Source organism: Hyaena hyaena, unplaced genomic scaffold (assembly GCF_003009895.1).
Source record: "Hyaena hyaena isolate Hyena2069 unplaced genomic scaffold, ASM300989v1 scaffold_546, whole genome shotgun sequence".
NCBI lineage: Eukaryota > Metazoa > Chordata > Mammalia > Carnivora > Hyaenidae > Hyaena > Hyaena hyaena.
The window spans coordinates 1,294,730-1,361,531 of NW_024081179.1; the positions used below are offsets into that span (position 1 = coordinate 1,294,730).

General features: G+C 63.6%; 2 protein-coding genes across 4 annotated transcripts; both read left to right on the forward strand.

Annotated features, from left to right (window-relative positions):
• The first annotated feature begins 17,159 nt into the window (after positions 1-17,159).
• CEP170B (centrosomal protein 170B) lies at positions 17,160-40,803 on the forward strand. Of its 3 annotated transcripts, none has more exons than XM_039255820.1 (19): positions 17,160-17,285; positions 19,651-19,781; positions 26,289-26,378; positions 27,798-27,876; positions 28,637-28,695; positions 29,701-29,839; positions 30,356-30,484; positions 30,594-31,076; positions 31,297-32,012; positions 32,114-32,284; positions 32,838-32,928; positions 33,094-34,776; positions 35,823-36,051; positions 38,152-38,302; positions 38,586-38,729; positions 38,861-38,949; positions 39,317-39,410; positions 39,530-39,581; positions 39,745-40,803. In XM_039255820.1, exons 2-19 carry the CDS (start codon positions 19,677-19,679, stop codon positions 39,978-39,980), a joined length of 4,740 nt encoding a protein of 1,579 aa, XP_039111751.1. In that variant the 5' UTR covers positions 17,160-17,285; positions 19,651-19,676; the 3' UTR covers positions 39,981-40,803. The 3 variants fall into 3 exon arrangements, with proteins under 3 accessions (XP_039111751.1, XP_039111750.1, XP_039111749.1); XM_039255819.1 differs by having other exon boundaries at positions 17,274-17,285; positions 30,380-30,484; XM_039255818.1 differs by lacking the exon at positions 17,160-17,285 and adding an exon at positions 18,791-18,990.
• Positions 40,804-53,680: 12,877 nt separating this feature from the next.
• PLD4 (phospholipase D family member 4) lies at positions 53,681-60,679 on the forward strand. Its single transcript, XM_039255786.1, has 10 exons — positions 53,681-53,821; positions 55,887-56,080; positions 56,689-56,872; positions 57,018-57,138; positions 57,528-57,655; positions 58,194-58,394; positions 58,928-59,067; positions 59,188-59,353; positions 59,443-59,539; positions 59,990-60,679. The coding sequence occupies exons 1-10, from the start codon at positions 53,795-53,797 to the stop codon at positions 60,190-60,192; spliced, it is 1,461 nt and encodes a 486-aa protein (XP_039111717.1). The 5' UTR covers positions 53,681-53,794; the 3' UTR covers positions 60,193-60,679.
• Positions 60,680-66,802: the final 6,123 nt, after the last annotated feature.

Consider the following 66,802-nt stretch of genomic DNA (forward strand, 5'->3'; position numbering starts at 1 on the left):
CAAGGAGAGCGGCATCTGGACTCGGACACGTGAGGGGAGAGGCAGACCCCGGGGTGGTGCCGCCGTGAGCCCGGGGGGCCAGGAATGGCGGCCACACCAGCAGCCGGGACGGTGGCGGGGAGGCTCCTGTCCGCAGCCTCCGAAGGGAGCGCGGCGCTGCGGGCGCCTGGGTTCTGGACGTGGCCTCCAGAGGGGAGAGGAGAAACTTCTGCTGTTCTAGGCCCTCCAGTGTCCGGTGTCTTGTTCCAGCGGCGGGGACACTCGCGCAGCAAGCAAGAACCCCAGCTCGTTCCTCAAACCACAGTGTGGGGGCAGGGAGGGGGCAGAGGGACGTGTGACCAGGTGCCAAGGGGTGCAGTTTGCTGAGTGAGGAGCCTCCTGCGCCCGTAAGACCAAGCGACTGGCCCAGGCTCTTCTGCCTGTGCCGAGGGGTGGGCGGCAAGAAAGGGGGGCCTGGGGGAGTCCTCGGCCTCCTGGAAGCACGGTGTTCACGGCGGGACGCGTGGGTTCCACCGCCCGTGGCCCCTCCGCCCCGTGAGGGTCCGGAACACCTGTGAGCCTGTGGGAACCCTGTGCCCTGGCCTCGTCCTTGGTCCTCAGGGCCTGGATTCACCTTCTCTGAGGTGGGCTGCACACTCTCCCTGGGGGAGTTCCCTGGAGGGGGAGGGGGTGTTTATAGTGTTTACAGAGGGGCCCGAGGGCCGGGGAGGGCTTGGGGCTCGGGTCCGGGGCAGGTGTGCTGACCTTGGCTGAGCGGCAGCTTTAGGGGCCTCACCCGCATCAGCCCTTCCTGGGCCCCCGGGCGGCCGGGTGGGCGGGACCCCGGAAGTGCCTGCACGTGGTCACATGCTTTTGAAAATGTGTAAAAGTTATATAGAAAATAAATATAAACACGTAAAATATGAACATATGAAAGTATAGAAATATACACGAGTGTAATGTGCACGCATACATGCACACACGTATATACGCATACATGTGCACACATACACACACATATATGTACACACCATACACATGCTTGAGCTGCCGAAACACGGCACCTAGACGGGGTGGTTTAAACGACAGAACTTTACTGTCCCTGTGCGTGTCCGTGTCCTAGACTCCTTTTCTTTTAAGGACCCCAGTCACACAGGGTCAGGGCCCACCCTCATCTCAATCACGTTTGTGAAGACGCGTTTCCAGGAAGGTCACAATCTGAGGTGCTGGGGACCAGGGCTTCCGTGGTAAAAAAAGAAATTTAAGTTTATGTATTTATCTTGAGAAAGAGAGAGAATGCAAGCGGGGGAGGGACAGAGAGAGGGAGAGAGAAAGAGAATCCCAAGCAGCTTCCACGCTGTCAGCCCAGAGCCCGACACGGGGCTCGATCCCATGAACCCATGAGATCATGGCCTGAGCCGAAATCAAGAGTCTGACCCTTAACTGACTGAGCCGCTCAGGAGCCCCTTCAACAACAAATTTTTAAATTTCGGGAACATACACTTCAGCTCATACCTGTAGCACGTGCGTACCGAGCGCGTGCATAACTAGCTACACACAGACATCGAGATACAGATCTATCTGTGTGTGAGCTTTGTATTTAGCTTCTTCACCTGCCGTCGCGGGTGTCTGGACCCTGGGGGGCGCTAAGCAGAAGGGTCTGGACCGGCGGGGGCGCTGCAGGGCAGGAGGGCCTGGGTCCTCATGCACAGGCAGGGTGGGTGCTGCCCCTGGGAGGGGGGCCGCCGCTCGCTCAACCAGGCCCCGGGGGGTAAGTGGAGCACTTTAAAGTTCCCAGGTGAGGACTGTGGTTTCCATCCAGGAAACTATGCGGACTGGGACTTCGGGAGTGGGGGGGCGGGGGTCCCACGGAGGCTGGAACCAGGTGTCTGCATGGAGAGACCCTCTTGCTCCTAGAGTTCGGGGGTGCTGTGCCTCCGGACGTTCTTAGCCTCTGGGGCACTCAGCATGGGGGGCTTTCTGCATGCGGAGGAGGGGGGCTCTGGGCATCTAGGGGGCTCAGTATCCCAAGGGACCCTCTCAGCATCCTGAGGGTCCTCAGCATCGGGGGTCTCCACATGGGGGGTGGGTTCCTCCTCATCCTCTCTGCATGGGGGGGTGCTCTCAGCATCCTCCCTGCATGGGGGTGGCTCTCAGAATCTTCTCTGCATGGAGGGTGGGCCCCTCAACATTGGGAGTCTCCTCATGGGGGGCCCCCAGCATCCTCTTTTCATGGGGAGGGGTTCTTAGCATCCTCTCTGCATGGGGGGGCTCTCAGCATCCTCTCTGCATGGGGGGCCCTCAGCATCCTCTCTGCATGGGGAGGCCCTCAGCATCCTCTCTGCATGGGGGGAGGCCCTCAGCATCCTCTCTGCATGGGGGGGGCTCTCAGTATCCTCCCTGCATGGGGGGGGGCTTCTCAGCATCCTCTCTGCATGGGGAAAGGGTTCTCAGCATCCTCTCTCCATGGGGGGGGGCCCTCAGCATCCTCTCTGCATGGAGGGGCTCTCAGCATCCTCTCTCTATGGGGGGGCCCTCAGCATCCTCTCTGCATGGGGGGGCTCTCAGCATCCTCTCTGCATGGGGGGGGCTCTCAGTATCCTCCCTGCATGGGGGAGGGCTTCTCAGCATCCTCTCTGCATGGGGAAAGGGTTCTCAGCATCCTCTCTCCATGGGGGGGGCCTCAGCATCCTCTCTGCATGGGGAGGGCTTCTCAGCATCCTCTCTGCATGGGGGGGCTCTCAGCATCCTCTCTGCATGGGGGGGGCTCTCAGTATCCTCCCTGCGTGGGGGAGGGTTTCTCAGCGTCCTCTCTGCATGGGGGGGCCCTCAGCGTCCTCTCTGCATGGGGGGCCCCCCAGCATCCTCTCTGCATGGGGAAAGGGTTCTCAGCATCCTCTCTCCATGGGGGGGGGCCCTCAGCATCCTCTCTGCATGGAGGGGCTCTCAGCATCCTCTCTCTATGGGGGGGCCCTCAGCATCCTCTCTGCATGGGGGGGCTCTCAGCATCCTCTCTGCATGGGGGGGGCTCTCAGTATCCTCCCTGCATGGGGGAGGGCTTCTCAGCATCCTCTCTGCATGGGGGTGCCCTCAGCGTCCTCTCTGCATGGGGAGAGGGTTCTCAGCATCCTCTCTGCATGGGAGGGTAGAGCTTTCAGCATCCGCTCAGCGTGGGTGGGGGCGCTCAGCACCCTGGGGACCCTCTGGAGGCCTCGTCCCCGCGATCAGCGCGCCACCTGGCGGCTCTGCGCCTCAAAGCACCCCGTGCAGGACCCTCCTCTCAGGCCGTGCTGGGGGCTCCTCCCAGCAACCCCCCTGCGCACCCCGAACGCGGAGCTGCGGGAAGGTGCCGCCCCCGAGTGCAGCGGGAGCGCGTGGAACCCGGGGTCCTGCCCGGCCGGGGGGTGGGGGTGGGGAGAGAAGACCCGGGAGACCCTCCCTCCGCGCGCGGGCCCCAGGGGTGTGTGCGGGGCGGGGGGCGCGGCGGCGGCCCTGGGGTACCGGAGAGGAGCAGCGGAGGGGAGCGAGGGCTGGTCGCGGGGGCTCCCGGGAGAAGGGGAGACGCACGGGGGCTTCGGGCGGACCTTAGGAGGGTCGCTGTGTGTGCGGAGGGACCAGGCCTGGACGCCCCGCAAGCGGCAAAGGCCTGGGTGGGCGGCCGGCTGTGGAGGGAGGGGGGCGCGAGGGGGCCTGCGGGGGCGGGGCGATGGCAGGCCGGGATCAGGTGGGGACCCAGCAGGGGTCTCTGGGCAGTTTGGGGCCAGCATGGGGGGGGGCTGGAGGCGCTCCAGTACCCCCAGGACTGCTGGGGGGGCGGTGCCCACACTCGGCCTGCCCTCTGCCCCTTCCTTGTCTCCATCTGCTCGACTCTCCCCCAAATCGTCACTGCAGCCTCTCCCCAAAAGCCGCTCCATCTGGGGTTTCTGAAGGGGTGATTCTCCGTGGCCACCCAGCCAGGTGCCCAAGGCACTGTCCCCGGTGCCCTCAGGCACGGTCAGACTACCTCCTGGAGAAAACTGCCTCTTCCCTGTCCCCCCCCCCCCCAAAGGTGGCCTGCTGCAGAGGCGCGGGAGGTAACTTGCCTCACTTCCCCAGAGATCTGGGGACCTGGGGCCTCTGTGAGCTGGGGAGGGGCTGGTTTTGGGGGGGCAGGCAAGGGGGGAGAGAAGTGGCCGCCAGGGGAGAGGGCAGCACCAGGGAGCAGAGCGAGCCCCTGACTCCACCTCCTCCCCTTCCCTCACCGGTGCCAGGGGGAGGGAGGGGCTCCTGGCCTCAGCTGCTCTCAGGATAAAGTGTTTTTGTTTGTTTGAAAGAATATTTAAGCTTACGTCACGTGTGTGTTTTAAACTTACACGAATGGCAATGCAGTAAAAATCACGCTGGGTCTTTATTTAACATGTTTTCTGTGAGGTGTGACTTACGGGCAGTGCAGGAGCCGGAATCTTAAGTGTACGGTTGTTGACAGGTGCCGCGGCCCCAGGGGACACAGTGGGTTGGGCCCCAGGCAGCCACGCCTCTGACCTTCCCGTCACACTCAGCTCTGCCTGGTTTTCAGCTCCATCTGAAGGGACCTTCTGCGTCCAGCTTCTCACTTAGTGATGCGTCATGCAATTGACCCACACGTCGTGGGGAGTGACAGTGCCTCCTCACTGCTCACCCACGCGAGACCGCCCACCTTCCTGTCTGTGGACACGGGGCTGTTTCCAGTTTGGGGTGATTAGCAGTAAAACCACTCAGATTGTTTTGTCTAATTTTTGGTGGATATAAGCGTGCTCTGATTGTATTTTTCCTTTACTTTTTATTGAAGTATAACTTACATCTAATGATGGCACAGATCGTTACTGTCAGATATTTGTAAGATATCGTTTATATGCAGAGCCTCTTATCCCGCTTTTTATTCTTTTTACAAACTTAAAAAATTAAGACATAATTCACATACCACAGGGGCGCCTGGGTGGCTCAGTCGGCTAAGCCTCCAACTTCGACTCAGGTCAGGATCTCACAGTTCATGGATTGAAGCCCCATGTCGGGCTCTGTGCTGACAGCTCAGAGCCTGGAGCTGCTTCACATTCTGTGTCTCCCTCTCTCTTTGACCCTCCCCCACTTGTGCTGTCTCTCAAAAAATAAAAAACATTAAAAAATTAATAGTAATAATTAAGAATAATTCACATACCATAAAATTCACCCCTTTACATTCTAGAGTCCAGTGGTTTTTAGTATTCACAAGATTGTGCGGAGACCACCCATCACTATGATCCAATTTCACAACAATTTCACCCCCTAAGAGACACCCGGTCCCCATGGGCGGTGCCTCCCAGCTCCCCACTGCCAACCGCTGCTCAGCTCTCTGTCTCTGTGGACTTGCCTGTTCCGGAAGTTTCACATAAACGGAATGATATGGCCTTTGGTGAGTGGCGGCTTTCACTTGGCGTGATGGTTCCGGGACAGCGGTGTGCCGGCCTGTATCGCCACCACACTCCCTGTTATGACTGCTTCCCGCTGGATGGACAGACCACACTTTGTGTGTCTGGTCGTCTGCCGATGGCCATTTGGGCCGTTTCTCTTTTTGGCCGTTGTAAGTAGTGCTGCCGTGAGTACGCACGCCCGTGCTTTCTGTGGACATATGTTTCTCATTCCCTTGATTATATATCTGGAAGCCGGATTTCTGGCTCATGTGGTAGCTCTGCGTTTCAGTCGCTGAAGAAATGTTAGGCTGTTGCCAGAATGCCTGCGTCCCTGACATTCCCAGCGGTGACGTGCGAGGGACCCAGTCTCTCCGAGTCCTCGCCAACACTTGTTATTGGGCGTCTTTTGGCTGATAGCCATTCAGGTAGGAGTGGAGTGGTATCTTCTTTCTTATTTTTAAAGTTTATTTATTTATTTTGATAGAGAGAGCAAGCGGAAGGGGCAGAGAGGGAGAGAGAGAGAATCCCAAGGAGGCTCCACACTGTCAGTACAGAGCCCGATGCAGGGGCTTGAACCCATGAACTGTGAGATCATGACCTGAGCAGAGATCAAGAGTCAGACTCTTGCTGCCTGAGCCCCCCAGGCACCCCCACATGCGTGCCACTGACAGGCCTTATGTGGGCTCAGTGTGGCTGCTCCCCTCACTCAGCTCTCGCTCAGCCCTGTTCCGTAGGCCTGTCTAGCTCTCTTCGTTTCGGTCCTGGGCCTGCCTTAGTGGACCCCTTCACTATTTTGTGTTTCTGATTCCCTGTAGCAAATGGACCAGAGTGTCCTGTTTAGAAGCTCGTTACTGGGAGGGAAGACAAGAAGACCGATCATTCCTTAGGCTTCTCTTCTTGCCAATTCACCAGATTATTCTATTAATTCCAGTAGTTCTCACTAGAGTGTCTCAGATTGTCCAGGTGGTCAAGCACACCATCTTCAAAAAGAGGTGGCTTTGTAATTCCTCTTTTCCGCTGCCCCTGCTAGCTACCCCACTGCCGTCTATAGTCATAGGTGGATGGCTGTCTTCTCTTCTGTACCGTCTGTTGTCAGCGGGGCAGGGGGCCCTCCGGGAGGCGGCCCACCTTCCCCTGCAGGACGGACAGGGTGGGGCTCCTCCTGCATCGGCCCAGCCTCCTTTGCTACCTGCCTGGTCAGATGTCAGCCGGACTCGGCGGCTGCTCCCTGCCGCCCATGGTGTGGGGGCGGTGGGGGTTCTGAAGACCAGTCCATGCTCACTTGCGGCCAGGAGTCCCTGTCAGCCTGGGGGTGAGTGTAAGCCCCCAACCTGTGGGCCTGGGGGCTGAGAAGAGGCCCAGAGCCCACCGCCCCAGGGCCAGGGGGAGCCAGGCCAGCCCTGCTGCAGGGGCCGGTCAGCCATCAGGGTCAGGGTCACGGAGGCTCCCCCAGCCCAGCTCACCCGCGAGTGCAGGTGGCACGTGGCGCCCTCCCCCAGGAGGGCGTAAGGCATGTGATGCCCTCCCCCGCCCCCCCCCAGGAGGTAAGGCAAGGCCAGGGCTTCGCAGGGGGCGGGCACTCGGGGGTTCTCAGTCTTGGGAGTGCTCTTCGCTCCTGCCTGGGGCAGAGGGCTGCCTTTCACTGCCCGAGCCTGGGCTCTGCCTCCCGCCACCTCTCCCTCCCACCCAGTCTCTCCTCCCCTCCTTCCCCACCCCTCCGCACCCTGCCCCTGTCTAGGACCGGCCTTACCGCAGGCACGAGTGCAGCCAACGTGAGCTGCCCGTCTCACCGTCCTGGCCTCAGCCCCTCCTCTCCGCACACCTCCCGGGACCTCGGCCCGGCTTCTGGAGCCTCCCTGCCAACCTGACCAGCACGCCAGCCCATCCGCGTGTTCCCGGAACCCCCGTCCCCGACGTGCCCCGTGCAGGTCAGGCTCTCTGCACAGGTGCGTCTGGGCAGAGCTGGGGCTCGGGGAGGGGTGAGGCCGGCAGGATCTCCGCAGGAGCAAGCCTGGCCCGCGCACGTGGCACAAAGCCTCCCTCGGTTTCCGGGGCTCCTCAACTGTCTGACGCTGTGGGGGTGGGCCAGCACCCCCCTGCCCTTGGGGGCCCCTCAGGGGGCCTTCAGGCCTTTCCAGGTGGCAGGACGCGTCCCGTCCACACCCCTGCTCTCCCGGCCGCTCTGGGGAGAAGCCCGGGGCTGGAAAGGAAAAGCACACATTGGGCTCTGGGATCAGCCTCTGTGCTGTGGGTGGGGGAGGCCAGGGGACCAGAAGGTGACTGTTCTCCCTGGGATCCTTCTGAGAGGCTGGGGGCACATCTCATAATATGGTTCTGTGACCCCCCCCAAAGGAAAAGAAAGCACAGGAATAAAAATCTCATCTGTCCCCAGTTCCTGGAGTCGGCTGTTCTCACCCCCCCCCCCGAAATCGCATCTCCCCTCGCTGCTCCCTGCCCTGGCCGTTGGCAGCCCTGCCAGGTGGGGGCTGTTTCCGCCCCTTCCGCCGTCTCCTGGCCACTGCCTGGGCCCGTGTCCCACGTGGTAGTGCCATGTCCCACCTGTGCCACCGCATAAAGCCACATCTGGTTTTCCGAAGGCAGGGTGAGGAAACTGAGGCACAGAGAAGTCACATGTCTCGCTTCAAATCACAAACGGATGGGGTGGAGCACGAGAGTGCCCGTTCGCCCCCCCGCCCCTCCCCCCACCAGACCACGCAGGAGGCCCAGCCCCTCTTTCTGCAGGGGGAGGGAGCCGTCCCCCAGGGACACCCCTGGATGCTCAGACTCGCCCCTGCAGGGATACGTATCTGGCAGAGTTTGTCTGACAGAAAGGTCTCTATTAGAAACCGGCCCAGAGCCGAGTGGCCTGGAGGGGACATTCTCTAGTGCCTGGAGTCTGGGTAGGAAGACAGAGACAAGGCCGGGCCACGGGCAGGCCAGCCCCGGGCGCCGCGCAGGTTTCCTTCAGCCGCCCACGGGCTTCGTCGCCTCCACACGCAGCCATGCACGCCGTCTGGGTAGGTAAAGTGGGACAAATGTGTGACAGCAGCCACGTCCAGGGCTACAGGGCAAACAGGAGGGGCAGAGAGACGGTGGGGCCAGCAGGTGCTCCTGGGGGAAGAGACGGTTAAGCTGGACAAAGGGGAGGGGGTGGCAGCCAACAGCGTGTGCAAAGGCCTGAGTTGGGGAGGGGATGGCCCTGAGCCTGAGGCTGCTGATGTGGCCGGAGGGGAGACGGTGGGTCTGGAGGGAGAGGAGAGGCTGGCAGCTCAGGCTGGTGGCTTGGCCCTGAGGGTCCCAGGGAGCCCGCTTGCGGTTTGGAGCAGCCACTCCCTGCTGGGCGGGGCCAGGAGCCAGAGCACAGGTCAGAGGGGGTGAAGCGGAGGCCAGGCCCCAATGCCATCTGCTGACCCTGGGTCCCAAGACCCGAGGGAATGGCTGCTGCCCTCTGGAATGGTCTCCAGGAGGTGGTGGGCTCTGACCCTGGATAAGGGGAGGCCTTGGGCCTTCTCAGAAGCCAGGCTTCTCCTCCTTCTCCCTCCCCCAGTGGCTCCCCCGTCTCAGAAGCGACCTCCCCTCCCACGGAGTGAGGCCTGTGCAGACCCTGGTGTTCCTGCTGTGTCCGCAGCCGTCAGCCTTCCCCACCCAGAGTGGGGACTCCCGGCTGCGGACGCTCCTGGTCGGTAGGGTGTGGGGCGTCCCGGAAGCAGACCCCAAGACGAGAAGGAAGTGAGCGGTGAGAAGGAGGTGGATGGGTGAGAGGCGGTGGGCAGCACCACGGTGAGCACAGGGGGTTTCTGCACCCACAGAGTGTGGGACAGAGCTCGGAGCTAGCCACCCCCCGCCCGGGTGCAGGGGCCACGGGGTGCCACCCCCCCAGACCCCCCAGGTGCAGGGGCCCCGGGGTGCCACCCCCCCAGACCCCCCAGGTGCAGGGGCCCCGGGGTGCCACCCCCCAGGCCCCCCAGGTGCAGGGGCCCCGGGGTGCCACCCCCCAGACCCCCCAGGTGCAGGGGCCACGGGGTGTCTCCCCCCCAGACCCCCAGGCGCAGGGGCCGCGGGGTGCCACCCTACCAGGCACAGGGGCCGTGGGGTGCCCTCCCCCTGACCCCCCAGGCGCAGGGGCTGTGGGTGCCATCCCCCAGGCGCAGGGGCCAAGGGGCACCCGCTTCTTCAGCTGCGGCTGCCAGTCTCTCCTCGTGCCGTCTTCCACAGCTAATCGGCTATGAGACTTGCGTCCACCAAGGTCTTAATTTCACTTATTTTATTTTTAATTCTAGAATTTTCATCTCATTATTTTTTTGAGAGCTTCCAGGCCTCTGGTGGAATTCTCCCTCTTGTCATTTCTTGCATGGTTTAATCACAGTTATTTAAAAATCCATGTCTGATAGCACCAATATCTAGATCATCTGTGGATCTGTTTTTTGCATTCTCTCTCTCTCTTTTGTCTTTTGTTCCTGTCCCCTGGAATGCCTGGTAATTTCTGAGTGAATGTTAGACATTGTGTAGGAAAGCTGTCTAAGATGGAGACAATGTTTGTTTTTTAAATTTTTTGAAAGTATTTGTTTACTTTTGAGAGAGAGAGAGAGAGAGAGAGCACGCACGTACAAGTGGGAGAGGGGCAGAGAGAGAAGAAGACACAGAATCCGAAGCAGGGTCCAGGCTCCGAGCTGTCCGCACAGAGCCCCACGCAGAGCTCAAACTCACAATCTGTGAGACCATGACCTGAGCCGAAGTCGGACGCTGAACTGATGGAGCCCCCCAGGCGCCCCTGGGGACAATGTTGGATCCTAGTTGGCTACAGTGCCACATCCGGAGGCCTCAGCCAAAGGCCTGCTTCAGATCCTGTGTCTCCCTCTCTCTCTGCCCCTCCCCCACTCGAGCTCTGTCTCTCTCTCTCAAAAATAAATAAACATTAAAATAATTACAGAAGAAAATATATCAAGATAGAGTATTTTTCTTTTCTTTTCCTCCTCATAAAATTTGACCGGAGAGCAAAAACCTTAACCAAGACGGTCTGATTTCCCTGGCATGTGGCTTCTGGGTGGGAATCTTACACTCAGCTCAGCACTAGCACAGTTCCAGAACAGTCCTAGGGCTGCAGTTTGTCTCCCCCGAAGGAAGAGCGAGGCCTCGTTCCCGTGCTTGGGAGCTGGCTATTCTGGCCCCACCTCTGGGAGGCTGCCGCCACTTATCTTTACTGGAAGGACTCCTATTTCTGCCTCATTTGATTTGGGTCAAGTTTGAGATCATAAAAACCTTGCTACATTTTCAATACTCCCCTGTTTGAGCCACGGAACCAGGAGAAACAGTCGGCACGTCCGTGTTTGGTGCGACGCCACAAACACTGAAGGGCAGCAGGACACGTGCTGAAGGTGTAAAGCAACGTCCCTGATTTGGGGCAGGGAGGGGCGAGGCTGGCTGCCTGGGCAGGGGCCAGAGTGGGTGCCCGGCTCCAGGCCTTGGCTGTGGGGTGGGACTCACAGGTAGGTTACACATAAAATAATATCTACAACTGCTGTTGTGACACATTGTAAAATATGTTGAATTTTAGTCAGGCTCAGAGCTCTCAGCCAGCTCAGAGCCTGGAGCCTGCTTCGGGTTCTGTGTCTCCCCGTTTCTCTGACCTCCCCTGCTCATGCTGTGTGTGTGTCTCTCTCTCTCAGAAATAGAGAAAAAAAATAAAAAACAGGCTTTTAAAAAATATGTTGAATTTTAGTCAGGCTCAGAGCTCTCAGCCAGCTCAGAGCCTGGAGCCTGCTTCGGGTTCTGTGTCTCCCCGTTTCTCTGACCTCCCCTGCTCATGCTGTGTGTGTGTCTCTCTCTCTCAGAAATAGAGAAAAAAAATAAAAAACAGGCTTTTAAAAAATATGTTGAATTTTAGTAAAATTTTAAAATTGGACAAAGAGCCTGTGTGCATGAGTCAAAATACACAAAGAACATAAACGTAGAGTGTCAAAATAAATATACAAACATAAGATATATAAAGATAAAATATAAATCTGAGACATAAAACAAAAATTCCACTATGTGACTCAGAACAAGAAGTATTTTGGCTAATAAAAAATGATACTTCAGTATCTCAAAAAGTCTTTGATTAGAGCTATAGCAGAAGGCTTTTCTAACACTATTCAGTGAAAGACCAGATTCGGTCTTACTGCCTGTAGATGGGACGCACTTTATGTCACCAGTCCCCCCCACGCCTGCACCTGCACCAGCCCCTGCCCCCCGCCCTGCACCTGCACCTGCATCAGCCCCCACCCCCCGCCCTGCACCTGCATCAGCCCCCGCCCCCCGCCCTGCACCTGCACCACCTCTGCCCTGCCCCCCTGCACCTGCCACCGCCCAGGACCGGCTGAGGCTGTGAGCTGTGGAAGGTGAGCAGAAGCACCCCTGCTGTCTGAGGGCCACCCTGAGAGGAGACCCCACGGGGGGGACATAACTCCCACAGTCCTTCAACACCTGCCCCCCAGGGGGGCCGCAGGGCTGTGGGCAGGTGTAATGAGCCTGGGCTCTCAGCGGAGTTGGGTTCTCTGCTCTGGCCCGAGGGCAGGAGAGCAACAGGGCCTCCTGACTAGACGCTCTTCTGGCTCCTCGCCACGGTCCCTGTCCCATCGCAGTGGGACATGGATGGGGGGAGGGGCAGAGGGAGCTCGAAGGCGGGGGAGGGGCGGCAGAGGCTTGAATGGGGGAGGGTAGTGGGGGTGGGGAAGGGGGCTTGGATATGTGGGGGGGCACAGGAATGTGGGGGGCAGCAGGGGCACAGGGCTGTCTTCCCTGCTCGTGGACTCCGCTGCAGGGGTTACTCCTGCAGAGGCAGACGCTATTCCTCTAAGGAGGGAGGCTCAGAGAGGACCCGAGGAGGCACAGCCTCACAACCGCTCCCACCCCACCCTCAGTCCTCAGGTTCACCCATCCTGGGGCTCATGCCAGTTCCGCCCCAGCCCAGTGCCCTGTGGCTCCCAAGCCAGGCCCTAGAAGGACAGATGGCCGCTGTCTCAGAGCAGGGCGTGGCCCCCTTCCGCAGCTGGGTCTCAGCTGGGTGAATAATTGAGCATGGACTCAATGCCCGCAGATAATGACCAGGTCCATCAGGCTGAGTCCCGGGGACCGGGTCTCCAGGAGGCCAGCGAGCCTGGGAGAGCGGCCAGGGGGCCTCCATGCCTCTGATGGGGAGTGGGGCCAGAGGGGAAGGCTCTGCCTGGCCACCGTCTCCAGTCCTTGAGCGCGGCCCCTGCCCCAGCCCCACGGAGGGCTCCCGAGCGGCGGGCCAGCGGGATCGGGGCCTGCAGACAAGCGGCCATTCCAGACAGGCCCACGCAGACACGGCAGATGTCGCCCGGCCTGGCCTCCAGGAAGGCCTAGCGCCTGGCTGCGGCTGATCGCTGGTTACCGGCAGGGCTGTGCAAGGCCCGCACTGACCGCTGGGAAGGGAAGGACTCGCACGGTGCCTTCGCCGGCTGTGCGTCGGACACCCCGGCACCCTCAGTTGTGTGCCAGCCCCGAGGGCACCTCCTGCTAGCAGCGCCGTGGCCAGCGCTCAGGCTGGAAGCTTTTAATGCCGCGACGCCAGCGGCTGAATGCAAAAGTCCCAAGGCAGGGGACAGTAAGCATTCCCCGCGGGGGACGAGGCGGCTGGGCTCCATCAGGGATTCCGGCCCGAACTCCGGACAGGGGACCCTGAGGCCCAGGAGGAGGCCGGGGCCAGCCCCAACCCCACCTGGAGGCAGCTGAGTCCAATGGCTTCGGAGGCCACAGGACCCTGGGGCTGGGGACAGGCAGCCCCGGTTTTCTCTCTTTGACCGGCCCCCGGTCTCCACTCCACCCCTGAGGTGTCTGCAAACTCCATCTAACGCGGCAGGCACCATACGTCCCCGCCGAGCCCGCCGGACGCTTCCTGGACCTGACACAGCGTGCGGGGCGCCTCTCGCCCGCTCCTCTCCCTTCCCTAAAGGATACGGCAAATGCTGTCATCTTGAATGTGGCTTCCTGGTTTAAAAACTTCAAGCACAGCCAAGGGCAGATGGAGGGAACAGGTCTCCCACGGGGACCACATGGTGTGTGGGGGGGGGTCAGAGGGGCTGTGTGTTCATCTCGAATACCAAGGAGAGGTCCCTGGGCCGGCCCAGCAGGCTGCCGCACCGCGCCGGGGCCCCTGGGGGACACACGTTCAGGCCCTTTCTGGCCTTGCTGTTGGGAGCAGGGTGGACTCATGTGGATGTCCCCACAGGATGGGTCCCAGGGAGGACACCGGCTGGCTGGACAAAGCCTTCGTCCCCTTCTCCCCCCGCCCCGAACTGCAAACTCCCATTCTGGGGTAAGTGGGTGCCTGTGTCTCAGCCCCTTCCCTCCTGACCCTTTTCAAAACTGCCTAGTCTCCCCGGAGGGGGAGCCAGCATCTCAGGAGGCGTGCGAGTTACTTTTCTCTGACTACGGGCAGAGTTCAGCATCTTTCAGCAGATCGTCATTCCTGTTTCCTTCCCCAAACGCCCAGCCTGCCTGACCCGCTTCTAGGAGGTTGCCGACCTCACTAACCCCACTAACCTCGGGGGGGGGGGGGGGGGGGGTTGGCCCGTCAGTGGGCATGTGAATTACAAAGTTGTCCTGGTTTGTCACACATCCTTTGACTTAAAAGGTTATTTCTATGCAAAATGTTGCAATTTGATTTAATTAGTTATAAACTATTTTTCTTAACTGGTTTCTGCTTCTGTATCACGCTGAGAAAAGCCTTCCTCACCTCCACACTGTTGAAGTCTTCTGTTTTCTTAGAATGTTTTTGTGGTCGTGGTTTGGGTTTTGTTTGTTTGTTTTTTGTTTGTTTTGCACTTACGATTCTGGACCAGAGGAAATTTATTGTGGAGGTAGGAGTCCGAGGTTTTGTTATGTTTTTTTTTTTTTTTTTTTTTTTTTTGCAGACAGCTGCCAGTTGTCCCAAACCCTTAATTAATGTCCTTTTCCTTGTGGCTTTTAAATGCGAAATAGTCATATGCTGAATGATGACACAGACCTCTGATCCGTGTGTGCAGTGGACTGCCCATAACAAAACGTTCCGGTTGGTTCTCTGACAGTCTGCCCTCTGGGACAACTTGAGCCTTCCGTTCCAGAACTTTCCAGGACTTTCTGTTTCATCGTTCTTTTCTTTCTTTTCTTGTTTGCTTTTTTATTGTGGTAAAATATACATAACATAAAATTTACCATTTTAACCGTTTTTAGGGCTATGGTCTGGGGGCATTAGCACATTCACATCTTTGTGGAGCTGTCACTGCCACCATTTCCTGAACCTTTTTCATTTTCCCAAACTCTGCACCCGTTACACACTCACCGCCTCGCCCTTCCCACCCCCGGCACCCACAACCCTGCTTTTCTCCTCTGTGATCTGAGCCCTCCATGCTGTGACTGGCTCATGTCACTCTGTCCGTCGTAGCAGAAACCAGGATGTCCTTCCTTTCTAAGGCTCAGTAATACTCCGCAGGCCCAGCCATTCCGTCAGCGGACATCTGAGTGCTGCCACCTTTTGGCTGCTGTGAGTAATGGTGCCGTGAGCCGAGTTACACATACCCATTTGGGTGTTTGCTCAGAAGGGGAAATCCTGGATCGGGTAAACATGCTGCATTTAAGGTTTCGAGGCCGTTCTGCTTCCCACAGCAGCTACACCATTTTACATTCCCACCGAGAGTGCACAGGGTTCCAGTTTCTTCACACCCTCCCCAGCGCTCATTTTATCTGGCTGCCCATCGATCTCTCTCGATAGTAGCTGTGCTCAGAGGCGGGGTCGTGTGGTGTCATGTGTGCGCGCTGCCCTGTGACTCGTGACGCCGAGCGCCTCTCCACGTGCCTGTGGCCGTCTGTGCAGCTTCTCTGGGGACGTGTCCATCCCAGCACTTCCAGCCTATCGTTCTTGTACCTTTATTCTGCACGTGGACTTTAGAACTGGTTGATGTGGTTTAAAAACAACATCTCGTAGCTGCTTTTGCTGAGTTGTCTTCGATGTGTAGGTCAGTGTGGGTGGCCCTACTCATTGCACTTTCCTTCTCTGCTGTCCTCTGTGGGTCCCTGGCTCGTGTACCTCGTTCTTTCCACCCCATCCCCCACACCTGATGGTGCCGCGAGCCGCTGCAGAGCTCAGTCCCGAACTCCCGAACACTACCTGCTTGCCCACCAGGCTCTCCACCTGTGTCAGACTCTCTCGCCTGCCGACCCGACCCCTGCACATCTGGTCCCAGGCTGTCCAGGTGACTACTGGGAACCACCCTGCCTCCCCCTCCCTCACCTGGAGGAAGTCAGGATCCTGGGAGGAGACAGACTCAAAGAGAGAAAAGGACTTTTATGAAGGGCCATTTCCTTCCTTGTGTGTACAAGGCGTGGGCGAAGCTCTGGGTGGGGGCTGCTCCCAGAGCCCTGAGAGGGTAGGGAGACGGCACCGGGCAGGGGCTGTAGCCTCAGGGAGAGAGCTGGTCTGTGCCCAGCAAGGAGTTGGGGAAATTCCCCAGCTTCTGGGCCGGGGGCCAAACTCACCCGGAAGCCAGAGGAGGTGGGGGATGGGGCCACTGATGTAGTCTGGAGCCCAGGGCAGGTCTGGGGGGCAAACTGGAAAACCCAGTCCAACCTCTTCCATCTCCTCAGTCGCCTCCTTTTCCAGCCCAGGGCCCCTGGTTTGATACCCACCCACTTCCTTGGGCACCCAGAGTTCTCTAACACCCTGATCTGGGCAGGTCTCAGCTGGCACCAAACCCTCTTGCGGCGCCACGTTGTCCTTGGGATGAAGTCCAAACTCCTTGCTCACACAGCTGCAGGTCCCTCCCGGGGCCTGCCTCCCCCCACCCATCTCTCCCCTCCAGCTGGGCCAGGGTGCTCTCGCTGCTCCCCAGGAGTCCTGTGTGCTGGCCGCTCTCTCCTAGCCCTGCCCACCGCGGGTGGGTTTCCACACTCCAGGGTGTGTGTGTGCCTCTCTTCCCGCCCCCACCCCCAGGTCAGGGCCTGACGACCAGGAGGGCGCCCGACGGCACCGTCGCAGCAGTGAATGCCCAGTGGCTCCAGCCGTCCGGCCCCAAAGCCCAGGCTCGCCAGCACCGCGCCCTCCCAACCCTCTCCCCGGCCCCCGCCCGCTGGCGCCCTCACCTCCGCACAGGGCGCTCCCCGCACCTGGCAGGCAGGCCCGCGGGCCGGCCCGCCGCGGGGCTAAGCCCTTCCCGTCTCCCAGCTCCGGGGCCACGACGCCGTGGCGGTTAGCGCGCAGCACGGAGCCAGCAGCCCGTGGGCCCGGCGCGGAGCGGTGAGCACCTCGCGGGAGCCCGACGCACCCTCGCCTCCACCCACCGCCGGCGCCCACGACCCCTGCCCCCGGCCCAGGCGCTGGGGGCGCGGGAGGGAGGCCCGGGTGGGGCCCTGGGACTCCCTCCCCCTCCCCCAAGCCCCACCCGCATTTGGGCGGGCGGGGCTCAAGGTTAGGGGCCGGGAGGGCTCCCGGAGCGGCTGAAGCGTTTAACCCGCGGGCCCGGGGCCAGGACTGCGGGCTGCTCGGGGCCCTAGGTTCCGCCGGGCACGCGGGGGCGGGTCCCCCAGCCGAGGCCGGGGCCGGACGGACACTGGGAGGGGAGGGGTCTGCGGGCAGCGGGGGAGCTAGTGGGGGGGGGGGGCGGGGGCCACCTGGCGCCGGGTCCCGCCCTAACCTGGATTTCCGGGGGGCGGGCCGCGGGGCGGGCCGGGGGCGGGGCCGCGGGGCGGGGCGCGCGCCCGCAGACGTCAGGGACCCGCGCGCCAGGCCGCGGGGCCGCCGCTCCGCCCGTGGGCTCGGCCGGGGCTGCCGCGAGCGTGCGGGCCGCGCCGGGCATGTCCTAGGCGGCGGCCCCGCCCAGCGCTCGGCCGGCAGGTGCGGGCGGGAGGGCCGGGGCCGCGCCGCAGGTAAGCCCGGGGCCTCCCTGCGCCCGCACCTGCGCCTGCGGCGCCGCGCGGGGATGGAGGCGGGCGGGGGGCCGGGGCCGCGGGGAGGGTCGGGGGGCAGGTCCCCTCCGGGCGGGACAAAGGAGTGGGGCGGGCGGCCGGCCGCGGGCTCACCTGGCGGGGCCGGTCCCCTCCGCGGCGGAGGCGGCCCGGGGCTGCGCCAGGCCGGGAGGGGCGCCCGGTGCGCGTCTCCGCGGCCTGGAGAGGGGCGCGCAGGCCTGGGCGCCGGGGTCCCCGCCCAGGCACCGGCTCGGCCATGGCTGCCCCGGCGAGCGCTGATTCAGAAGGCGCCCGTCCCTCCCCCTCCGGGCCCGGCCGCCGCTTGGCCTGGTCTCTCCTCCCGCGGTCCCTCCCTCCTCCTCGTTTCCCGTGTCGCCGCCGTCTCTCCGCTGCCGCTGCCTCCTCTCCCGGCCTGTTCGCGGCCTCCGTTCCGTCTGCTCTTTTCAGCTGCCCGCCCGCCCCAGCCCCCGCCGCTCCCGGCCCCTGCCCCCGCGCGGCTCCACCTTCCCTCCTCACCTCCTGGCTGGGGCGGCCGGGGGGACAAGTTTGGGGTGTTTATTATTCTCCCTCCTGGCAACGGTGGTGGCCAGCCCAGCCCCGACCCGGCTGCGGGCCGTTTGGGAACGTCCACCGCTCCCCTGGCCTGAGCCCTTTTAGGATGGGCTGCTGGTGGCAGGGGTGGGCCGCCTGCGGCAGGCTGCATAGCCAGGCTCTGAGGGCCTGGCCTCCCTTTACTGTGAGCCGAGGCTGTGGCCTCCTCTGGGTGGGGTCGCTGCCTTTTGGAGCCGTGGCCGGTGATGGGAGAGTGTGGGATGTGGAGGCTGGGGAATGCAATGATGGGGTGGGGGCTCTCCCAGACAGGGCCTTGTCCCCTCCCCCGGCTGCCCTAATGAGGGAGGTCCCCCGGGGCGTGGAGGTCCCCACCCCGTTGGCCTCTGTCTCCTGCCCCTCTGGCTGGATTCTGAGGACGCTCCCGGGGCCCCAGGGAGGGGCTCAGGTGGACGGGGGCTGCTGTCTGGGCTGGGGTTTCCCACGCCTTCCCACCTGCTTGCCCAGGTGACAGGAGGGTATGCGGTGGGACACATGGTCACTGGGGCCTTCCCAGACTGGCGTGTGCTGGTACTGGCCTTTCTCACTGTCCTCCCAGAAGGGAGCTGAGACCTGGGCCCCTGGGTGCAGGTTTCGAAGGGACAGGGCCTGGGGACCCATCTGTTTCCACCAGGGTGTCGGCACCACCCCCTCTCCCCCTTGTTGCTGCACCCCCGTCTGCTGACCTCTCGTCCAGGCTGTGTCCTTTAGTTACATCGTGGCCTCAGGACCTCCAGGGCTGGCCGCGCAGGCGCCCACCGGACCCACGCCCGTGCACTCGCGCTGTTCCCCACACCCCCCCCCCCGCTCCAGCTGCAGGTCACCCCCGGCCTTGGGACCCGCATCTCCGTGCTGGTTGTCCCCCTGCCGGAACACGGCCCGCCAGACGTGCACATCCACCTCCTGGTGCTGCTCACATGTCAGCTTCCCATCGCCCCCCATCCCTCTCCCCTGCTGCTTCCCCTGGGACACTCACACTTCCTCAGAGCCCCCAGCCCTGCTGCCTGCCCCCCCCGAGCTGGAGGTAGCCCCCATGCAGCGCACAGCCATCCCGGAGCCCAGGCGCGCAGCGCTCAGGGTACGATTAGCCCCAGCGTGTGCGTGTGTGTGTTTCAGCAGTGTGCGTGTCTGTGCAGAGAAGAGGGGCCAGGACGCCTGTAGGCCTGCCCCAGGTGTGTGCGGTCTGTGTGCGCACGTGTGTCCCGTGAGTGCGTGTGCGTGTTTGGAGCCCATGCGCCTGAGCTGCTGTGTTGGCGCAGCTTGGCTCCGGGGGCCCCCCAGGGGCGGGGCGCTGCGTGATGGTGACGGTGCATGCTGGCTGCGTGGGGGCTTCCAGCTGCCCAGGGCCTGGCGTCAGGGTGACACTGGTGACCTCGTTGCCCCCACTGTGCCCGCACACCTGCCTTTGCCTCCCTGCCGGTCTTGACCGTACCAGTCCCTTACACCCCTCCTCCACCAACGGCCCAGGACCTTGGGCACCAAAGCACCTCCCTCCTGGGCATTGGAGGGGCCGCCAGATCCCTTGGCCGCCTGGCTCTGGCCTGGGCACCTCTGCAGGCTGGCTGTGGTGGCCAGCAAGACCAGAGTGACAGGCGTGTTGACGGCTCCGGGCCCCTGTCTTCCGCTGTCTCCCCCTGGCCCTCCTGCCCTCAGCCAGGGAAGCAGGTCCCCGGTTCAGCGTGGGGGCCCTGGAGCGGGGGCCCGGGAGGGACGCCTGCCCAACGCCTCCTCCCCTCAGGGCCAGACGGGCCTCCCTGCGCCAAGATGAGTGTCACGTCCTGGTTCCTGGTGAGCAGCGGCGGCACCCGCCACCGGCTCCCACGGGAGCTCATCTTTGTGGGACGCGATGAGTGCGAGCTGATGCTGCAGGTGAGTGTGGGGGGGGGGTCTCTGGGCTGAGAAGGACGGAGGGGGCTGAGGGGGGACACCAGCCAACTTGCTGCTGCAGGACACCTGGTGAGAGGCTCCGGGTGCGCTGGGTGTGGACAGGCCGGAGCGTGCGCACGGGGCTGGTTCCCGTGTCTGCGCGTTGGAGCCTTCTGACCGGAAGATGCTTAGGCTTCTATAAGGTTCTTAAGGTGTCAGGGACCCACGTTTGGAAGGTGCTAGAAAGTGCATCTGTCCATATTCTTGCTGGCTGGGGACCTCACCCGGGCCACGAGCCACGTGGGGAGCCACAGGGCCAGTACTGACCACGAGAGCTGTCCAGGGCAGCCCTTTGAAGCACCCTGCGGGGGGAAGGAGGCTTTCTGGTGGAGCCAAGGCTCCGTGTGCTTGACAATCAGGAATTTCTCTCAGGCCCTGGGTTTTGGGGTCTGAGTTTGGCTTTCATGGGGCTCACACCTCTGACTACTTGGCAACAAGGAGGAAGGAGGCGGACGAGCCTGTGTCACCCTAGCAAGGGGTCCTTTGCCCTGCCTGCCCTCATGGGTGTGACGGAGTCGTCTGCCGCAGCCCTGACGCCTTGTGGCCCCTGCCCCCAGCCCCTCAAGCCCCCTGCCACCCACTGTGGGACTCTCAGTGGGAAACAGGTGTCCTGGGTGCACACTGGCTGCTCGGGCCCTGGGTCCCTTGTGCAAACCTGGCTGCTGCTACCTGTTCCCCAGGACGCGTGGGGCGGGGCTGCGGACTGACGGGGGTCCCGGCCATGTGCACATTCACGGGGGCAGCACACGTGTGTTCCTCCCCCAAGGGCAGGCCCGACCCCGTCTGGACACCCAGGCTTCTCCCCAAGGCCCCCTGACTGGCCTGAAGTTCCCACGTCGTGTGTGGTCTCTGGGCCTCTTGGGTGTTTTTGATCTGGAACTGTCCGTCCCCATGTTTCTCTTCACGCCTTTGGAGGCCGGAGAGAGCGAGTTGGTGACCCTGCACAGGGTGCGCACGTGCCTTCTGTAAGACCCTGGCTTCCGTTGGGGCCTTTCGGGCTGCACAGCCCCACAGCCGCTGCCCCGCTGTGCCTGGTCCGGAAGCAGCAGCCTGGCGGCCGGAAACCAGCTGCCGCAGCTGCACCAGAACATTCCTCATGGGCGTCGACGCTGCAGCCTCGCACCGTCCTCACAGGTCACGAGGGGTCTTGGTCTCCAGAGACCGAGTACCAGTATAAACAACACGGCACTCAGTCCACACGAAGCTGTGGGCGCTCGTGTGGGTATGGACGTGGCTGCTGCTCGGGGCTGGTGTGGGACGTGACCCCCGCTCTGTCGTGGGAGGTGACCCGGAAGTGTGCTGGCTCCGGGCTCACCGCATTGGTTGCTGTTGCTGTGGCCCCCGGCGCGGTGCTGGGTGGCATGTTGATGGTTCTGCCAGGCTCCCTAGGGCGGCCCGGAGGGCCTCTTGGAGGAGGCAGCGCCGGATGAGGGGCGTGGATCCTGGGCCTCTGGGTGTTCTTTCTGCCTGCTGCCTGGCTCTGTCCCCCCGCACCGGGCCTCCCTCTGCTGGCTCCTCCCCAGGTGTTGGTGGAGAGGCTTCTGGGTTCCGGGGACAGAGGGTCGGGGGCTCGGAGGGAGTTTGGGGCCCGCTCCCTAGTTCTGGCGAGCCAGCAGTGGAGCCCGAGCGGGCAGCAGCCGGGCCTTCTCAGGCCTCCGTGCGGGGCCAGCCCGGCCTGGGTGCCCGTGGCGCCCTCCTTGCTGGCCTCCGGCGCGTGGGGACACGGAGGCTCCAGGAGCTCGCGCGGGGGTGCCGTCACCCCCGCGGCCTCTCTCTCTGCCCGGACCCTGAGTGCACCGGGCTCGTCTGCCGCTTGCACCTCCCTGGGGTCCTGTCCGCACCCCGGTGTGGATCCCATGCCTGCCTGTCCCCAGCCTCCAGCCCCCATGTCCATAGTCTGCTCGGACACCACAGAGGCAGCCCAGCCCGTGTGCCGCTGAGCAAACCCGTCGTCCTCGGTTGCCTCCACCCGGGTCCCCGCCAGGGTCCCCATCGTGGTCCAGGGACAAGCCCTGACCTCCCCTCTCTCCCCTGTGCTTCGGGCCCTGCAGGTACCACTCCACCCGGGCCCCAGCCTCGCCCTGCCCTGCCCGGGCTCTCCGGGACCCCCCGTGCCGCATCCCAGCCCCTCCTCAGGCGCCCTCACCTGCTTATCCTCGCCCGCCAGCCCTCCTCGCCTCTCCCTGCATTGTGCTCCCCGAGGGCCCGGGCTTTCCCTCTGCACTGTCCTTGCCTTCATTCCTACGTTCGTGACTTAAGAGCTGTGATGGAGCTCCGCCGCGTCCCGGCTGGGACGGCCACGCAGGGACCTTGCCCCCCGGGGTCAGCAGTCCGGGGGGGTCGCTGGCCACACACATGTAAGTGGGACCAGATGATTCCCTAGGGGAGAAACCCGAAAGAGGTGGCGCTGGGGACAGGATGGGGACCGTGGGGCCGAGCGCCCGGGAGGAGGAGGGGCGTTGGGAGCCGGCAGGGGTGCCAGGCAGGCTGGGGCCTCTGTACGGGCAGAGGGAGGAGGCGGGGAGCACAGGGCTGTTCGGAGGCTTGTGCTACAGATTAGGCAGGAGGGGCTGCGCCTTGGACCTGGGGGCAGAGGCGGCCAGCCTGGCCACGTGCACCCGCGTTCTCCCGCGGCCTGCGGGTAGCTCACCGCAGCGTCCATGCCGCACAAGCCTGGCACAGAGCTGGTGCCCCTCCAGGGTGCGTTAAATAACACAGACGTGAGTGTGGACGCGGGCCCAGGGCTGCCTGCTGTGGCCCCTTGGGGGGCCGAGTGCTGTCGTGCGGGCCCTGTGCGTGTGCACACGTGGACGTAATGGGCACGCGCGTCTCTGTGTGCACGTGTTTGCATGCACGTGTGTGCCTGTGGTTAGGTGTCCTCTCTGCTTCTGCCCAGTTTGCCCAGCAGGAGCCTGTTGGGATTTGTCTGGTCAGATCCTCTGACAGAAACCCCAGCCCCAGGTGGGTGGGGTCAGGAGCCCCTGCGCCCAGGGCGGGCTGAGCCGGTCCCCTGTGGGTGCCCGTGGGCTGGCTAAGGGCGTGCCCGGAGCCCTGGGCTGTGGCTGTGTTTGGGATCAGCCTGCCGGCAGGCTTCCTCCCGCACAAGTCAGACACGGAGTCTGGAGGCACATCTTTAGTTTTGAAGTTAAACGTCGTTAGAGCCTTTTCCAAAAATCTAAACGCTTGCAGCTTCCAGGGCCATCTTTCGGGTGCGCTCCACTGCTTCGTCGTGCGTGCGTGGCGAGGCTGCTCTCCCCAGGGCCTGGTTTATTCCTGTGAAGTCTCGGCTTGGGGGCCAAGGGGCCGCCTCCCCCTCCCATGGGTGGATGTTCAGCCTCTGAACACCCAGGGGGGTGGAATTGGGGTCTGCTTCGGGCATGGGGTGTCAGGGCTGGGAGGGAGGTTTCTAGAGCTGGGGTCCTTCCCCGCCTCCTCCCCATCCATCCTGGTTCTGGAGCCTTGGCTGGGACTGGATCCAGGCCCTGGGTGCAGATGAGGGCACCGTGCCGAGTCCGAGGAGCGGGGGGCGGGGCGGGGCGGGTTTGGAGAGGCCTCTGGGGCCTGTGGCTCACGGGACAAGACCAGCCTTTCCTCTCCAGCCGGCTGGGAGCACCGGGAAGTTTCTGCAGAAGAAAGATGGCAGGACCGGTGGGGGCTGAGACAGTAGGAGGAAGGTGGCTGTGGAGGGGACGGGGGAGGAGGAAGGCGAGCGGGAGCCTGGGGGCAGGAGGGCAGGGCGGGGTCAGGGGGACCCCCAGCTGGGGGCAGGAGGGCGGGGGGGGTCAGGGGTTCCCCCAGCTGGGGGCAGGAGGATGGGGGGCGGTCAGGGGGACCCCCAGCTGGGGGCAGGAGGGCAGGGCGGGCTCAGGGGTTCCCCAGCTGGAGGCAGGAGGGCAGGGCGGGGTCAGGGGTTCCCCCAGCTGGGGGCAGGAAGTTTATAGGCCCCTGGGCAGGAGGGAGGAGTCAGGTTTGGGCTTGAGCTGCCCGGAAGGTGGCCAGGGACATGTCCAGGAGCTGGGGGTGTGAGGCCTGGGGAGGGAAGAGGGCTCCGGCTCGGGGGTCAGCCCAGAAGCCCCTCTAGGGGTTAGTCCTCAGCAAAGGTGGCCTCCAGGCCTGAGGGACAGCGTGCCCCTGCTGCTGCCTCGGGCTGGCCCCGTGTGGCACCGCCTCCTGGTGTGAGGGGCAGGGCCCCTGTGGCTCGCCACTTCCCAGTGCCCTTTCCGCGCCTGTAGCCACCCCCCCCCAATCTGATACCCAGCTGCGAAGAGGGCAAGGCCTGGCTCCAGGCTCACTTTCCAGAGAAGGGGGGGAGGTCCCTGTGGCACCCAGGGTGTCCAGCAGGCCTGAGGTGGGTAGCTGGCCTGTCCTCGAGCCCTGGGCTGAGCTTGGGAGAGGGTGCAGGAGGAGGCGAGCCCCCAGACCCACCAGCAAGCACCAGGCTTCTCAGGAACCACGGCGGGAGGGAGGTTACCTGGCCTGAGGTGAGGCAGGCCGAGCACTCAGGTCCCCCAGAGAACGGCTGTCCTTGTTGACCCCACCTGCAGCCAGGGGCCCGAGGCCCAGGTGAGGGAGCGCCGGTGTCCCCCAGCAAGCCCTGTGCCGGGGGGCGGGGGGGAGGCCCAGGCCAGGGCCAGCGGGGGCTGCAGTGCAGGGCACTAGGGCTCGCTGTGGGGGGTGGGAGTGAGTGCCCGGCATCTAGGAGGGAGGCTGTCACGGGGGGTGGGGGTGGGCAGGAGCTGGCTGGCCTTGGGTGCCCACTTTGGACGAATGATTCAGGCCGGGGGGCAGAAGTGAGGCCTGGGGGGTAAGGCGGCAGGTTTCAAGGTTAGGCTCACCCGGTCAGAGGCGCGCTGCTGTGGGAAGCAGATGCACTGGCACAAGGAGCCTCGCCCCTCTCAGCCGGGGGCTTCTCCGGGCACGTGCTGGCACAGGGCTCCCCGTGGCTCCCTGGTTCCCTCGATGGTGCAGGGACGGCCCCGCAGGCTGCTGTGCCCTCTGGGTCGCCCCTGCAGCCCTGCTTCCTTCCAGAGGACCGCAGTCCTGCGCCCCCTCCCCTCCTAATGCCTCTCCACCCCAGGACCCCACTACAGCAGCATCCTTGTGGGTCAGGCTGCCGCCACCCCCCCACCCCCCCGGGGCCTCTGACTGCAGGCAGGTCTGGGGCCCCGCCTGCTCCAGTCTGTTCTCCACAGCACTCCGCCCATTGCCAAGCGGAGTGACCTGGGGCAGGGCAGGGCCAGAGCCCACATCCACCCCACCCCCACCCTGCTGTGCCCTTGGGTGTCTGGATGAGGCAGGAGGCCCGGCCTAGGGGCTTCTAGTCTGTGGGAAGTGCTGGGGCCTGGCCTGGAGCCAGAGGGGCTGAGCAGTGGAGAGCGCCAGAGAGGAGGTGGGCTCCGGGGGGCCGGCCGTCTCGGGGAGGGGAGGTCTGGGGACTCACCTGTGAGACCGGACGAGCCTCGTCCATGGCGACGGGGACACTCGGGTCCTGGGCCGCCCTCTCACGGGCCCTGGGGGCAGGCGTGGTGCCCTGTGGAGGGACGGCCCGGCTGGCACGCAGGGCCACATGCTGTGTCCAGGCCGCTCTGGACACCTCCCGGGTTGGCCGGTCCCAGCTGGGTCTCCTCAGGTGGCGAGAGAGGGACGCAGGGGCCACCCGGACGCCCAGGGCCTCCGGCAGTGTGGGTGGTGTGTCCGCTGCCAGGACCTCTGGCCTCGTGGCTGGGGGGCCCAGCCTCCGTACCGCTGGCCTGGCAGCAAGAGGGGGACGAGGGTCTGCCTGTGTGCTTCTGGCCGCCCGTGCGAGGGACCGGGTGCCCGTCCCGGGAGGGCTCCTGAGGGGGTGGCGGCCTGGGAGAGGTGCTCAGTGTGGGAGCACCGATGTGCGTGTGCGTGTGTGCGGCTGGGTGTGCTCGGGGCGTGTGAGCCGGGTGCGTGCAGCACGTGGCTGTGGGGCCTGAGAGGCGTCGTGTCTCTGTGTGCCCCTGGGCTGACCAGGAGTTGGGGGAGGCCCCCCACCCGCCTGCCCACACCTGCCCTTGGAGGTGAACATCAGCAGGTGCCCGGTGACCAGAGGGTTCCCAGCTGGCGCAGGAGCAGCCTCTGGGGCGAGGGCAGCACTGGCCTGTCGATGCTGCGGAGGGCTGGGCACAGGAAGAGGCCCCGGGGGCAGCACTGGGGCGGGCGGACCCTGCCTTGGCATCTCGGCAGATCCCCGTGGCCCACTCCCGTGGCTGGGACAGCGAGCGCAGTCAGGCTGGGTGGGCTTTCTGGGCCGCACGTACGCAGCACGTGGGCGGCGTGGGTAGGACCCCGTGGGCCCCGAGGCCCAGCTGGCTGGTGTTGGTCCGGGGGGGGGGGGGAAGGAGAGGAGGGGGCTGCTACTGGGGGCGCCCCTGCGTCCGGGCCTCACCTAGCCGGCCGGCCGCTGACGGCTGCCTGTGTCCCCAGTCCCGAAGCGTGGACAAGCAGCATGCGGTCATCAACTACGACCGGGACAGGGACGAGCACTGGGTGAAGGACCTGGGCAGCCTGAACGGGGTGAGTGCAAGGGACCCTCTGTGCCCCCCCCCCCCGGGGCCCCGTCCCTCCACTGCTCCGCCCCCACCTGGCCTCCTGGAACGGCTGCTCAGGTGGGGAGGAAGTCGCCTGCAGGCGCCGCGGCCCCACAGCCCCCTCCCCTGGGCAGGGCTGCTCTGCGGGCAGGGGCCCGAGGGTGGGCACTGGAGGCCTTGGACCACCTGCAGGCTGGGGGTGGGTCTGCTCACGTGATGGGGCGTCTGCTGGGGTACCCTGTCCCGGGGCCGTGTGGCCTCTTGTGGGCAGGGGGCAGGGGCGGTCCGGTGAAGGCTCTCTCCAGGGCGCACTGTCTGTCCGGCGTGTCGTTTCTGTGTTTGCTGCAGTGGAGGCTGCCCGCCCGAGGGCCTGTCCTCCGTCCTGAGCCGGGGGCCCCACAGTAGCCTGTGGCTGGCGAGTGCTGAGCACGCTGGCCGTCCGCACCCAGCACACAGGGCGGGGGCTCGCAGGCCGTGCTGGGGTCGGCCCCCAGCCCCTCCTCGCTTGGGCCTACCCGGGTGCGGCTGCGCGGGCGTGAGCATGGCCTCCGCCCATGTGGGCTGCACCAGGGCACCGGCCCCCAGGCCACGCGGGCGCTGAGAGGGTCCCGGGGCTGCTGCCTGGACGGTGCCCCCCATCCTCAAAGGCCTGTGATGTCCACAAAGTTGGGGCCAACTCTTGCCCGCCCACGTGACAGCAAGCACAGCCAAGGCCAGGGCGGGCAGGGCGTGTCTGCAGAGCCTCCCCGCTGCCCCCGCGCAAGCCCTGCCTCCTCCGCTCCCTGCTCGGGGCTCGAGGACTCCTCCTCACACGTGTCCAACCTGAGCCTGCTCTGCTCCGCCTCTAGCAAGGTGGCCACCCTCCCTGTGTCTGCACGATAGAGGCCTGGCCTGGGACACTTCCCCGTGGATCTGCCCCCCGCCTGGCTCCCAACACGCCCCTCGCTTCCCCTGCCAGATTCTGGCACGCTCACCGCGCCTGAGCCACGCCTGTCTTCCCTCTGTCACCTTGGCCTGCCCCAGGGGCCCTCAGCGAGCTGGGCTTCCTCACTCATCTGGTCCCGGCGCGGCGGCCGGCGGCCAGCCAGCCAGAAGTCCCTGGGCCGGGGGAGAGGGTTCCAGGGAGCGGGTGGCTCGCACAGCCAGCCCAGCCCTGCTGTACGGCTGCCCTGCGGGTGCCCCGGCCACTGCCAAGGGCGCTGTGGGCCACCTGAGGGACCCGGATGCACGGTGAGGCCGGTCCTTCGGCGGCTGCCTGCCCTGTGGTCCCTTCAGGGCTGAGGCCGGGTGCACATGTGTCAGAGGGACAGCACCCGGCCCAGAGCAGTGGGGGAAGCAGGGGACTCCTGAGTTGCGGCCCTGCCTCCTGCTGACTTGGCGCTGCCCCCCCCCCCCACCCCCGCAGACATTCGTGAATGACGTGCGCATCCCGGACCAGAAGTACGTCACACTGAAGCTCCATGACGTCATCCGGTTCGGCTACGATATCCTTTCCAGGCTGTGCCCCTCCTTCTGGCCCAGGCCCCCCGTTGTCCTGGCAGCATTAGGGGCCTTGCTGGGCACAGCGGCTCTGTGCTCATGGCCCGCGGGCGTCAACCTGGGCTCCGGCCTGGCCTCTGCCCCCTGTTCCCCAGACAGAGGCCCCAGTCCTGGGGACCTGCCTCCCACCAGCTCTGAGCTGACGCTGGGCCCCAGGAGCAAGTGCGGCCTCCCGGGGACCCGGTGGCGAGCTGGGACACTGCCCAGGCCTGGCGTTCTGTGCCCAGAGCAGGTGGGAGTGGGGTGGTTGTCCTGGGGACCTGTGCGCAGCTGGGGCCCATCCTCTCTGCCCGCCCCGGCCGGGCTCACGTGGCCACACCTGCAGCCCCTGGCTGAGCCCTCCCCTCCCCACCCCTAGAGCACAGGGGGGCCAGGGCTGAGGGGTGGTCTGGGACGGAAGCCGGGAGCTAGCTGTGTGCCAGGGCCCCCGAGGCCTTCACCTGCCTGCCCTGCCCTGGGCTGCGGGGGGCGTGTAGAGGGCGTGTTCACGGCCCTAGCGGGGTGAGCACTGGGATCCTGAGCGGGCTGCGTCCTGCCTCCGAGTTGGGCAGCGAGGCCTGCAGGCCGTTGGTGCACATGCAGGTGTAGGGGCAGCACACGCCCCCTTCTGAGCTGCCCACCCCCTCCCTGCCGAGAGCGCCTGTACTGGAGGCCCGTGCCCTCCTCTGATTCTGCTGCTCCGGGTTTGCCTTGACTCGTGGCCACATTCCAACATGTACGTGCTGGAGCGAGTGCAGCACCGGGTCCCCGAGGAGGCGCTCAGGGTCAGTGCTCAGCCCAGCCTCCCCTCACGAGGCCCCTGCACCCCGCAGCCCCCCTGGGCCAGCACCCCCAGTCTCTTGGCTCCCTTGGCCTGGCGCCGGTGCCGGGAGCTGCCCAGGCTGGTGGGGCCTGTCCTGCCGGACGGCCTGGTCTGACAAGTGGGGACGATAGTCACTCCCCCTCGGGCCGGGTGCTGGGCACGGAGAGGAGGCTGCTGTGGGGGGGAGGGGGGAGGGGGGAGGGGAGGCCGAGAGGGGGTCCCGAAGCAGGCTACTGCAGGTGGAGACCAGGAGGGGTCAGCATTTGGGGACAGCCCTGTAGGGCCCTTGGGTACTCGGTCAGGGCTTGAGGGGCTCGGGGAGGGGCACAACAGGCCGGCTGTATCCTCTCCCCTTGCGCATTTACGTGGGAGCCTTGGAGCACTGACTTGGGGGACCCCACCCCCTGCTTTACCCAGGAGCTCGTGTGGGGGAGACCAGCCTCAGCCCCGTCTGTGGGCAGCATCAGGCATGAGGGTGGCCGGCCTAGAGCCACCGGCCAGCGTGAGGCTGGTTTCTAACCACGGGGCTCAGCCAGGGGGCCCGCACGCACACACGCACTCACACACTCACACACACACAGACGCACGTGTGCCAACTAGCATTCGTGTGCTCGGTCTGTTCAGATAGACTGCTGCTCCCCCCTTCCGTGCCCTGGGGCCTGTCCCTCCTCTCTCACTGGTGGGCCTGGGGGGGTGCATGTCCCCTCTGATGACTGCTGCCCACCCCTGCCTGCTCCCCCACCTCCTTCCTGGGAGCTTTGTGGCCCTGAGGATCCCTCCCCTCAGGCTTGGGCAGGGACCCCCAGCTTTAGGCCTCAGGCTGCCAGCTCTGTGGGGGTCGTGAAGGAGACCTCGTGTGTGGGGCCAGTCCTGGCCCCCTCTGGACGGAGAGGGAGGCAGGCCGCCCTGGGCGCCCCCCTCCCCCCCACCCTCGCCCCTGCCCTCACCCCCATCTCGCCTCCCGCAGCACGAGAAGTACACTAGCCAGCTGCAGGTGAGCGTCAAGGGCCCGGCGCCCAGGAAGGGCGAAGCGCTACCCCAGCACGCCCCTTACTGCGAGTCCTCAAGCCCCAGGCCGGAGAGGGGGGACCGGAGGCCGGGAGCAGGTAGGACAGCACTGAGGCCCCCCACAGGACTGCCCCATGGGGGGACCCCCCCCAGCATGGACCCTCCCCCCTCCCCCAGCCTCCTGGGCTCCCGCGGCACAGACCTGCTCTTGTGTGAACCCAGGCACCTGTGCGTCCCCCACCTGCACCCACCTGTGCACGCTGCACGCTTGTGCCCCCCGTGGTCCGGTCAGCCTGCAGTGGGCCCAGCCTTCAGGGCCCCTTGTGGCCTGAGCCCCTTCCAGAGCCTTGGAGTGTGGACTCCTGTCCTCCCTGGGGAACGTGGAGGGAGGCCTGAACCCGGCTGGAGGGGGTCCTGCCCCCAAGGGGGGCCTGGGCAGGGCGGGGGGAAGCCAGTGTCCTGTGCTCTGTGCAGCTGTCAGGTCGGAGGAGTTAAGGCAGGGCCCTGGGCAGCCGCAGGGCTGAGACGGGGACTGATGCGGGGCCGCTCCAGAGCCCAGTGTCTTCCCCAGCTCCGCGTCTCCCTCCCTGTCTGTGTCGGTGCCCGTGACCCAGGGTGGGCCTGTCGCCCCCGTGCAGAGGCAGCAGCCTACCGGACCCCCCTGTATGGGCAGCCCTCCTGGTGGGGCGAGGATGAGGGGGAGAGCTCGCGTGAGGACCGGCGCCCAGAGGAGCCCGACCCAGGTGTGTCCCCAGAACCCCCCTCGGGGAGACAGCTGGCAGACATGGGTGGGGTGAGGGTGCCGCCCTGCAGCCCCAAGGACATGACCGAACCCCCACCCTCGCCACGCAGAGCGGCCCAAGGCGCTGACACAGCAGGATAGGGAGCTGGCCGCGACGATGGGCGGCTTCCGGGCCACAGCAGAGCCTCCCAGCTACTCGTTCCGGCGGGAGCCCAGTTACTTTGAGATTCCCACGAAGGAGGCCCCGCCGCCACGGCCCCCCGAGGCGCCGGCGCAGGAGGCCCCCACCAAGGACGTGGAGCCGGGCGTGGGCGGCGTGGCCCCCGTGGTACAGAGCCACGCCTCCTTCACCATCGAGTTTGATGACTGCAGCCCCGGCAAGGTGAAGATCAAGGACCACGTCACCAAGTTCTCCCTGCGCCAGAGGAGGCCCCCTGGCAAGGAGACCACACCCGTGGAGGCCGTCTCCGCGGAGACCAAGGTGGCCGACTGGCTGGTGCAGAACGACCGCAGCCTGCTGTGCCGCGCCGGCCCCGCCGACGACCGCCACAGCACCAAGAGCGACCTGCCCGTCCACACCCGCACCCTCAAGGGTGAGTGCCGGCCGGCTGGCCCTCCACGGGCTCCGGGACCGCTCCACAGTCCCCCCACCCCCCGGGCGCCCAAATCGGGTCGACTGACTTCCCGCGTGCAGTGATGGCACTGGACCTGCCCCGCAGGGGGCCTCCGAGCGTGTTTCGGGAGCTGTGTGTGGCGGGGCGTGGGGCGCTGGGTCCCCGGGCATGTGTGACGGCCGGGGGTCCCCCCTCCCAGGCCACAAGCATGAGGACGGCACACAGAGTGACTCGGAGGACCCTGCGGCCGGGGCGGCGGCGGCCGGGGCGCCTGCGGAGGGCGGGGGCGCGCAGGCGCGGCTGCAGAGGCAGCTGAAGCGGGACCCCCAGGAGCTGCTGCACAACCAGCAGGCCTTCGTCATCGAGTTCTTCGACCAGGACACGCCCCGCAAGAAGCGCTCCCAGTCTTTTACGCACACCCCTGCCGGGGACCCCAAGGCCGAGAAGCGCCGGGGCCCTGCGCCGGCTGACAGGGACCGCTCAGGGGCCCCGGCCCCGGCGCGGGGGACGGGCGGCGCTGCGGGGCCGCAGCGGGCCAGCTCACTCAAGCGGGAGAGGACAGAGGAGCGGCCGGGGGGGTCCTCGCCCGCTCCCCGGGCCTCGCCGCGGCCCTTCGGCAGCGTGGGGCGCCGTTCCCGTCTGGCCCAGGACTTCATGGCTCAGTGCCCGTGGGACGGCTCCCCGGCCGCCCGGCCCGGCCCCGACAAGGCACGCCCAGCGTCGCCCGCCCCCGAGACTCCCCGTGGGGCCAGCCCCGTGGCCCCTGCGACCCCGCCGCCGCCCCCCGCTGACCCCCAGCTGACCAAGGCTCGGAAACAGGATGAGGACGACAGCCTGAGCGACGCGGGGACCTACACCATCGAGACGGAGGCGCAGGACCCGGAGGTGGAGGAGGCCCGCCAGATGATCGACCAGGTCTGCTGGGCGGGCACGGGGGTCACAGGGGGCGCGGGGGCGGGGCCGGGGCCGGCTGCGGGGGTGCTGCTGCTGACCTGGGCCCCACCGTCCCCTGGCAGGTCTTTGGGGTACTCGAGTCTCCTGAGTTCTCCAGGGTGCCCTCGGCCACCTTCCGTCCGGTCATCCGAGGGGACAGAGACGTGACCGGCGATGGGGTGGCCCAGCGCATGGCCCTCCTGCAGGAGTTTGCCTCCCGGCCAGTGGGCATGGATCCGCAAGGGGGGCTCCAGGTATGTGGGACTCACACTGCCCTGGGGAGGGCCGGGCGCGGGTGGACGGCAGCCAGGCTGGGGCCCATCCTCAGGGCCTGGACGTACTCGAACGTTGTGGCCTCGCCCGGGCTGCGTGAAGGCCCCTCTGTGAGGCTGGGTTGAACCTTCCCGGAGTAGCGTGCCCACCTAGCGGGAGGGCAGGGCCCCTGTGTGGAGGCCTCAAGGGCAGGTGCCTCAGTCTGAGTCAGGTTGGGGCCCGGGGTACGTGTGTGTCCGCAGGCAGGGCTGGCCTGAGTCCGAGGAGCAGGACAGAGGCATGACTACTGACCTCCGAGCCGCTGAACCGGGCTCAGACTAAGTAGTCGTGTTGGTAGTCACGTGGGGTCCCATAAGCTCAGGGGAGCAGCAGGGGGGGGTCTCCTGGCCACCTCTCTTGGGGGGGGGTGCAGGTGCAGGGAAGGCGTGTTTTGGGCCAGGCATTTGGGGCGCTGCCCTGCTGTCCCCAGCACCCCGCCCCGGGGAGCTCCTGCCTCTCCGCTGCTGCAGACACAGCTCGCCCTTTGCTCCACAGGGCCTCACAGCACCGGGCTCCCCTGGGGGTCAGAAGTGGGTATCCCGCTGGGCCAGCCTGGCTGACAGCTACTCGGACCCAGGCCTGGCAGGTAAGTGGTCCCAGCCCAGCAGTGGGGAGAGGGTGGCCTCAGGCCCTGCTCCGCCGTGCGGGTGTGAGTGCGTGCCAGCTCTCTGCAGGAGGGTCCGGCCTCCTGTCCGCCTCGAGGGCCTGCAGGCCGGTGGCCACTCTGACCAGCTCGCCCTTGCCTTTGCAGAGGAGAGCCCTGGGCGCAGAGCCGGGGAGCTCGAGGGGGCCCTGCCTGTGCGCCAGCGACGGCTACTCCCACAGCTGCCCAGCGACCGTGCAGACAGCCCTGGGGGCCTTGAGGCTGCCAGGAAGAGCGGCCCCGGGCCTCCGGAGCCGGGCAGTGAGCAGGCCAGCTGCCTCTTGGGCCAGGAGGACTTGGAGCCCGACAGCCTCAGCGATGCCAGTGGGTCGGACGGCGGGCGGGGCTCCGAGCTGGGCGGGGGCCCCTGCGAGGAGAGACGCAGGAGCCCCCAGGAGGGACTGGCGTGGACGAAGGGCCGGCGCTCACCAAGGGCACCCGGGGAGCCAGCCCCTACCTCTTTCTTCATTGGGGACCAGCATGGGGAGACGGCCTTCCCCAAGAAACCGTCGGTGGCTCCAGCGGAGGTAGAGGGCCCAGGGCGGGTGGCCCAGGCCAGCCCCCCGGCGAGGGATGGCGTCTATGTCAGCACCAGCGGGAGGATGGTCATCCAGCTGCGGACTGGGCGGTCCCCGGAGCCCGAGGGCTCTGCCCCGGCCTTGGTGCGGCAGGAGAGCTTCAGCAAGGAGCCGGCCGCTGGCGCCCCGGTGCCCGGCCAGCTCCCACACATCTCCAGCCACCCCCTCCTGCAGGACCTGGCTGCGGCCCGGGCCTCTCGCATGGACCTCCACTCACAGGATACCCACCTGATTCTGAAGGAGACAGAGACGGCCCTGGCGGCCCTGGAGGCCCGACTGCTTTCCAAGCCCACGGACACAACAGAGGGCGAGACGGGCAGTGCCCCCGGGCCGCCGGAGGACTCCCTGTCCGGGGACTCTGACCTGGACACAGCTAGCACTGTGAGCCTGCTCAGTGGTAAGAACGGGCCCAGCCCGACCGGCGCCCAGCCCACGGGCATGCAGAAGGACAAGCCACCGTCCCCGCCGGCAGCGCAGGACACGGGGACTGTGTCCTCGAATAGCACCCGGGACAGGCTGTCAGAGAAGCGTCACCCACCGGGCCCTACCGATGTGAGGCGCCTGGCTGTGCGGCGTGGCCCTGGACCCCGGGTGTCCTCAGACTGGCCTGACGAAGAACGAGGCTCGGGCCTGACCCACCCGCCTGGCACAGACACGGTCACCTCTGACCACGAGCCCCCCATGGCCGCCGGGACAGGGCGGCCAGGGCCTCGCCGGAAGCCAGCGGCCCCGCTGCCGTCTCCAGCTGCCCGGGAAGAGCAAGGCCGCGGCTCCGCCGGCTCCCAGAAGCTGCAGCAGGTGCTGACCCGGTCCAACAGCCTGTCCACACCCCGGCCCACTCGGGCCTCCCGGCTGAGGCGGGCCCGGCTGGGCGACACCTCAGACACAGAGGCTGCGGACGGGGAGCGGGGACCCCCAGCCCACCCGGAGCCGGCGGGACGGCCAGCTGCTGAGCAGGCCAAGAAGCTGTCGCGTCTGGACGTCCTGGCCATGCCCCGGAAGCGGGCCGGCTCCTTCACGGGGCCCAGCGACTCGGAGGCGACCCCCGCCCGGGCCGGCTTCTCCGGCCGCAGCGTTGAGCTGTGCTGCGCTGGCCGCAAGCCCGTCGTGGCCGAGGCACGGACCGCCCCCAGGAAGGCCACCAACTCCACCACGGCGCCCCGCCAGCCCTTCAGCAGGGCCCGCCCGGGCAGCGCCCGGTACTCCTCGCCCGGTGAGTGCTGGGGCAGCCAGCCTGGGCAGCGGGTCTGCGGCGTCCTGTGCCCCGCGTGCGCGGGCAGCCAGCCTCCGGTGAGGCCCAGGCTGCAGGGTGCAGGGGCTCTCGCTGACGCCAGGCAGGCCCCTGTGGCCGCGGACAGCGGGCCGGGCAGTGCGCTCTTCGCTGGCACTCTGGGCTGCACGCTTGTGGGCCCAGGTGGAGGCCTGAGCTGTGCCCTGGGGGGCCGGGGAGGGTGCTCTGCGAGGGCTCCCCAGACACCCACAAAGCCCGCGGAGGGGGGCAGGGCCACGTCAGTCTCCCACGCACCCCCGGGCAGAGGCCCTGGGCCCCCTGGGCCGCCCTCGGTCTGTGTGCACGTACGGTGAGGACGGACCGTGCTGTGGCAGCTGGCGCCTGTCTCCTGCCTGAGGGTGACCCGATGTCTTCCCGCTGGGGAGCCCGTCCCTGAGTGAACTGAAGCATCGGCTCTGCTGGCCCAGCTCCTTGAAGCTCCTGGGCCTCCTGTAGCCGCAGCGGGGTACCCCCCCGCCTCCTGGATCCCTGGGAGCCATGGCAGTGCCCACTCCCTGCTGGGGGCAAGGGGTCCTGAGGGCCAGGCTCCCCGGGAGGACGAGCAGGGGTGGTACGGCCCAGAGCTGAGGGCCCACTGCCTGTCCCCGTGTTTACCCCCGGTGTGTTTGCCGCTGTTGGGGGGCCTCAGGGCAGGGTGCGTGGGGGTGGGGGAGGGGTCAGGTCTGAGAAGACCAGGGAGGGGCTGGTGGGCTGACTGGGCTGGGGTCCGGGGCTGGGGCTGCTCCACGTTGGGAGTTTGCACTGATTTGGGGTCTCCGTGGGCCCCACTTCCTGCCACCGAGGGCGCTGACCCTCTGCACAGGACGTGATGCCGCCCGGGGGCTGACCAGCTGTAGGCTGTGGAGGTGCGGGCTGCCCGCCCCCGCGTCGGCCTCTCGGTCGGGGGTGCTGGGGGCCCTGGGGCTGGCGCCAGGTGCTGAATGCTCCTCTCTCCCTTCCTGCTCCTGGAACCGCCCCACGCGGCCCAGGCACGCGCCGGCGGCAGCAGGGCTCCGACTGCACATCCACGTCCGAGGAGGAGTACGGCTCCCCTAAACACGCCCGCGCCCGCACCTCGGCCGCCACGCAGACCCCGCGGGCCGGCAGCTCCGGCCGGCCCCGACCCCGGGCCCCCGGCCTCCGGGACACTGACGACGAGGAGGACCCTGACCCCTATGGTTTTATTGTGCAGACGGCCGAGATCGCGGAGATCGCCAGGTGAGCCGTCCATCCTGAGCGCGCCTGCCCTTTGGGGCCCAGAGCTCTCTGAGGGCAGAGCCTGGGCCGCAGGCTCTCTTCCCAATGGGCTCCACTGATGCTTGTCGGATGGATAGGCAGGTGGATGGATTTGGGTGGATGGTTGGTGGCCGACAGCATGTAGATGGGTGGGCGGGTGGGTGCAGATCTGCCTGGAAGGGTGTGGAACCTCTGGTCTAAAGAAAGACTCTGCCGTGTTTGTTAAAGATGAACTCTCTTATGGGGTCATTCATTGGGTCACTTTTGGCCAGGTGGTGGGAAGGACAGTGCAGAGGTGGGGGGCCTAGGAAGCAGTCATTGGCTGAGTGGTGGTTATGGGGGGTGCTGTTGGCTGAGCAGTGGCCATGGGAGGGCCGGGGAGCTGTTTTTGGCTGAGTGGTGGTCGTGGGGGGGGGGGGGGAGCGGCCACTGGCTGAGTGGTGGTCGTGGGGGGGTCCGGGGAGTGGCCATTTGCTGAGTGGTGGTCGTGGGGGGGTCCGGGGAGCGGCCATTGGCTGAGTGGTGGTCGTGGGGGGGGGCCGGGGAGCGGCTGCTGGCTGAGTGGTGGTCGTGGGGGGTGCCGGGGAGCGGCCATTGGCTGAGTGGTGGTCGTGGGGGGCGCCGGGGAGCGGCCATTGGCTGAGTGCTGGTCAGCGCTAGGGTGGCCGGGTTCTGTGGGGCTTGAGGCAGGGCAGGAGGCCTGGGCCTGGGCGAACGGTGACAGTTCGGTGCTGAGGATGCTATGCTGAGCCCAGGAGTCTCCTAGAAAGAGGTGACCAGAGGCAGGTTGTTCCTGGGAGAGTGGGGGTGGGGGGGGTGGAGACTCCAGGTTGAGCAGAGAGGACCTGGGGGCAGGAAGAGAGGGGGCGGTGCCTGCGCAGTGGTGGCAGAGGCTCTGGGAGGAGACACTTCACCCCGGGGAGGGAGGAGAGGGGGTGCAGAGGGGATCGCAGGGCGGGTGGAGGGCCCCTGGGGGCTTTCGAGGTTTTTGCTTCCAGAGCCAGCAAGCCTAGGCCAGGGTGGGTGGGGGCGGGCACCGAGGCAGGGGCCCACGCTGGTTTGGCATCTCCATGAGCTTGAGGGGTGTCCTTCTGTGCTTTCTAAGCGTAGGGAGGGTGGGTCCTGGTTTGGGGAGCCCCATCTTGAAAGGGTCTAGGTCAGCCTTGCAGGGGAGGTAGGGGCTGGCCAGGATGGTTTCTCCAGCCGCGACCCGTGTTTCTAGAGACTGCGCTGGGGCGGCCCTGCCAGGCAGGGGCTGCGGGTGCCGCTGGGAGTAGCGGGGATGTGCCCTGGGCGGGGCTGAGACAGCTGAGGGTGGAGAGCTGGTCCTCGGTGGCCTTGGAGGCCCCCGTTCCGTGGGTAACTGTGGGGGTTGGTGTGCGGAGGACTCAGGTGGCACGGGACGTGCTGGCCGTGGACCTGACGAGCTTCGGGGACAGGGCACAGAGGCTGCAGGCTCGGCCTGAGGGCTTCTTAGGCAGTAGGGGTCAGACGTTGCTCCCGGTCCCTGGTGGCCTCGGGGGAAGCCCGTGATCACCTGTGCAGGCTGTGAGCAGGGCCAGGCTGCTGCTGGGGGCTCGGCCTCCCCGCCTCCCCGCCTCCCGGCCTCTGCCTGCTTCTGTCAGCCTTTCCCTGATTCTAGCTGTTGTCTGTGACCCCTTCCCCGGCTTAGTGTCCCCGTCTGCAGAGGAGGGCTTGCGTGGCCCACACGTTCTGTGGCAGCCCCTGATGCCCAGCCCTGGTGGCCGGAGGAGGACAGGGTGTGGCTTGCTCTGGAGCCCTTCCTACCTGGCCCCCAGCTCCTGCCACCCCTCAGGGGGCATCAGGGACTTGAGCCTCCTGATGGGACCCAGTCAGCATCGCCAGTGGCCGCTTGGGCACAGTCTGGGCCGGGCTGGGGGCCGCCTGCCCCTCACCCGGCAGTTATCTCTTGGGACGGGCTCCTGCCTGCACCTGAGAGGGAGAGGTCGGCCTGGGGCGGGGGACTCTGGGTGCTGGCAGGCTCCTGCTCCCCGACCTCCCCAACGCCGGCCCCCAGCCCGGAGGACCCCACGGCACCGGCCTTCTTTCCTGTTCTCGCAGGCTGAGCCAGACGCTGGTGAAGGATGTGGCCATCCTGGCCCGGGAGATCCACGATGTGGCTGGAGATGGGGACTCCTTGGGCTCCCCGGGGCCGGCCCGGAGCCCCTCCGTGCCCACCACCCCTGCCTCAACCATCTCCGCCCGTGAGGAGGTGAGCCCAGCCATGTCTGGCCTCTCTGGCCCTGGGGCGCTCCTGGCACGCCTTGCAGAGGGCGGGCAGTCACCAAGGCTGTGCGTCCTCTGCTTGGCTCCCCGAACAGTTGCCCCGAAGCTCACAGTCCGGGACCTGCCTTCCTTGGGGTCGGGGGTGTCCAGGAGCCCTGGGCGGACAGGGTTGGGGTCTCCCCGCTGTCCTAGCAGGGGGCGCAGAACCGTCTGCACCTGCTGGCGGATGCCCCCCGAGGTGCACTGACGCCGCCCTACCCGGTCTGCAGCTGGTGCAGCGAATCCCTGAGGCCAGCCTCAACTTCCAGAAGGTGCCACCTGGCTCCCTGAGCTCTCGGGACTTGGACCAGAACATGAACGACCGCTGTGAGGACCCCCTCACCAACAAGATGCGGCCGCGGAACCGCGAGGAGGCAGGCGCCCCCCGCCCCCCACAAAGCCGGCCTGGTGGCGCGCACCCAGGGGCCCCTCTGGCCAAGGGGGCGGGCTGTGTCCAGGGCCCCAGGGCACTCCCGGGCGCCACACTGATGCCTACTCCTCACAGGTGATCTTTGACAACCTGATGCTGAACCCCGTGTCCCAGCTGTCCCACGCCATCCGAGAGAACACGGAGCACCTCGCCGAGAAGATGAAGTGCGTGGGGCTGGCGTGGAGCCAGACTCCCCTCAGTCAGACACACGCACGCGCATGCACGCCAGCCAGGCCCCGGCCACCAGACAGAGAGAGAGAGAGAGAGAGAGAGACACACACACACGCACGCACACACCCCCGGCCACCAGACCCTGAGCCTGTGGGAACCAGAACCCCCAAGATGAGCCCCGGCCCTTCCTACATGAGGCAGACACGGGCTCTGGCACCAGCCAGCCCAGGCCCTACTCTGGGCCTCAGTTTCCCCCGGGCATGGGAGGGGTGTGGTGTGAGGGGGATTTGGGAGCCTGAGGGTCTTGGCTGCGGTCATCACTGTCCTCTGCCTGTTCCCGCTCCCACCCCGGGGCGGCAGGATCCTCTTTCAGAACACAGGGCGCGCCTGGGAGGAGCTGGAAGCCCGAATCAACTCGGAGAATGAGGTGCCCATCCTGAAGACGTCAAACAAGGTGAGCACTGGCCACGCCCCTGCCACCTGGCTACGGGGAGTGGGGGCTGCGGGCCACAGGCCTGGGGGTGGGTGACCCCTGGTGGCCCTGCTGCATCTCCCCTCCTTGCGCGCTTCCAGGAAATCAGCTCCATCCTGAAAGAACTGAGGCGCGTACAGAAGCAGCTGGAAGGTGAGTGGCCCAGAGGTGGGGGGGCGGGGGTGAGCCACACTGGTGCTGCTGCCCCCAACCCCCGCGCAGGGTCCTTGGTGGGAGACCAGGCGCGTCGCCCACCGGGTGGGCCCGGGAGGCTGCATGGGACCCTCAGACCGGCCTAACGCTGCCGCCCCCGCAGTCATCAACGCCATCGTGGACCCCAGCGGGAACCTGGACCTGCTGGCCGCGAACCGGGGCCCGGCGGGCTCGGCCCAGCTCGGGAAAGGCCGGCCGGCTGCCCAGAGCCCAGTGTCACCTCCCATGGCCCTGCCTCCGAGGAGCGTCCCGCAGCGGGCCAACCGCGGGTCCCCCGGCCTCCCGGGCCCCGCCTTCCTCCCGGACTTCCTCCCCGACGCGGAGAGGCTCCCGATCTAGGCGGTGGGGCCACGGCCGCGGCCCTGTCCCCGGCGCCTCCAGCGCCCGTCGTTGCCACTGCGGCCCTTCCCGCTGCGGGCGGTTCGCACAGAGACCCCCACACGTGCCATAACCCCTGGGCAGGGGCCCTGTGCCCAGGCCCCTCCCTAACTCCCCGCAGCACCCCAGCTGGACGCTCCGGCCGCGTGGCCCAGCTCGCGCTGGGGCCCCCGCTGAGGGCCTGCGTCACAGGCGTGTGCCCTGCCTCCTCTCCACGCTGTTCTTTGTGTCTTTAGTTTTTGAGGGAAGAGTCGTCTGTGGCGTCGCAGCTGCTCCCTGGGCCCGGAAGGCCCTCACCCGCCTCTCGCACTGGCCGGGGCCGGCCCGGGGGTCATTCAGTGCCAAACGTGGAGCTGGGAGGGGCTGGCAGTGCCCCAGGGCTGGAGGGCAGGGTGCACGTGGCCGAGGCCCTCTCAGCCAGCTCTGTGGCCCAGTGTCCTGGGGCGGGGGTGTGGCCCGCGGAGACGTTTGGGGCGGGAACCCCACTTCTTTGGTGCCAACGCAACTGCCAAACCCACCGAGTGTGCTGGCTGCTGCCCCGCGGGCTGCGCACGGGGCACGTGCGCACACCAGGCGCGCGTCCACACTGCAGGGCCGGTGGGTCTCAGCTCAGGACGCTGGCTAGGCCGGGCTCCCTGCAGTTCTAGGCTGGGGGAGGGGGGGTGTGAGCACTGGACCGAAGTGGCTGGAAACCAGGCTTCCAGAGCCTCCCTAGGCTGCACGCCCTCCCCCACCCTCACCCCCGTCATCCCTTATGCTTTGGGCATTACCTGGGTGTCTCCGTCCTGGCGCGGGGGCAGGGCGTAGGGGGCGGGGCGAGCAGGGAGAGACCTGCAGGGACAGTTTGCCTTCTCAGGGTTCTTTCAGCTGGGAACACGCCGGGGGAGGGGGGCTGTTTCTGGAGCCTCTAAGCCAAAGAGCCCTTGGGCTGTGGCAGGTGGGGGCGGGGCCGGCCCACCCCGGCCCTGTGTGAGTGGCGAGGGCAGGATGGGGCCCGGCCGGCGGCGGGTGTGACCCGGGCCCCAGCCACCGGTGGTGTGTGTGGATGTTTACATTTAGCTGATGTGGACTGTGCATGGGTCCTACACCCCGCCCCCCGTGTTTCTGTGAGTGGTGGCGGCTCCCTGCCAGGACCCCGCCCCTCGAGCCTGCTGGCCCCCCGTCTCCTGCATGCCCCGCACAGTCGCCCACAGCCCGTCCCCTGGAAGCAAACAGCAGCCGTGCTCCATCCACACACCCTCAGTGATCTCTGTACACTTTTTTTTTTTTAAATTCACAAATCCCTGTTCCTTCCCCCCTCCAGCCTTCGACTTGGGATCGGTAACTTATTTTGTCTGGCTTTTGAGGGACTTCTGTCTGTTTGTCCTCAGGTGGTCTTATGGATGTCTTTCAGAAAACGATTATTTTATATGAGTTGTCATGGAATTTGTTCTAATAAATCATTCTATCACATGGCAAAGGTCCCAGCGTCCATTGCCTTGGCCTTCTCTCTCCACCGGTAGAGTTTGGGGTGGAGATGCCTGGCCCCAGGGGCTCCCTTCGTTGGCTGGAAAATCCCTTTTGATCCCCAAGACCAGGGATGCTACAATGCAGAGACATCGCCAGCAGGGGGCGGCATAGGCGAGAAAGCAAAGCCTAGAGATTTCAGTTTGCTTCTCAAGGAGAAAGTTATTTTATCCCAGCCATTCAAGGATGCGCCGTCCAGCAGCGCTCTAAAATAGGCCTGCTGTGGACAAGTAGCCGCAGGAGGGGCTCCTGAGTGCTGAGCCTCGGCCTCTCCCGTTCCTTCACCCTTCCTGTGGCTTTGAAGTGATCTCTGACCTCATGGCACAGCGGTGCTGACGTCGCACCACCCAGTGCCTGGAGCCTCGGGTCTTCCCACCCAGAGGACCACGTCCCCCAACTCTGCTGCCAGGTGGACCCAGAGGAGGTGGACCATTGGGCTGGAGAGCGCTCAGCCTGCTGTCAGCCCACACAGCTGGCTGCCACTGAGACTGATCACCAGGTCACCAGCCACGGCCCAGGAGCCACTGGTATCCCACTGTCCCCACGCCCGCTCCATTCCCACGTTGGCTCTGTTCCCCACACAGATCTGAAATGAATAATACGTTGAATAGTATTAATAGCAGGGAGACACTGCAAAAGAAAAAACTGGTAATCTAGAAAATATAACAGGAGAAATTACCCAAAATGAAGCACAGAAAAAGGACTTTAAAAAAAACGAATGAAAAAAATTAAAAGATGAACAGAGCATCACTGATGAATGGCACAATATCAAGAAGTCCAACATACATGTAGTTGGGATCCTAGAAAAAGTGTGGAAAAGAATATATCAAAAAAATAGTGGCAAAAGATTCCTAGGCTGGATAAAAACTAAATTGATGGATGTGATAACCCAAGAACCCCAAGGAAAATGCCAATAAAGGTAATCATGGAAACACATCGTGAGGCAATTGCTGAGACTCGGTGACAGGGAAGAGCTGAGAAGCGGGCAGTGACTTGTTCTGGAAAGGCAAGCCTATGAAGACAGTAAAAGGATCAGTGGTTGCCAGGCCTTGGCAGTGGAGACAGGAGGGGGTGGGGACCGGGCATGGGCAGTGGAGGCACTGACAGCAGATGGGTACATGTCTCTGTACCTTTGTCCAAACCCAGAGTGTGCACGCGGAGTGAGCCCTCCCGTAAACCACAGACTCGGGCGTTCCTCCGTGGACACTAGCGTCCCACTGTGGTGGGGATGCTGACGGAGGGGGTTTTGTGCAGCGTCAGGGCGGCAGGTAGGTGGGAAGTCGCTGCCCTCTCCCCACTGTTTTACTGTGAACCTAAGACTGCTCAAAAAAGTAAAGTCTTAATAAAAAATTAAAATTTAAAAGATTTATTGCAGGGGCGCCTGGATGGCTCAGTTTTGTGTCCGTCTTCAGTTCAGATCATGATCTCATGGTTTGTGGGTTCAACTCCTGAATCGGGCCTGGGAGGACAGTGCAGAGCCTGCTGGGGACTCTCTCTCCCTCCCTCCCCCCTCCCCCACTCACACTTTCTCTCTCTCTGAAAATAAATAAAATCATTTTTAAAAAGATTGATTACATATAGAGGAACAAAGATAAGGATGTCAGCAGACTTCTAATCCAATGTGAAAGGTACAGCATATCATCTAGAAGGTGAAATAAAATAATATGCTCGTGACTTTGGGGTATCAAAGATTTTTAAAATAGGATACAAGAATCAGTAACCACAGGAAGTTTTTTTTTTTAATATTTATTTATTAGTTTTGAGAGATACAGCACAAGAAGCAGAGGGGCAGAGAGAGAGAGTGAGTCCCAAGCAGGCTCTGCACTGCCTGCGCAGAGCCTGATGCGGGGCTCGATCCTGTGAACTGTGAGATCAAGACCTGAGCAGAAATCGTCAGACACTTAACTGACTGAGCCCCCCAGGTGCCCCCACAGGAAGTTTTTCTTAAACTGGGCTAGCTCAGCTAAGAACCCGTGTTCACCCAAAGGCTCCTCTAAGAGTGTGAAAAGCAATGATATTAACCATAACTAGATTCAGCAAGTAATCTGTATCCAAATAGCCAAAATACACGGGTCCTATAAGTAGAGAGAACAAGTCAGACAATCCAATAAAAGATGGTCAGAAGAGCTGAGCAGGTGCTGCACAGGAGGACCCTAGGGGGTCAGAGAACCCTGTGGAAAGATGTGCCACATCGTCTGTCATCAGAGAAGTGCAAGGTAGGCCCATCGTGAGACAGGCTGTCTCCACCAGGATAGCTGAAGCGAGGTCCTCGTCAAGGCTGGGGAGAGTGGAGCAGCTTGACAATTTAGGAAGAAACTTGGCACTAACTAGAGCTACCCACATGTCTACCCATCACCCAGCAACTCTCCTGGGTCTACACCCAAGGGAAACAGTGTGGCAATCCACAAAAGACACAAGAGTGCCCAAAGCAGTGTCACTCATGAGCAGCAAAAAGTGACGTCCGTGGCCATCAGGAATGGAATGGGGGGGCCGCCTGGGGGGCTCAGTCGGTCGGGCGTCCGACTTCGGCTCAGGTCATGATCTCACGCTTCGTGGGTTCGAGCCCAGTGTCGGGCTCTGTGCTGACAGCTCAGAGCCTGGAGCCTGTTTCAGATTCTGTGTCTCCCTCTCCCTCTGACCCTCCCCTGCTCATGCTGCCTCTCTCAGAAATAAATACATTAAAAAATTTTTTTTAAAATGGAATGGAACGGACAGTAACTTCCGGTATGTTCCCACACTGGATAGTATCCTGCAATGACGCAGAACCGCACATGTTGTGATGAATCCACAACCGGGACAAAGGATGCCGGGTGCCAAATCTAGTTGGTGTGCCATTTTGAAAATAAGGAAAACTAAGCCCATGCCAGGGGAAGTCACAGTCCTGGTTAGTCTTGGATGGAAGTATTGGCCAAGAAGGGGTCACAGTAAGGTCCTCCGTCCTGGTTTCGGTGGTGGTTACACAGGTGTGTGTATACAAAAAAATCCATCGAGCTGTACACCTGAAAATCTACGCCCCCTGCATGGGTACCTGATACTGCAATAAGAATTCAAAAAACTAAAAGTGGAAAGTGAATGTGTTAACACAAAATTGCTCATAATATTCACTTGTTGTCTTTTTAGGATCTGAGAGTCTGTTCCTGTGCTTTTTTCATTTTCACCCCAGATACTGGTGATTCACACCTTCTCTCTCTCTTGCCCAGTCTTGCTGGGGCCTACCCATTTTATTATTCTTTCTGTAGAACCAACTATTGATTTTCTCTATGATATATTTGTTTTCTGTTTCACCAATTTTGCTCTTATTCTTTATGTTTATTATTAGTTTTTTCTTCTCTTCCCTATTTTAATATTTCTTTCTTCCCTTCTTCCTTTCTTTCTTTATTTTGTGAGATGGATCATCATTGATTTTCAGCTTTCCTTCTTTTCCGATATATGGATTTAAGGCTACATATTTCCTCCAAAACACAACTTTAGCTGATCCCATAAAGTTTGATATATTGTATTTTCATTATCATTTGGGTGAAACAATTTTTAGTGTTTATTAAGATTTCTTCCTTGGACAGTGAGTTATTTAGGTATGTGTTGCTAAATTACAAAACATTTGAGGATTTCCCATTTTTCTTTTGTAATTGACTTCTAGCCTATTTCCACTATGGTCTGAATGTATATTTTAAATTATTTCAATCATTGGAAAGGTATAGAGTATGCTTTTTCACCCACAATATGGGCAGTTGTGATAAGTGTTTCATGCGCCCTTGAAAAGAATATGTACATTTCCATTTATTTTCCATCTTTTATCAAATTGATCAACTGTATTTTCAAATATATCCATTAATGTTTCGTCTGCTTGTTCCACCAGTTGCTGCAAGGACTGTGTTATAGTCTGCCACTGTGATTGTGGATTCATCTATTTCTCCTTTCAGTGCCATCAGTTTTTCTTTATGTATTTTGAAGCTATGTTATTAGGTGCATACAATTTAATTGTTATATTCCTGGGCGATGAGCCCTTTTGTCATCATGAAGTCTTCTTCATCCCTAGTTATTTTTCTTGCCTTAAAGTCTACTTTGTATGATATTAGTATAGCTATGCTGGCTTTTTTCTGGTTAGTTTATCATAACATCCTTTTTCATCCTTTTACATAAACTTTTGCAGATCTTGTTTTATAAGATTCAGTCTGACAATATCTTTTTTAATTGAAGTATTTTACTAGATTTATTGTAATTATCAATGTACTTAACTTTAGATCTGCTGTATTATATCTGTTATTCCATTTTTCTTCCTTTTTGTCTTAGGATTAATCAAGTATTCTCTTTTCCTTCTCCTCCTACTCCTCCCCTTCCCCCTCCATTTCTTCTTCCATGTTTCCCCATTTGCTTGTTAGTAATATTTACTTTCATTATACTCTTAGTAGGTACCCAAACAATTATACTTTTCTTAATGTTTATTTTTGAGAGAGAGAGAGTGAGCAGGGTAGGGGCAGAGAGAGACGGAGACGCAGAATCGGAAGCAGGCTCCAGTCTCTGAGCTGTCAGCACAGAGCCCGATGTGGGGCTCACACCCATGAACCGTGAGATCATGACCTGAGCCGAAGTCGGACACTCCACTGACTGAGCCACCGAGGCGCCCTGGTGCCCAAACAATTATAAAATCCATCTTTCACTTATATGGTCTAATGTGAATTGTTCTTTTTACTACTTCCTGGCATTTACAAAACAATTCACAATTATAAAATTCAATTATAAAATATATCTTTCACTTGTTAAGACCTAATGTGAGCTTGCAGTTTTACATGTCCTGGGTCACATAAAGACCTTCCAGCTCTTTCAACCCACCTGTCTCTCCCACCTTTGTGCTGTTGATCAGGCATTTTAATTCTGCAAATATTGTAGAAAACCCTACAATTAATTGTTCTTAATTGCTGCAGTCGACATGCCCTACGTGTACTGACATGTTTGTACTCTGGTTCTTCTTTCACCCTGCATTTCCGTGTTTCCACCCGGTAGCCCTTCACTGAGATTTTTGGTTTTGGTATACAGGTTAGCTGTGATGAAATCTCCCTACTTCTTGAGTGGGGAGGGTTTGGAAATGTTTTTATTTTGCCTTTTCCTTCCACTTGGCACATTGATATAATATTCTAAGGTGGCAGTTACCTTTTTCTGGCATTTAAAATATATCATTCCATCATCTTCTGGATTTCATTGCTTACCTGGAGAAGTCAAACATGTTATTGTTGCCTTTCTAGACCTGATCTTCTTTTCTGGGCGTTTTAGATTTTATCTTTGTTTTTAGTTTTTCAGTGGTTTTCGTACAATTAGGAGCATCTCTGAGGTCCTCTAGCACAGATGAGGTTTGCAGCACTTCTTAAAGTGGCGTCCATCTTTCACCGGTGTGGGGAAAGCCTCATCCATTTTCTCCTCAGATAGAATTCTGCCCCATTCCCAATTTCCTCTTCCTTGGACTCTATTTACATATGCGTTAAACCTTTGTATATGTCCTGTGTCTCATGCTCTTTCCCGTATTTTCTGTGCATTTTTCTCCTTGTGGTTTGTCTTTTGTTCTCTGCTGACCTACCCCACAGCTCGCTAGGCCTCCTTCACTTCCGTCCAGGCTGTGAACCCATACGTCGTACTTTTTACTTTGGTTATTTCATTTTTGGTTCTAGAATTTCTTTGGTTTAAAAAGAATGTCTCATTTCTCTAAGTGAAAATTTCCATCTTGCCATTTGTTGTTCTGAACATATTAATCACAACTATTTCAAAACTTGTTTGATAGTTCTAGTACTTGACTCCTGCTTCTCCTCTTGGCTCAATGTGTTGATGTTTGGGGGCTCTTTTTTTAATTTTAATTTATTTTAAGTAATCTCTATGCCCAACGTGGGGCTCCAACTCATGACCCCGAGATCAAGACACACACTCCTTGGGGCACCTGGGTGGCTCAGTTGGTTAAGTACCTGACTTCGGCTCAGGTCATGATCTCACGGTGTGTGGGTTCAAGCCCCGCGTTGGACTCTGTGCTGACAGCTCAGAGCTTGGAGTATGTTTCAGACTCTGTGTCTCCCTCTCTCTCTGACCCTCCCCTGCTCATGCTGTCTGTCTCAGAGATAAATAAAACATTAAAAAAAAAAAAAGAGTCACACACTCCTCTGACTGAGCCAGCTGGGTGCCCCTTGATACATGGTGACTTTCTTTTTTTTTTGAGAGAGCGGGAGGGAGAATCCCAAGCAGGCTCCAAGCTCAACATCGAGCCAGATGTGGGGCTCGATCTCACGACTGACTGTGAGATCATGACCTGAGATGAAGTCAAGTCAGATGCTTAACTGAGCCAGAAACCCCTGGTGACTCTGGATTTAAAGTGACAGGCATTGTGAATGCGGAAAGAAAGGGCTCTCTGCATGAGGTTATGTTTTATCAGAGAGGATCACCCACAGAGCGGGACGGATCCCTTTGATCCACTCAGGGACTGACCCTTAGACAAGGCCTGTCCCACCTCTTGTGTGCCCGTCCTTCGGGGGCTCTGCTCTCCTGGAGTCCACAGCAGTCCCGCCTGTGAGGCGCGCGACCTTCCCAGCACCCCCCTCCTCTGAGGACGGCCGGCCGAGCTCAGCTTCGCGGCCCCAGAGCTGTGATATTCCGGAGCTCCGCACATTTCAGCCTCTATGCTGTGTCCCTGTGCGGCACATGGGTCAGCAAATGCCTCAAGAGGAAAACTGGCCCGAGGGTCCAGCTCTCTGCTCTGCTCCCTTTCTCTCGAGCGTCTTGGCCTGTCAGCCCTGGAGGCCCTGGGAGCTGAGCTGCGGGGCTTTCCTCCCCGGCCTGGCGGGTCTGCGCCGCGCTCCGCCTTCTTACCGGCCTTTCGGCCTCTCCTCTCTGCTTCCTCTCCGACAACCCGACCACCTAGAACTGTGAGCTGAAGGTAGAATCGAAGCCAGATGCAAAGCTGAGATTTTAAGAAAAAAGGGAGCCCCCCACGTCCCGGGAGTCCGGTGGGAGCTGAGAGCTGGACAGTCAGGGGGCACCGCAGGGCCTCGGGGCGGCGGCCTGGAAGCGAGCACCCGGGTCAGGACACCAGGGCTTTGCCCAGAAGAGCAGAGGTGAGGTTACGACCCCTGCTCCGAGCCGAGGGTCTGAAGTCTGTTCGCACAAGGGAAGGGTCAGGAGGTCTGTCTCAGGGCCCAGGGAGAGGTCAGGGAAGCGCCCTCCTCCCAGGCTGGGGGGCCGGGGGGGCTGCGGTAGGAAATGGAAACCGGACAGAGTGTGAGCCGCTAACAAACGGCTGAAGACGCCGCTCGGGTGGGAAGGGTGGCGGCTGGACAGGGGCCGGATGCCGAGGTGGAGGTGGACGCGCAGTCGGCAGGAGATGGGGTGCAAAGGCTCAGCACATACGTACCCCGAGTTCCACAGTGTGGGCACGGAGAGTAGGCAATGGCCGAGAACCTTCCAGAAATGATCACAGGCACAGATCCTCCAGTAATATCAGAGGCCCAAGCCCCCAGGTGGACAGATGAGAACCAACCTAACCGGGACACCCCGTTCTGAACGACAGAAGCGAGAGGGCTGAGGCGAGCTCACGGGCTGTGGGGGGGAAGGCGTGAAGACACAAGGAAAATGGAGCCGGCCCCGCCCCCCTCACAGGCCCCGCCCACCATCACAGGCCCCACCCACCCTCAGACCAGGGGAACCGGCCCCGCCCACCCCCACAGGCCCCGCCCACCCAGGCCAGGGGAACCGGTCCCGCCCACCATCACAGGCCCCACCCGCCATCACAGGCTCCGCCCACCCCAGGCCAGGGAACCGGCCCCGCCCACCCCCGCAGGCCCCGCCCACCATCACAGGCCCCACCCACCCTCAGACCAGGGGAACCGGCCCCGCCCACCCCCACAGGCCCCGCCCACCCAGGCCAGGGGAACCGGTCCCGCCCACCATCACAGGCCCCACCCGCCATCACAGGCTCCGCCCACCCCAGGCCAGGGAACCGGCCCCGCCCACCCCCGCAGGCCCCGCCCACCATCACAGGCCCCACCCACCCTCAGACCAGGGGAACCGGCCCCGCCCACCCCGCAGGCCCCGCCCACCACAGGCCAGGGGAACAGGCCCCGCCCACCACCACAGGCCCCGCCCACCACCACAGGCCCCACCCACCCCAGGCCAGGGAACCGGTCCCGCCCACCACAGGCCCCGCCCAGCCTCACATTCTCTGGGGAACCAGCCCCACCGGTTAAACTAACATCAGACAACATAGACTTTAAGACAGAAGCTGCTGTTCGGGAAAGTGAGAGCAGCGCGCAGTGACAGGTGGCTCAGTCGGGGACGTAAAGAGACACGAAGTACAGCCTTCACGGCGGGAAGCAGGCGTTCAGCTGGGAATCCCCGTGACCCCGAGCCAGGGAGACGGACCGTTAGTAAGTGGTGGGTGGTAGTGACAGCGCCCCCACGAGCTTGAAGCCCCAGCGCTGCGGCCGTCGTGTGGCTCCAGCGCCAGCAGGCTGGGAATCGCTGACACAGTAGCTTCACATTCGCTTGGAAATCTCAAACCAAATTTCTTTTTTTTTTTTAAGATTTTATTTTTACATAAGCTCTACATCCGACGTGGGGCTTAAACTCACAACCCTGAGATCAAGACCCCCTCACTCCGCCAACTGACCCAGCCAGGTGCCCCTAAATCAGGTCTGCAGATCATTCATGAGTGACAGAAGTGAGTATCAGCGGTGCCCCATCGGAGATTTGGGGCTCAGCGAAAGCAGAGTTCTGCAGAAGATGAACCCTTAAACACTCGCAGCGGTAAAGAGAGCTGGCGATTAAAGAGCCAAACATCCAGCTTAAGGCAGAAAAATAACCACAGAAACGTAATATATGACAGGAAGTGGAAGGATGGATGCAAAAAAGGTGAAAAACAAGAACAAATTGAAAATGAAATCGTAATAGAAACAAAAAATATAAAAGTGGATTTCTTGAAAAAATAGTAATAAAATAGCTAAAATTCTGACGAGATCTCCCAACGGGGAGAAAACACAGGAGGCACACACACCAGTCTGCGGAACGAAAGAGGGCGTCAGCTCGGCGGTGGGGGCAGCACGCAGTGAGGAAGGCGCCGCCATCAACACCCTTTGTACCCATGACTTACAACAGTGAACAAAGAGACGAGTTCCTAGAAAAACATCATTTGCCAAATATGATTCTCAGGGACCCAGAAAGCCCGAACGGTCCTGTAAACTCTAAAGAAACTGAATTAATAGTTGACAATCTTCCCACAAAGATGTGAAAAATCGAAGACAGGTTCCCATGCTCCCCACAAATTAAAAGGAGTAATTTCAGCCTGTTTTTACAAACTTCAAAATGTAGGAAGAAGGGGATGCATACCTGATTCATTCCAGGACTCTGATATCATTTAAATAGGAAGACCAGGCACGCAGGATGAGAAAGAAGAAGCGTAAGGAGTGACAGTTGTGAGCACGGATGGGCCAGCTGAAGTCCATTCTCGCCACATCCAGTCCGACCTCGCGCTGTGTCACCGTTGGAATGGGGCTCTCCCAGGACAGAAACCTGAGAAACTCCCTGACTCCCATTAACGGCTTCAAGGAGAGAAACACGTGTTATGCAGGAGATGCAGGGCCCGGGCCAGTCCTGGCGAAGGGGCGGGACTTGCCTACCAGACGGGAGATGCTCAGAGCAGTGATGTTAGAATTGCTCCTTGGACATCATGTTAAAGATGTGATAAGCCAAAGCTAACACATCGTCATAGTAATGTGGGTGGGAACCAGCATTTTCCATGTAAAAGGAAAGAGATACAAGTCCAAACCGGGCTCTGGGGAGAAAACCTGACGATGGATGTGAAGCCAGGGTCCCGGGGCAGCCGCGTGCCCCCACGCTCTCTGCAGCACTATTCTCAATGGCGCACCCCCAGCAGCACCCTGCGTGCCCACCAGCTGACAAATGCATGAAGAATATGTGGTGTGGGGGCGCCGGGGGGCTCAGGCAACTGAGCCTCAGACTCTTGGTTTCTGCTCAGGTCATGGGATTGAGCCCCACGTCAGGCTCTACCCTGACAGCACAGAGCCTGCTTGGGATTCTCTCTCCCTCTGTCTCTGCCCCTCCCCTGCTTGGTCTCTCTCCTTCTCTCAAAATAAGTAAATAGACTTAAAAAAAAAAAAGTGGTGTATATTCACACACACAACAGAATACTACTCAGCCGTAAACGAGAAGGAAATCCCACCACGGTGACACCTTGGGTGGCCTCGTGGGCATCTGGTGACCTGAGGGGAGTCCGGGAAAGACAAACACCGTAGGGTGGCTTCCATGGGTGGAGTCTGAAAACACCAGGCTCACAAATACAGACGCAGTTGTCAGGGTCGGGCGGGCAGGGCTGGGGGGGGCAGCCCGAGTGAGACACGCTGGCAGTCAGGCAGTTGGGTCCTGGGATGTGGTGGGCGTCACCATGAGCGTGGCCGCTAAGAGTGGGTGTCAGGTCTCATCACAGGGAAAGCACTGACTGCGCGCGGCGGTGGGTTACCCGAGCCGGCGGAAATATGGTTGTGTTCACCCCGGAAACTAATAGTGTCATGTCAGCTATATGTCAATAAAATGGAGGTGGGGGACATGATAAAATTAAGAAGAAGAAGAAAAGAAAGATAGCTTTGCGATGCCACAGCCAAGCTGTCACTTCCTCACAGAAGGCGGCCGCCAAGCCAAGGTGAAAGAAAGAACACGGCGGTTGGCTTGGGTCAAGCGGCTGAGAAGTGGGACATCTGCGAGGCGCCGGAGCGCCAGCCCTGGGCTGCTCGCTGGCACCAAGGCAGCACGCTTTCCTGGCAGGCTTAGCGTCCCTAGTGGGGGACCCGGGGCTGTGGCCCATGCCCCCCCCCATGCCATCCCTGCCGGGATGAGCCAGCCGCCTCTGCCTCGCAGGCTGCCTGTCTCCTGGCTCACAGAGGGGAGGAAGGGGAGGCGCGCGGGAAGATGGGTTTGGGATGATGTTAGGAGTTGGGCTCACAGGAGGCCGCTAGGTCAGGACGGCGGAGCCCTTGAGATGCGGCGCCCTTCCGCAGGAGCCCCCAGAGAGCCCCCAGCCCTCCCCCACTCGAGGACGCAGCGAAGAGAGCCAGGACTGAGCCTCACCAGACACACTGCCTGCCGGCGCCTTGACCTTGTGCTCCCAGCCCCCCAGTCCACAGCAGCCTGAACAGACTAAGAGAAACCAGAACTACGACCCCGCTAATACCAAGGAGTCACTGTTTTGCGAGGGCTGGTACTGGTGTTGCGATCCTGTAGGGCATCTATTTTTTTTTAATGTTTTTTATTTATTTCTGACAGAGAGAGAGACAGCGTGAGCAGGGGAGGGTCAGAGAGAGAGGGAGACACAGAATCTGAAGCAGCTCCAGGCTCTGAGCTGTAAGCACAGAGCCCGACATGGGGCTCGAACCCACAAACCCTGAGATCATGACCTGAGCTGAAGTCAGGTGCTTAACCGACTGAGCCCCCCAGGCGTCCCAGGAATCTATTTCTTTTTTTTTTTTTTTTTTTTATGTTTTTTTTATTTTTATTTCTAGGAGAGAGAGAGACAGCGTGAACAGGGGAGGGTCAGAGAGAGAGGGAGTCACAGACTGAAACAGGCTCCAGGCTCTGAGCTGGCAGTCAGCACAGACCCCGACGCGGGGCTCGAACCCAGGAACCGCGAGATCATGACCTAAGCGAAAGTCGGACGCTTAACCGACTAAGCCACCCAGGCGCCCCAAATCTATTTCTTTAAATCTTGCCCTGTGAGACTTCTGGGATGTCCCTTATGCTCCCAGGACACGGAGTTGATGGCTGAACTCCAGCAGCCTTTGTGAGGCCACGAGGCCCTGGTCAACGCTAGGGAGTAGGAGCTGAGAGCTGGGGGGACCTGGCTCCCAGGGGCCACCAGCCCCCAAACCTGGTTAGTGTGAGAGAGACGTGAGCAATGACTCAGGCTGGGCCCCGTGCTCTCTGTGGCTGGCATCAAGCCTAACCGATACTGAAGCCCATGACTAGAAAGTGAATCTGCCGTGGGACATGGGGCCGGGAGTGGGAGACTTTCTCTAGAGGTGAGAGTCCACAGGCCCCCCCACCCCTCAGGCTGGCTCCCCCAGCTCCAGATGTCTGCGGGGGGTGCAGAGGGGAGGTGCTCAGGACAAAGAGGAAGTGGCCCAAAGGGGAAGCAGCAGTTACAGAGCGGAGGCAGGTGGGCTGGGGGAGGCAGTGCTGGAGCCTGCCTGCCCCCACGGCGCTGAGGGCCCGCAGTCCGCGGCTGGACCAGGATGAACGGCAAGGCAGGAGCTCCAGAGGTAAGTGACAGCCACAGCAGGGCCAGGCGGGAGAGCCGGGCCAAAGGGCCTGGGCCCAGGGGGTCTCCACGCCCCCAGCTGAGCCTGCAGACCACCCCTCCCCACCCAGCTGGCAGCCTCATCCCATGCTCTGCGGGGCAGGAAGTCCACGCCTCCAGCCGTGACCTTTGACACCTGCAGCGTCCCATGGCTGCCCACCACGGGGCCGGGGGTGCTTGGCGCTGCCCCGCAGGGTCCCCCAGCCCAGGACAAGCCGCCGGTGCTGCCCTGCGTGGCCGGCCTCCCAGTTTGTTCCCAGCGGCCAAGAGGAGATGCTGTGCTCTGGGCATCAGGGGCCGGGGGCCGGGGGCTGCTCCGAGTCCTGGATGGGGGCTGCAGGGCTTTGAGCTGCCCTCTGCGTGGGACATTTGGGGGACAGGCCCCTTTCCATGTGGTGCATTGGGGAGGAGCAGGTACAGGGATGTCCCTGGGGCCCCTTGGCCCCGTCCCCAGCCAGGACTTCACACTGACTGCCTCTCCTGAGAGTGAAGGCCAGATGGCGGACCCAGATCCCCCGGGCTCTGCCTGAGGCCTTGTTCTGGTTTCTTGTCTGGCTTCTGGGGGTCCCCACCACCCTGTAATGTTCCGGCTCAGGGCAGACACAGCCTCGTACGGCCAACCCCTCCCCACGCTGAGACAGGCCCAGGTGCCCTGCGGGGGGCCGCCCTGGCACGAGTCCCAGGCTGGAGCTGGAGGCAGAGCCAGCTGCTCCCGGTGTCACCCCCAGAGCCCGTGCGGCCCGGGGCTAGCTGCACCTGGGCTGCGGCCCCAGAGCCCCCTCCCCACAGGCCTAGGCCTGCAGACGTCTCCTCCGTGTTTAGCCCCGTGACTGCATGGGCTCTTTCCTGCAGCCCTGGGGGGGGTTGCTAAACTGGGGAGCACTTGGCTCATGGTGGCATTTGAGGCCACTCTGGGGAGGGACTCCAGCTCCAGCAGAGACCAACCAGCCTGGCTCCCAGCTCTCGGTGGGAAGGACCGCCCTGAGGGCTGGGACAGTCCTGCTGCGGTGGGAGAGGTCCCCCGGAGAGCGTCCCAGGGCCCCACCCAGCCCCACCCAGCCCCCACTGTGCCCTCCGGGCCAGGAGGAGGGCCCTGCGAGGGCCCCGGGGGGCTGCAGAGGGTCAGGCCCTGAAGAGATGCGGCTATTTATAGGCCCGTCAGGAGGCCCAGGCTGAAAGCAGAAACTGCCGCAGGACCTGGCACACATGTGACTGAAAGAAGGAACCGAGACTCAGACACCCAGCACCCCCCGAGAGGGAAACAGCCGAGGGCTGGGTCCCAGGGCACAGACGGATGCACACACGCACACACACACACTCACACACACGCACACGCACGCGCGCACCAGCTCTTCAGCCTCCGCACAGAGGCCGCCACCTGCAGGCCGGGTGCCCAGGGGAGGGCAGCGGAGGGCAGGGCAGGGCAGGGGAGGGCAGCGGAGGGCAGGGGAGGGCAGGGGAGGGCAGCGGAGGGCAGGGGAGGGCAGCGGAGGGCAGAGGAGGGCAGCGGAGGGCAGCGGAGGGCAGGGGAGGGCAGGGGAGGGTAGCAGAGGGCAGCCCGGCACTGGCCTCCCAGCCGGGGCACAGCCTTGGGCAGGGGTGGGGAGGCCTCTGAAGGGGCCCAGCCGCCTGGGCACCGCTGGCGCTCCCGGTGATACCAGGTCTCCTTAGGCAGGGGCTGAGGCCTCCCCAGAGAGCGGCGGTGCTCCCTGCACCGTGTGCTGCACACAGGCCCCCAGCCCCCAGCATGGAGAGGCCGGTGCGGTGGGACTGGGGCCTGAAGCCCGGCTGAGCCCCGACCTGACCAGCAGGACCATGTGACCACAGGGCCACAGAGTGCACCCCCGGCCACCCGATCCCCCGACAGAGACGGCTTGGGCCCTGCTCAGTGCCATCCTCCCGAACCCCTCGCTTGTCGGGCCCCACCCTGCCGCAGGCCTGGTCCTCTTGGGGAGGGGAGCCCTGGAGGGGCCATGCCAGCCCACGCCATCTGGGGACCCCATGGGGACCCCCTTCTTCACTTGCAGGTGCTGGGAGCGCTGGCCGTGCTGTGGCTTGGTGCCGTGACCCTGGCCTCCCTCCTGTGGCAAGTGTACCCTCCTCCCATCTGGAGCCAGGTGCACCCTGAGGAAGAGCCTGCCTGGCCCCGGGCCCACGGCTCCAGCCCGGCCCGGGAGCCCCTGACAGGGGGGGCCCGACAGCTGCAGAAGGACTCCTGCCGGTGAGTGAGGCTCCGGCAGCTTCCCCGCCCCCGCCCCCGGCCTCCACCCCAGGATGGCGCCCCGGCTCCCACTTGCCCCTGCTTCCTGCTGTGGGTGCGGGCCCTGCACAGCCCTGTGCAGAGCCCAGCCCACACACTCACCACGCGCTGGCCCTCAGGGTCAGATCCCCCCCCAGGGTCAGATCCATCCCCCCAGGGTCAGATCCGTCCCCTCAGGGTCAGATCCACCCCAGGGTCAGATCCACCCCAGGGTCAGATTCCCCCCCAGGGTCAGATCCCCCCCAGGGTCAGATCTCCCCCCAGGGTCAGATCCACCCCCCCCAGGGTCAGATCCGCCCCCCAGGGTCAGATTCCCCCCCCCAGGGTCAGATCCCCCCCAGGGTCAGACCCACACCCCCAGGGTCAGATTCCCCCCCCAGGGTCAGATCCCCCCCAGGGTCAGATCCCCCCCAGGGTCAGACCCCCTTGGCCGGCCTCCAGGGGCCTCCCCCGCCAGGTAGGCAGCCCAGACCCAAAGCCCGGTCTGCTTGGCTCCCCCTCGGTGCACCCTCGGCCTGGGCCGGAGCCGGCGATGTGAGGCAGCGGCTGGCCCCTGTGCCCTTCCGCAGGCTCGCACTGGTGGAGAGCATCCCGCAGGACCTGCCCCCGGCGACGGGTGGCCCATCGGCCCGGCCGCTGGCCCAGGCGTGGCTGCAGCTGCTGGACGCTGCCCGCGAGGCCGTCCACGTGGCGAGCTTCTACTGGTCTCTCACGGGCCCCGACATCGGCGTCAACGACTCGTCTTCCCAGCCGGTGCGTCCTGGCCCGGCCCTCCCCACGCGGGCGCTGGGCCCGTCTCTCTGGCTCTGAGCCATGGGTGCGCGGGGCGGGCCCCTGGGGAAAGGCCCAGGTCCTTGGGGCTGGCGGGGTCACCCTCACTGTGGGCCCGGCCTCGCAGGGAGAGGCCCTTCTGAAGAAGCTGCAGCAGCTGCTGGGCAGGAACGTCTCCCTGGCCGTGGCCACCAGCAGCCCGTCGCCGGCCATGAAGTCCACTGACCTGCGGGTGCTGGCGGCCCAAGGTAGGCTGCCCGTCCTGGGCCGTTGCGCGGGTGTGAGCGTGGCGCCTGGCCTGCTGGGGCCCCAGGACGAGGGGCAAGGCCAGCGCTGGCTTCAAGGAGCCAGGGGCCGTTTTCCCTGGGGCAGAGCGTAGGGGGGTCCTCGGGGCTCCCCAAGCCCCCTGATCCGGCCTGCAGGCAGGCTCGGGCTGGGAGCTCTGCTGGGGGGAGCGGCCGTGGGGGCCCTGGGTTTGGGCTGCCCGGAGGGATCCTGGGCCAGTGGATGCCTCCGTTTCCCCACAGTAAAGGAGGGCCGCGGTGGGGGTAAACACGTCCACCCGACGGCAGAGGGCTGAGGGTCAAGCTCACTTCATACGAGCCGACTCGCCGCATCGCCCTGACCTCTCGGCCAGGTGCCCAGGTGCGGTACGTGCCCCTGGGGAAGCTCACCGGCGGCGTTCTGCATTCCAAATTCTGGGTCGTGGACGGACGGCACGTCTACCTGGGGAGTGCCAACATGGACTGGCGGTCCCTGACACAGGTGAGTCCAGCGCCCAGTGAAGGGAGACCCACCTGCGGCCTGTCCACCGCCCACACCCCGGGGGGCTTGGCCCGACGTCCCCTGCTGCTGGGCATGCAGCGGGACCCTGGTGGGCATCGTCAGAGCCCGGGCCGGTAGGTGAGCGGCCTCCTCGGCCACCGCACTCACGCTGGGCTATGTCATGGCGTCCCAGGGAAGGATGTCCCAGTCACTTCACACAGGTGCCTGCAACTGCATCAAAACCAGCCCAAGAACGAGGGCAGAAAAGGCAGTGGCGTCTGTCGCCCAACAGGGACACGAATGGTTTTATGCATTTCTATTTTTTTTTGCAATAAACACGCATCACTCTGATTATTAGGATACATGTACAAGAAAACAGGGTCCCACTGGGCACCCCCATCTCATAGCGTCCCCTGCCTGTTGTGGCTCCTGCGGTGACGCTGCTGTGGACCAGCCACCAGTGTGGGGGCTGCACTCTGCCTGGGGGACCACATGTCCCCCCGGGCTCCCTCCTGCAGCCGCTGCCCCTTCCCTGCAGGTGAAGGAGCTGGGCGCCATCATCTACAACTGCAGCCGCCTGGCCAGGGACCTGGAGAAGACCTTCCAGACCTACTGGGTGCTGGGGGCGCCCGAGGCCGTCCTCCCCAAAGCCTGGCCTCAGAACTTCTCGTCCCACATCAACCACTTCCAGCCCCTCCGGGACCGCTTTGAGGGGGTGCCCACCACTGCCTACCTGTCGGTGAGAGGGGCTGAGGAGCCGGCCAGACCCCACGGGGCCCGCCAGGTCCTTGGCACACTGGCCCTGGAGCCCCAGGCGCGGGGACCCAGCTGCAGGAGAGGATGGCAGTCACCACCGCCTGGGGGTGGCGGGGAGCCCTGCGCACCCAGGGGCTCCAGGCACACTGCTGGGTGGGCTGGAGGGGCTTCAGCTGGGGCTCAGGAGTGGTGGGGGAGGAGACCCAGCGTGGGAGCCCCGGAAGGCGGGTGGGGGCCCAGCCTGACAGACACACGCCTTCCCTGGCGCAGGGAGCTGCTTGGGTCCAGGAAGTTGAGCTGACCTGGCCCTGGGGGGAGGGGGGCACCTACTTCAGGCTCTCCTGCCCCAAGGGGGGGTTTAGACCCTCCCTCCATCTCTCCCCACCTCTCCAGCCAGCGTCTCTTGTTTTCCTCCAGGCTCCCAAACACTGGGGGGTGGGGGGGTGCACAGTAGAGTCCAGAGAGCAAGCGGCTCAGGATGCCGGCTGTGCGCTCAGGGACCCCCTCCCCAAACAGGCATCGCCCCCCGCACTCTGCCCGCACGGCCGCACGAGGGACCTGGAGGCGCTGCTGGCGGTGATGGGGGGCGCCAGGGAGTTCATCTACGCCTCGGTGATGGAGTACTTCCCCACCACGCGCTTCAGCCACCCCGCCAGGTGGGTCTGGGTGGCGCCCCCTCCCTGACATTTCCTGTCCTGCTGGGATGCCTGTGACCCGCGGCGTGCCGGCGGGGACCCCGTTGGCCCAAGGACCCTGGCCCTGCCCCCCCCCCCCAGGTACTGGCCGGTGCTGGACACGGCGCTGCGGACAGCGGCCTTTGACAGGGGCGTGCGCGTGCGCCTGCTGGTCAGCTGCTGGCCCCACACCGACCCCAGGATGTTCCCGGGCCTGCGCTCCCTGCAGGCCCTCAGCGACCCTGAGGCCGGAGTCTCGGTGGAAGTGGTGAGGACCTGCTCCCTGCGCGGGAAGGGGAGGTGGGCAGGGTCGGCCCCTCTCCCCTTCCTGACTTGCCCCCTCTCCGTTCCCCAAAGAAAGTCTTCATCGTGCCGGTGAGGAACCACTCTAACATCCCGTTCAGCAGGGTGAACCACAGCAAGTTCATGGTCACTGAGAAGGCGGCCTACATAGGTGAGCAGCTGGGTCTGGGTGTCTTTGCCAGGTGCCAAGGGTGCAGGACACGGGGGCACATAACCCCACAGAAGGGGCCGGAACCCTCAAGCAGCGGCCGGCCGGGGCGCCAAAGGGGACATCGCTTTCCGTGCAGCGCGGGCCCCTCGGGGCGGAGGGTTAGGGCGTCCGAGGGGGCTCTGGGAACCAGGCAGCCATGCCAGCTGCCCCCCGACACCCACCTCCGGCAGATGGGAGACCTGAGCACTGAGTTGTCAGAGCCCTGAGTCAGGACACCTGACCCAGGGTGCGTGGCTGGAGCCTCACACGTGGCACCCGAGGGGCGGCCTGGCCAGACCTTGCCAACCCCAGAGCGGCGGCTGAGCCCACCTATCCCCGAGCCGCACGCCTGGGCCAGGCGGCAGAGTCCCCGAGCCCGGCCATCAGGGACTTTCCCACCCACTCCCACAGGCACCTCCAACTGGTCGGAAGATTACTTCAGCAGCACCTCCGGGGTGGGCCTGGTGGTCAGCCAGAGGGCCTCCCGCGCTCGGCCGGGGGTGCCCACCGTGCAGCAGCAGCTGCGGCAGCTGTTCGAGCGGGACTGGGATTCTCCCTACGCCGTGGGCCTCGACGGACAAGCGCCGGGCCTGGACTGTGCTTGGCGGGGTTGAGGTCTGGCTGCACCCGATTCCCCAGGGGCCCCGGTGGCTGCCGCTTCCGCTGTGCCACCCCCCGGTCCCCACCCTCACTAGCCCCGCTCAGGGCCAGGATTTCCCAGTTCCCAGCAGGTGCAAACCGTTGGCTGGCCCTCAGCAATCCAAACCATCCCCTCTTAAACCTCACCTCCTCCAGAGAGCCCTCCAGGATGCTCCTCCCTGACCCGCAGAGCCACAATCCCCACCCATATGGGAGGGCTTTAGAATATACCTGCACCTCCCTGCCTCTCTGTGTGAGTCCTGCACGGGCTGCACCCCCTCCCACTGGCCCCAGCTGGGAGTTCAGCACCCCTGACCCTGTGAGGGTCCCCTGTCCACATGGCTTCCAGGGGAGGCTGCTCTCCGCCTGTGTGCCACAGAGCCGCTGACTTGCCGGGGCCCGGTCCCTGCCCACAGAACCAGGGGACGGGGCGGGGCCAGGACGGGACGCATGGCTGTGAGGGTGGGCTGGAGAGGGAGGTGGGCGCCTGGGACCGTGGGCTGGACCTGGGGCGTGGGGGGGCCAGGACTGTGGGCGGCGTCCGGGGAGCCTGGTTTTGAGCGGGGCGGGGGCGGGGTGGGGACTTGCACACAGACCTGCTGGAGATGGCCCTCCTGGGCGCCCGCCCCGCCACGCAGGTCTGCATCCCGTCGCACCACTCGTTCCGGGCCTCCTGCTGGACCAGAGGCCTGTCTCGGTGCCCCCTGCCCCCCACCCTGGTTCTGGCCAAGACTTCGTGGCCCTCGGCCTGTGGAGGCCCCTGCGGCCGCCCTAGGCTGGCGCTTGGGGCGACTCAGTGGTCCGAGGGCCACTGGATGCCGAGTGAGCCAAGGGTGTGGGTACCAGGTCCCCTCTGCCCTGGAGAGAGCCCCATGGGCCGGGCGGGGGCCCCTACGCATCAGCGTCCTCGTCGGTGAGGAAGGCGCCCAACCCCGGCCTGCCTCCCCGCCCCGGCCTGCACGGCTCTGAAGGTGCCTTGGACCCCCGCGGCCCTGCAAGGTGCCCGGGGCCTCTGGTGCGTGTGCGGGGGGCTGCACTTGACCAAGCCCACCCTGGCGGCCCGCTGCCCGCGCCCGCTCCGTTCCCACGGCTGCGGTGCTGGTTTGCTGCTGCCTGTGTTCTCCGAGCACGCGGCCTGGCCCCGGGCTCTGTGCTCCAGGCCATGCTGGGATGACAAAGGCCACTGCCAATGGCCCGGTGGCCCTCAGTCTGTGGAAGCGGCGGCCACACCTCAGTGGCGATCTTGAGGCCTGCTGCAGAGCAGACCCGCACAGGAGACCCAGCTCGATGAGGCTCAGGAGGCGCCCCGGGACCTCGATGTGGGTCCTTCTGGGGTGTGGTGGACAGACCCTCACAGCCCTGCCTCCTGGCACCCACACCCTTACGCGATGCCCTCCCCTTGGGGGCGGGCAAGACCTGCCTTTGCTTGTGGCCAATAGAATGCATGGAGCCAACCGTGTCTCACTTCTGTGATTATGTGACATAAACCTGTACTGACATCTTCCTGGGGGTCTGTCCCTTGTGAGCTTGCTGAAGCCTCCAGGCTGAGGCTGGTCCTCCTGAGGGGCCTGGGCAGCCGGCCACTGACAGTGCCCCAGGTCACAGAGTTGCGCCACCGAACGGTGCCAGCAGCCACGAGTTTCAGAAGGAGCTCCTTCCCTGGATGGTTCTGGAGATGAAACCCCAGCCCCGGCTCACAGCTGCGGGGCACTGAGCAGAGGCCGCAGCTCTGTGCTTGGACCCCCGACCCACGGGGGCTGGGAGGTCTTAATGTGTGTTGTCTTAAGCTGCCGATCTGGGGGAGCTGTGACGCAGCACCCCTAAGTCCTATGCAGAATTGGGGCCCCTCCTGCCTCTGGCGCCAGGGTCCCAGCGCCTCAGGTCTTGACCCCAGCTTCAGAGGCGGCCCCCCGCGGAGCCAGGCAGGCCCCTCGGCAGCGTTCCTTCCCAGGAGGGCACACTCACTGTGTCTTCAGGACCGGCAGGCGGGGCAGGCGGCCACGCCTGGATGGTGTGATGGCCTCACTCGACTTTTGGGGCAAAGACCCCACTCTCCTCCTCCTTCCTCATTCATGAACTCCCTAGGGGCCTAGTGCCCATTTTCCACAGGATTTCACGTCTCCTAACTTGGGTGGCCTTCCCAGCCAGCCACAGGGAAAGGCACGGCGTCTGCGCAGGGGCGAGGGGGAGTGCTCAGCATCTCCTCTCTGGCCTGCTCCTCCGGCCAGGGCAGCACCGCATGGGGGGCTCACAGCCCAGCTCTTACTGCTGCACCCTCAGCCTGAGAGCCATTCCCCTCGGGGCCCAGAAGGGAGGGGTGCTGCCGCGGGGCTGTGGGCCCAGGAGGGAGGGGTGCTGCCGTGGGGCCGTGGGCCCAGGAGGGAGGGGTGCTGCCGCGGGGCCGTGGGCACAGGAGGGAGGGGTGCTGCCGTGGGGCTGTGGGCACAGGAGGGAGGGGTGCTGCCGTGGGGCTGTGGGCACAGGAGGGGTGCCACCGGGCAGGGGAGGGCAGGGTGGAGAGCTGACACTGGGCAGGAGACCCTGGAGCCTCACTCTGCATCCCCCCCCCCCGCCCACGTGAGCACCTCTGCCCTGCTCTGTCCCTGTGCTGCCTTCCTGGGGCGCGGGGTGTGGGGACGGCGTGGCCTCCTTCCTTTCCACCCCTCACAGCTGCCGACTCGGAGAGGGATCTGAGGACACACGGGAAAGCGAAGGGCGGCTCTCAGACCCCCGGAGGGGCATCCCGAGGGAACTCCCTCCCAGGGAACTCGCAGAGACCCGGGCGCGCGCGGGAAGGAGCCAAACACAAGACCTCGCAGCCGGTGCTGAGGGTGCGCGTCCTGTCCTTTATTTCGCACCTGGGGCAGCCCAGCGGCAGCGTGCGCACAGAGGGTCCCAGGGACTGCGCGCGGGGCACCCGCAGCCAGGGGGGAGTTCTGGGAGATGAGCAGGCAGAGGGCCGCCTGGAAGCACCAGACTCCGCCCCCCCCCCCCCCCCCCCGGCCNGGTCCAGCTCTGGGGTCAAGTGTCAGGGCAGGGCAGGTGGTGGTCACAGCTTAGCCTTCATGTGGGGACAGTGAGGCCAGGTAGTCAGCCCCCAGCCCCCCCCCCCCCCCCCCCCCCCGGGCCGGGGCAGGGCAGGGGCTACAGCAAAACCACTCCGCCCTCGGCCGCCAGCACCCCCACGGCCACTACCCTGCATGGTCCCCGCAGTCGTCCCGCCGCGGAGGGAGGACTCAGTCCTGTGGACGGGAGCTCCGCGCGCTCAGGGCCTCACGACTTCATCTGGGCGCCTGTCCTTGGGGAAGGGTCGCCCCTGCCCGGCCCTCATTTGCCGCTGGGGCTGGGCGCGGGGGGCGGGCTGGCTTCTCCGTCCACCATCGCCCCGGAGCCCAGCGACTCCCCTTCTCCCTGCCCCTCGGGGGAGAAGCTGTCTCGGGCATCAAAGAAGGGGCCTGCCTCGTCCTGGAGATGCGCCTCCTCTTCAGCACTTTTGCTTTTCTTGGTGGGGGACGAGGAGAACCCCAGCTTGGGGAACCGAAACCAGCCGGCCCTCTCCTGCGGCGGCGCCTCGGGCTGCGTCTGGACCGGAGCCCGTGTCGGGGCTTCGGCCTGGGTGTCAGCGCTGGCCTCGGCGACCGGGCCAGAAAAGCCGATGCTGGGGAGCCAGAACCGGAACAGACCGGAGGGCCTCTTAGCTTCTGCTTTTGCTTTGGGGGCCCCGGCCTCCTCTGCCAGGGCGGCGGCCGCCTCCTGGCCCTCTTCTGGCGGGAACTCGAGAATTTCCACGGGCTCCTCGTCCGAGCAGCTGTCTGCAGGCCCGCGGCCAGAGCGGAGGTCGGGGGAGCAGGCTGGCACGTCTGCACCGGGGGAGATAATTTCAAACGGCTCTCCGGTGTCAGGCTGCGGGTCTCCAGAAACAGGTGCTGCTCCTGGGCCAACCGGTTCAGGGAGGGGCCCTCCGGGCCCCGAGTCTGCAGTCAGCATGTGCACCTGCGACCGCGTGCTGGGCTCTGGGACCCTCCCCTTTAGTAAGGAAAACCTGCAAGAAGGTGTTTGGGTCTCGGACGCGGGGACCTCTAACTCCCGCACGATCTGAGTGGGAAAAGCCCGGGGCCCCGAGAGCTCGGTGTACGTGGCTGTCACGGTGCTGTGCACAGTGACCTTCTGGCTCTCAGCCTCTGCGCTCTGAATGTGCACCCTGACCTTACAGATGGGGGCGGCTTCCGAGGAGAGGACGCCAGTGCCCCCGACGCCCGGGCTGGGCCCGTGCAGCGCAGTGTCAGGCCGGCCCTGCGGGGACCCCAACTCTCTCACGCAGGGCACGAAAATGTCAGCCTCGGCGCCGGGGGCCGGGAAGCTGAACCTTGGAACCTTTAACTTGGGGAACTGGACAGTGAGCACAGAGTCTTCCCAGACGTGGCCCACGGTGACCACGGAAACCTGGGCCGGCACGTCGGTGCTGGAGGCCCGCAGCCTCAGAGGGCCTTCGGGCTGGGGAGGCAGCTCCTCTGCCCCCACGGCGCCCCCGGCGGGGCCCCGCGCTGCCGTCCCAGGAAGGGGGGGCTGGCCTGCTTCTCCTGGAGGGGCACGGGTCTCTGCAAGCGTCCCGCACCGCTGGAGAGGGAGGGAGCCTGCGCCTGGCCGGACCCTTCCCTCAGCAGAGGACGCCCCTGCAGCAGGCTCCGGGAGCCCCAGGCCCCCCTGCAGAGCATCCGTGTGAGCGGCAGCCTCCGTGCCAGCGGCATCCACATCGTGGGCATCAGCCTCCAGGGGCCGCGGGCACTGAGCTGTCCCCTCCCCTGACCCAGGAACAGCAGCACCCTGACTCTGCACTGTGGCTGGGACACCAGCGGCAGGCGCCGGCCTCTGAGCCCCCAGCCCTGCAGCCCCAGGTCTCTCCTTGGGGGGGCGCCGGAGGCTGGGCAGTCGAAGCCCTGGGATTCTGAACCAGCTCTCCCTTGAGCCTGCTGCAGCGCCCGGCGCCTCCCGCTCTGGGCTCCCCTCAGCGGGGGACGCGGCATCTGGCCTTGTCCTGGCCGGTGGCAGCGGCACTTCCGTCAAGGGGGCTGTTGCCTCCCCACAGAGTGGGCCTGGTGGACTGTCCCCGAGAAGCAGGGCGTGGGAGGGCAGGCTCACCCCCACCGTGGCATCGCCGGCTCCGGGCACAGCTTCGACGGAGCCAGCACCGGGAGCCTGGGCCTGTGGGGGCTGGAGGGTCATGTCCGCTCCTCCCGGGGTCCCTGCTGCTGCACCTGCACCCCCACCCCCCCCATCTCCGCCCGCCCCTGCTGTGGAAACCGTCATTCTGGGGGGTGAGACCTTCAGTGCGGCGAGGGCAGGTGCTCCGACCACTCCCCTCCCCCCTTCCTGCGCCAGGGGCACATCCTCAGGTGCTTCTGCACCGGAACCTCCCGGGGGGGCCTCAACAACCAGGCCGCCAGGGGCTGCTTTGGGCTCCGCCCCCTTCTTTGGGGACAAGCGGAAAGAGGGAAGCTTGAGCCTTGGAGCCTTCACAGGACTGCCCTTCCCTTTAGGCTCTGCATCCGCAGCTGGGACTACCCCTGCAGCCACTGCTGACGTCCCCGCGGTGCCCACATGTCCCTCCGCCACCGTGAACACACACACACCTGCAGACTGCAACTGCCTGCCTGGCAGGGGGAGCTCCGTGGCTTCCCTGGCCAAGGAGTGGGGTCCCCGCTCAGGGAGGGGAGGGGTCAGGGTGGGGGCACAGTCTGCCGCTCCGGGCTCCGAATCATCAGCTGCCAGTTGAGGGAGTGACAGCTGGAACTTTGGTCGATGAAATTTAGGGAATGTCACACGACCATAGGACTCGGGAAATACCATGTGCACTGGGCCAGCGTGGCCGTCAGGCGGGGACAGCAGGGCACTCTCGCCGTATGAGTCGTCCCCCGTACCAGCCACGCTGCGCAGCTGGGAGTCTGCCGTCGACCCAGATGGGCCTTCACAGGGCAGCTCGGGGGAGACGGGGCCACGGGGGACGGTCACCTGGTATGCTGTAAGTGTGACACCCTCGCAGGGAATGAGGCCAGAAGATGCCCCCTGGGAGGCACTGGGCGGCCGCACGGACCCTGCATGCCCAGACTCCGAGCGGGTAACAGAATCACTCGTAGGAGAACGAACAGCGGCATCTTCTGCAAAAGCTAAAAAGACTTTAGGGCTTTTCCCTGGTGGAGAAAAGACTTTGGGAAATTTAAAATGGGACTTTTTGCTTTTGCTTCTTTCTCGATCTTTTCCAGTTGAAAGACAAATATCACCTTCCAACTTGAGGACGTGCTCCTCACTGGAACAGAAAGCGGGATCCTTGGATGAAGAGGAAGAACCAGGCTCAACATCTGTAACAACGACTTCACCAGATGCACAGACCAAGGAGTGTTTACTACTGAAATGACCAGAAGAAGCCGGGCTCCCTTTAGGACATTTTAAGGTATCCACGTCCTGCATTGTGTCGGGTGCCTGGACGACCACCTCCACGCTGGGCAGGGTCACCTCCACGTCGGGGGCGCTCACCTCGCCTTTGGCGCCCTTCAGGTCCACCTTGGGCCCCTTGATGTCCACCTGGGG

Coding starts and splice junctions, on each gene's coding strand:
- CEP170B (XM_039255820.1), top strand. CDS start 19,677: ATGAGTGTCACGTCCTGGTTCCTGGTGAGCAGCGGCGGCACCCGCCAC. Junction 29,840..30,355: donor GGACCGGAGGCCGGGAGCAG/GTAGGACAGCAC, acceptor CCCGTGACCCAG/GGTGGGCCTGTCGCCCCCGT. Junction 38,730..38,860: donor GGCCGCGGAACCGCGAGGAG/GCAGGCGCCCCC, acceptor TACTCCTCACAG/GTGATCTTTGACAACCTGAT.
- PLD4 (XM_039255786.1), top strand. CDS start 53,795: ATGAACGGCAAGGCAGGAGCTCCAGAG. Junction 53,822..55,886: donor GCAAGGCAGGAGCTCCAGAG/GTAAGTGACAGC, acceptor CTTCACTTGCAG/GTGCTGGGAGCGCTGGCCGT. Junction 57,656..58,193: donor ACTGGCGGTCCCTGACACAG/GTGAGTCCAGCG, acceptor CCTTCCCTGCAG/GTGAAGGAGCTGGGCGCCAT.